Source organism: Papilio machaon, chromosome 15 (assembly GCF_912999745.1).
Source record: "Papilio machaon chromosome 15, ilPapMach1.1, whole genome shotgun sequence".
NCBI lineage: Eukaryota > Metazoa > Arthropoda > Insecta > Lepidoptera > Papilionidae > Papilio > Papilio machaon.
In genome coordinates, this window is record NC_060000.1 from 1767378 (window position 1) to 1839466 (window position 72089).

At 33.8% G+C, this 72089-nt stretch overlaps 5 protein-coding genes across 5 annotated transcripts; 2 read left to right on the forward strand and 3 right to left on the reverse strand.

Moving 5' to 3' along the window:
- The first annotated feature begins 21822 nt into the window (after positions 1 to 21822).
- LOC106720899 (trypsin-1) lies at positions 21823 to 29102 on the forward strand. The gene is made up of 6 exons (XM_045681357.1): positions 21823 to 21953; positions 24444 to 24621; positions 27309 to 27425; positions 27785 to 27951; positions 28458 to 28609; positions 28899 to 29102. Exons 1-6 carry the CDS (start codon positions 21887 to 21889, stop codon positions 29100 to 29102), a joined length of 885 nt encoding a protein of 294 aa, XP_045537313.1. The 5' UTR covers positions 21823 to 21886.
- Positions 29103 to 29458: 356 nt separating this feature from the next.
- On the reverse strand, positions 29459 to 33136 carry LOC106721035 (SET domain-containing protein SmydA-8). Its single transcript, XM_045681292.1, has 6 exons — positions 33029 to 33136; positions 31858 to 31897; positions 31447 to 31631; positions 31180 to 31305; positions 30956 to 31078; positions 29459 to 30591 (listed from the first exon to the last, which is right to left on the reverse strand). The coding sequence occupies exons 2-6, from the start codon at positions 31891 to 31893 to the stop codon at positions 29493 to 29495; spliced, it is 1569 nt and encodes a 522-aa protein (XP_045537248.1). The 5' UTR covers positions 31894 to 31897; positions 33029 to 33136; the 3' UTR covers positions 29459 to 29492.
- A 590-nt stretch (positions 33137 to 33726) lies between these two features.
- Positions 33727 to 35932, forward strand: LOC106721036 (SET domain-containing protein SmydA-8). Its single transcript, XM_045681263.1, has 3 exons — positions 33727 to 35100; positions 35183 to 35367; positions 35725 to 35932. Exons 1-3 carry the CDS (start codon positions 33789 to 33791, stop codon positions 35863 to 35865), a joined length of 1638 nt encoding a protein of 545 aa, XP_045537219.1. The 5' UTR covers positions 33727 to 33788; the 3' UTR covers positions 35866 to 35932.
- Positions 35933 to 36532: 600 nt separating this feature from the next.
- LOC106720997 (neuropeptide FF receptor 2) lies at positions 36533 to 38685 on the reverse strand. Its single transcript, XM_014515811.2, has 7 exons — positions 38494 to 38685; positions 37938 to 38241; positions 37692 to 37870; positions 37505 to 37627; positions 37216 to 37410; positions 36882 to 37055; positions 36533 to 36761 (listed from the first exon to the last, which is right to left on the reverse strand). The coding sequence occupies exons 1-7, from the start codon at positions 38566 to 38568 to the stop codon at positions 36552 to 36554; spliced, it is 1260 nt and encodes a 419-aa protein (XP_014371297.2). The 5' UTR covers positions 38569 to 38685; the 3' UTR covers positions 36533 to 36551.
- A 1983-nt stretch (positions 38686 to 40668) lies between these two features.
- On the reverse strand, positions 40669 to 44733 carry LOC123721730 (uncharacterized protein K02A2.6-like). The gene has a single exon (XM_045681358.1). It carries the CDS (start codon positions 44731 to 44733, stop codon positions 40669 to 40671), a length of 4065 nt encoding a protein of 1354 aa, XP_045537314.1.
- Positions 44734 to 72089: the final 27356 nt, after the last annotated feature.

Genomic DNA, 72089 nt, shown 5'->3' on the forward strand with positions numbered 1-72089 from the left:
TTTACTTTTTTCAAATTACGAAAACGATTTAAGATATGTTTCTCACGTTAAATAAAAAAAACAAAATATATTTCGATTTCAAACTGTCTAAAAGAAAAAGATGGTAAAGAAAATAAATGAAAATTACAAAGCATACAAATGCAAAATCTCGAAATGCAATTGTAATTTATATATCTTTTCTGCAAACCAATTTAAATTGAAATCTAAAAGTTTTCTTTCAATGATACACCACGAAAATACAGGCGTTACACGAATAAAGACATCTCAGAGTGATTTATGCGTCTCCAACACAATAAATTACATGAAAGAGCTATAAATTTCGTAGTTAACAAAACTGTACAAATGAAAAATCCATCAAAGCGTTAAAGCGAGAAAACTGTACCCTAACGGTGGAATTCCACTGCCGCGGCACTTGTTATAATCCATATTGTCGTCTCTCTTTTCTGAAAGATAATGAAAGGGATGACAATATATACTAAAACAATTGTCAGAGCAGTGGAATACTACGATAATATTTCAAATGTTGTCGCCACAGGATGGACAAAAATGTATCTATAAATACGTCCAGTCTGCCGGGCCGTCTGTCTGCTACGGTGTTTTGTATTTCTGTCTGAGTTTTGATGTGTTTTACTTTATGTCCAGTGTTTCGGTACCGTCTCCAGCTATATTAATAACTCCTGGATTATCGCCGACATTGTCAGTATTCATTTAAGGGACGAAATCTTTACGTGTAATTATGATTTGTTAAAACTTTTTTATTATAATAGTGACAAATTGAATATTATTTTATGGGATTGTGTTGCCAATATCGACAACACTTCAATTTCAAATTACAATCAACTAACTTGTGTTTAAATGAATTAAGATTCCACTTAAACTGCAAATAACATCTATGTTTTTACCGTATTTTTTGTTTTTTTTTATTTTCAATTTGAAAATAGAACTATAACTTTTTAAAAATAAAATTTAAGAGTTGCAATTGAAGGCCAGTACTACAAAAGCTTTCTATTTTAAGACATAGATACTAATTAATTATGTCGAATTAATGAATTGTGTAGGATGTTCGAGATTAATGCAAAATGAATGATTCGGACCGAGTTCACACAAACAGGACGTAAACAGTAATCCTTTATTAAAGCAATGTCACCACTCTCAGCTATAAAATCACTTTAATAGGACATACTAATAATGTTAATTTGTTTAAAATAATATACTTCAGTTCTTTCAATAATATTAATAGCCGATGCCAAATTGTTAAACAATCTCATGTTAATTTAAGGTTTAATATTGCGACCGCCAGAGCTTTTTTCGTATGTTAATTTTTGTGCTTGGTTTTGTGCTGTTTTAACAAGTGAATTTGCTCCCGTTTTTTAACTGAAGCGTACCATATTTTGTGTTCAATTCCTGTTATTTTAAAATACTATCTTTCTTTACACTTTAATTTAAATCGATAGATTTTTATTGTTCCAATCGTCCTGTATTGTGATGTGCGCAAGCTTTACAAAGACTTTAGCTACAGGATGTTTTAATCTTGCAAATCACTGAATCAACTTTACGTTCGTCATTCCTTGAAAGAGGATTTGCGATACGATTGTTTCTCTGAACTTCGTTTGTTAACAAATTGTTGGATTAAATGACTCGCTGTTATTTACATTGGAAACAAATATGATTGCAGAATTTTATAATTCAAACCTCTTATTCCTCGATTGCTTTCTGAGTATGGTCAGTAAATAATTAATCTAAATTCTCTCTCCCTCACTCCCATTAGTGAGACATTAAATAACTTACCAAAATCCACATATAAAACATATTGATATCTCTGTTTTGTTGAAGATAATGATTTTAGTCTCAGAAACCAACGGTAAATGTGGCACTCAATGTTTATACAGTTTATCAATAACTATGGTAGGTCTATTTCAGTTCTTAGCTATTACAAGTTTTGTAAAGGAAATTGAGTAAAGCTAATTATAATAAATGAGTGATTTGTTTACTGTTTAAACCGGCAACAATGTTTATATCCGTATTCTTGTGGCAGCCGGCACGTCCCGACTCCAAACATTCAATTACAACGAATTGTGTTTCAAAATAATACGCCAGAATAATTTTGGTCTGTACCAAGTCCAAGTACCTGTATGGGTAGTCTATGATTCAAACTAATGTATTAGTCTAAAGTTCTTATATTGTGCAATTATTTGTACAATTATTTATGTGTATGGTCGTTGTTTGGATCGAGTACCTTAGCTTTGGAGATAAATCATCTGAATGTTGTTTCCCCTGTATTTGAAAATTTAGTGATTACCATTTAATTATTGTTAAACTATAAATAAAATTAATTTTGTGAATTTTGCTGTTTTTATGCATTTTACACAATATGACGTGATAATTTTATTAGTTAATTTCATCTCTTATTATTGAAATAGTAACACGTGTATTAATGTATATAGGATGTTTCTAAAATACTAAAAAAATGTTAAGGTTATATTTTCCAGGATATATTCTAGGTCATAAAAGCGCGTGTAAAAAGTATGGTAATGTTCTAACTTAGCATAGTATTGATTCCGATTCTTCGCGTTTGTCGGCTGCATGAATAAAATCCAATATGAATTCGTCATGAATACTGTCACACGAGTAGATGTGAACTTATTTATTATAATCGATTTTGTGTTACTGTTAATATCGATTATAATTATGTAAATACGCGTAACCTTTATTTCTTTTTTTTTCAATTGTGCTTTTAATTTACACAACCTGTATTTGTTATTTTTTAGCTTATAATTTTTTGGCACTTGATGTTAATGAAGATTTTTTTAATAAAAAAAATGTAATATATTTTTTCAAAATAAAAGGGGTGAAAATATTCATTTATACGTATGCCTCAGCAGTGGAAACTCGCGTGTAGTTTTACATATTAAGATCAAACGTCATATGAATTAAATTGGAGCAGCATATGCCTTGGCGTGTCACTAACGTTCAGATAAGAGGGTCAACGCAGAATGTAGACATTTACAAGCAATTAATCAATACATACTTATTACGATGTGTTAATTCATGTTCAAATGGTGGGCAAAAATATTAGTTCGTTTTTAAAAGACAAAAATAGAGAAGTAGGGATTTAGAATAGAGTTTTTCATACTTTATGCTTCGACACCTTTCACAATGGTACTGGTTTCGATGAACTCCCATCTGTTATATTTCTTTGTTAACTTGTGAACTATAAATTTTATTTTCAGCCATCATACACTGTTTCTCGTAACCTCTCAAGGTCCTCCTTTACTATTTTAGTAATTATTGGTCTAGTTTATCATCAGATCACTGTACGTCCCCACCGAGGGGCTCGGAGCCTACCCTAAGTTAGGGATGGCTAGGTCGTAGGTTGGTTGACTTCACACATATCTCTGAATTTATTCGCACATATGATGTGCAGGTTAAATGTACATATGTAAATCGAAAAACACATCTCTACATGGCATTGATCTAGTTCTGCATTGTAACTATATAAAATAGAGAGAACTAAGAAAGCATATCTTCAACGAAGTCATAAAAATAACTGTGTAATTTTTATAAAACGTACAAATAGGTACATACATGGTAATTCTAACACAAAACCAACAATGTATGTCAATTGATTGGTCAAAGTAGAGACAAATAGGAACCTTAAAGTTGAATTAAATTTCTGTTTGTGTAAACAATTTGTTAAGCGAAAGTTTGTTCGACATATTGGTAACAATTTAATCGGCGTATTGCATAACACAGTGCTGAGGCTTCTCGGTCAGGTTACGAAGGGTTTAGTGTAATAGGTATTATTGATTACGTATTGCTGATAAACGGTGTAACGCTACGACTCGTGCCCTCAACTCCATTGACTCGGAACGGTCATAGTTCACTAAGGGAATTTACGATTAAATGGAATATAGTATATTATAGTTTATAATTCGATTCGCCGTGGGTTTCTGAGACAAACATTTGTATCAAACATATCGTCATTCCTGTTATTATCTTTGACAAGACCGTGATTACAAAAAAAACGAAGACTATCAAATTCACATTGAATCATGAATGTTCTTACTATTAATTTATGTTGTGAGGTGTGTCTGAATTCGCCGAAATAGCGAATAGACCTCTACCCATAGACATCTGCAATTGCAGATGCGTTGCTTACTTTTAATCAATGGAGAGGAAACGCACAGAAACGGGAAAATATTCTCTTCCATCGCCAAATTCACTACCCTTTTATTTTTTTATAAGAAAAGGGTGAGAAGGGAAAGAGGTTTAAAATTAGTACACAGATGCAAACTCATTAGACGAAACGCGGATTAACTTTCACTTATCGTATGTGTGGTTTTGGTTTTCCACTGGTTGTGCTAGCCAATTTGTGCAAGATATATTATTGTTGCGTCTACTACTGTTGAAATTATTAGGCATAACGTCTGAAAGAAACAGCAGTAAAAAAGTACTTAAGAAGCAAAAGGTGAGCATCGTATGGGCATGTAATAAATGGGAAGAATCGCATGTGACAAGAAGAATTTTAATTATGAATGTGAAAGGTTACTTCAACAGGAGTACCAGCCATTTTATATGAAGGAAATAATAGCATCTGACAAGGAGAACTTTGAATATAGATTTACGAATTGGTTTACGGTATAGCTATTTCTGTTTATTTCGTTATTAACTTTATATAAGTAAAATTATTAGTTCAATTTCTTACAAAAATTTCTAGCAAGAAAATGTGTCTCTAATTAAATTGATCTTATACTGTATGCTGAGAAATAACTGACTGAATTCGAAATAAGTAGTTAAACAAGCTTATATTTCATATGTTTTTCGCACGCTTTCGCAATTATATACAAATAAGTTAGTAAAGAAAAAAAAATCTGAAGTAGAAATGTAACACAAATCACGAGTACATTAGCGACGTTGTGAAAAGTAATTTTTTTTTTTATTTAAACAACAAATACCGAAAAATTTACGCTGCTATTAAAAAGCTGCACGTTAACAATGAAGAAATTTTTTAATAAAACAAATTTCGTATATCATAGAAAGAGTGAATAATAAATCATAAAATTTTATATAAAATTACTTCTTACCCCATTATCTTATCCGACGCAGGAATCGGAACACTACAAAACCACCTCCGTCAGAATTCAACTCGAAATAGTCCACATGTATGAAAACATCAACGCTTATAAAGACGTATTTGAAATTCAAACTAACATCATGAAAAATTGGATCGTATCGGTAAACAATCAAATTATGCACTCCACCTAGCAAGTGAATGGTGACAATATTTTATGGAACAACACCATATTTATCAAATCTTAAAAATAAATCTTTTTATTTTAACTTCATACTTCGAAAAATTATATAACATTTAATAAGATTTTTTTTATCTGTTATTATTATTAATAAAAATATTCTCCGAAAACATCATCACTATATAAAAAAAAAAATCGCCTAATATTTCGTCAGTATTTCGGGTATAAAGGTAGGGTCACACTGAAGCGGATCGATACGGAAGCGCGTGGGCTTTGGGCTGCAGGGCAATGTGCGTGTCGCACGCGCCGGCCGCCGACTGCGATGCGTGTGCACCGTGCACTAGCGAGTAGCATCGCTATCAAATAAACAAAAAGTGCATAAGGGGTGCTCAATCTTAGGCGCTTTATAATATTAGCGTATTATCTTGTGAAAGATATTAATTATTTTTTATAGCAGTATGTTTCAGTTAGTGTTTATTAAAAGTCTAAAAGGTCAACATTATTTAAATTGAATTTTTAACTTTTATAGAAGTAATCTAACACTACATCTAACTTGATTAATCTAGATTTTTTTTTAATTTTATGGTGAGTAATAATTTATCGATTTAAACTAAATTTTCGTGTTTTAGTTAACTGTAAGTGCACTTTTTAAGGTCTGCTCATTGTAGGACCTATTATTTAAAAAAAATTAAGTTCTAAGATTGACAACAAACAGGACAAACCCGTTACCTATAGTTTGAAACTTTCCTTTAAATATCACAGTAAAGTAAAGTATTTGATTTAAAACTACATACTTATATTATTATAATAGACAACTGTTATTTATTGGCGCAGGAAGAATAAAATTTTATTACATCTGATAATTTTCGCGCGGCCTCTTCGGTCGCGGAAGTGATTCCAAGCTTTTAATTTCTTTTATTGTCGACGCGATTTATTCGATTGTGAGTCATAGTTTATAAAAGTATGATTACATTGTTGTTTTCAAGAATTCTTCGTTTCCAAAACAAACATACGTATAATGCACTTTAACTCAGAAACAATGAAATCTTTAGTCTTACTTATATGATACTTTGTATTCAAGTAACAGCCCTAACAACTTAACGTTATCACTAACCTATCGTTCCTTTAAAGTACTATTTAATTAGTCGAGGTCCTAGATGAAATAAAAAGAAATGTTCCGAGCACGCGCAGAATGTAAAGCGCGCGTTTGCTTTAAATATAACCCATGACAATGGCCAGTCAGTCAACGGCTTAAACTACGGAGACAAATCACGCCCGATTATATTTATTACGATCTAATTTTATTGTTCTAGATTAAGTGTAGAAGCAATATTAGTTTGATAAGCCCGACACAGAATTAAAGATGTCCGCTTTTGAAAGTTGACTGTAAATGTCGGAGGCAGAATTATCTAGAAAAAATTATGATACACTAATTCTATTAATTTGATGTGAATTAGTTTTAAGCTTTCTCAGTTTCTTATTTGCCGGATTAAAACAATTCTATCTACATATTAATATCGCAAATTTTCACACAATTTATAAATAGAGAATAACGATGTTGTTTTGTTTATCGTGGAATTTATTTGCTTTATTTTTTTTATGCCATCCTCGGCATCTCATTTATAAAGACTTTGGTTCGCTAGACCAATGTCGGGACCGTAAGCCGACATTTCCTGTGCTTTACTAGAAGCTTAGTCTTTGTCAGTTTTATACCAGCACTTACGTGCCACGGTTTCTATTATCTGTGCGTATTAAATCGATTTTAATGTTTCATGTAGGCTTAATAACATATGCTTTGGCTTTCTTATTCTTATTGTAATAGTTAAAATGAATAAAAAACTTTAATTAAAACTTCATTTTTACTCTCCAACGCGTTAAAAATATTAGAATCTAAATTGGAAGATATATTGTAACATTTCTTCCCGCCATTTGTATCTTTATTTGGAGGAATTAAAGTCTTAAAAACGTTAAGATTGAAAAAGCTGGAAAGCTTTCAAGTTTTGCCGATACCTAATAAAATGTACGTTCATCCATCACCTTCACACCAACAGACGCCAGCAAAATGAAAACAAAACACTCCCTTCAACTCAAAATTCATTTACCTCAGCCAGTAGACAGTTACAGCCATCTTCAGAGAACCGATTAATTTATTATTTTAAAGCATCCCTTTTCGCGCATCCAATTTAAAATTTGACATCTTAAACAGTCTTAAATTACACATGAAATTATTTCATTAGGGCTGAAGCACCCGTGGGGCTAGCCTTCTTGTTATCTTGACGAAGTTTTTCGGTACCCAAAGATATAATCAAAGCGTCAGTGTGGACACGCCCTAAGCGCGCCGCGTTAATAGGCAGATCCCGATATCGGCTCATTCTGCAAATCGTACAAAATTATTTTTCGATCTCTAACGTTAGCTGGTACTGTAATTTGAACTTTATACGTTGTACATAAATGTCATTTTAAATTTAAGTGAGTAGTCATTCAAATCTGGCGCCAGCATGTATGATGTTGCTTACGTTTTGTTTGTATGGTGCATTTGAATTGATAACGATTACGGCAAGTGTTATGGTGACCGGTAATTTCTCATTTACTGCATCAGAAGAGCATTTTAATTATGTGTTTCAATGTTTCGCTTATGTAAAGTTGGAATAACGCAGCACGTGCTGTACTTTTATGATGTTTCAGTTTTCAATTTGCATTTAATTATACAATTAGAAGGAATTGATATGACTTTATTTTCGTTTTCGAAAAATATATAAGATTTTCTTTGATTTCAAATATTTCGTTCGGCAATCTAGCTTTTATACCAAAATTAACTTAACAATAAAAACAATTTACTGGTGCGATCTCCTTTCGTTAGTGATTCTATTTTATTTGACTTAAAATGTAACGTTACTGCGATACAAAATCTTATCCCTATAAAATTTTCGATAGAATCGTTTAACAGAACATAAACGGTCGAGCCGGTATCGGTCAGAAATCTTTATATAGAGCAGTAAGGGAGCTCCATGCCCGCTACCGCCGCGCTGCGCACCGAGATCCAAGTAATTGATAGGGATAATCGATTTTCATCACTGAGCTACCACAATAAAAGTGTGAGCGTTTATATGTGAAACCGTCAAAGATTAAATAACTTAACGTAAGCAGTTGTCTCTGGTTTTTGTTTTTAATATTAGATGCGTTCAAATACGTCAAAATTCAAGTAAAATCTTGTGTGTGTCACAAACAACGAATAATTTTGTAGTTAACAATTGTGAGTTCCTACTGGAATACAAATAAAATATAAGGACGTTAACCATTCCAACTCCTCCACTTCAAAAAGCCGTACGGATATTCATTCACTTAGTCATTATTTGCATTCACTTCCCATCAGTTGGTCTATTTGGCCCTAAAAAAATAATGTTTATTTAAAAAAAATGGAATTGTGTGTCCAGTCTGCACCTGATATTGTCGCATGCTCTATGACCGGGTTGGCACGTTCGTGCGTGATTCTTTACCCCCGATGCGATAGCGCCGTTCAATTTGCAGCTTTTGTTCGATGCCGCTATTGTCCAATTTAAGTTGATATGTTACAACAATTATAATCGCTCTTAACTGATTAATAATAAGGGCTTTGTATCGAGTTTATAATAAGCAATGGTTAATGGTTCGTTGCAAGTCAAAATAACTAGTTGCGCCGAGATTGGGTTTCTTTTGACGTGTGTGCGTGTATGCAATTGCGAGTTTAGTTTAGTTGTATCCATTAGGCACGCATTTTCTTAGTCCTTGTGCTAAACATGAACGAATATATTTATATTATTTTCTGACTTTCTCCTTTCTTGTATTAGCTTACTGAAAACATTAAGCCTATTTTTACACAGACTTTATTAACGTTGTATTTAAATGTTAAGGAAATTAATACTTCTGATATGGTAAGTACATTTATTTTTCCAAATTTAGATCACCACAATGTAGACGCTAATGCTTACTTTGTAATATAGAATTAAAAAGATTGCATCGATTTTAAGATCTTTCGGACCAAGGCGTAAATATTCGAAACTAATATTGCAACCTTGCGTTATAAGTATCGCGTTGCGCACGCTTCTTAATACACAACTTTTAATCGTCGACGCGAATCCTCAATTCGGTCAGTTCAGGCTTAGCGACTACATGTCAACGGTATAGTCTCCGCCATCTTGAAAATTGCCGCGACTTGTCTCATGACGATCAGGACAAACTGTCGCCTTTCGATGTGTACAAACCTCTATGGCATTGTTTTGCGTGTCTTAGCGACTATAATCGCCGGGTTTCCGAGATGTGTACGAAGAGCCTAAAAGTTAATTCAGATACCAAAAATTGTAATACGGACTATAATCGTAATATATTTAGTAACCTTATATTATAGTACTTTTAAAAGATTTTTTAAAAAACATCTTTATTAATGTAAAATACTGTAAGGCGTCAAGTTAAAGTATTTTTAAGGAAGTAATTTTATGCAAAATACTTATTACTTTTTGTAAAACTCTCGCGTACAAGCAATTTGTGTTAAAAATTCGAGCGTTTAAGGAATTTTTATGCGTAACGTTATAAAGAGCCGGCTAAAGAAGACCTCCAATCTATTCATTAAAAACGAATTACTTTAAAGTCTTACACCTTACGTAAGTTGTTATTTCAAATTCCGAAGCTTCATAACGATAATATAAATCCTGCAAGTTCGCACACCTCAAATACAACGTGAAATCGTTTAAAATAATTATGGACCAATTTCAAAGGCAAAAATCTTGTTCTTTACCTTGAAAGTGCGATCGGTGGAATGTCATTAAATTTTACGAGCCCTATATAAAGCAACATTTGCAATGAAGAAGTAAGATATGCGTAAGATAAAGATGTTTCGATAATGTGAATAGAAAACACAGCGTATTGAGTGCCTATAACGAATATTTGCGACATGTGATTTCGTAATCATTAACATAATATGTCAAAATTTGTATGAGATTTTTTCGTTGTACTTTACGCCCCACTGTACAAATCTAATACAAATTTCATCGATACGTTATGAATAATTTATTGCAAATTTTCTTGGTAATTTAGCCCAAATCTGAAAATGTAAACTTACTAATATAATAAATGCGAAAGTTTAGATGGATGGATGTTTGTTTGAAGGTATTTCCGGAACGGCTGAACGGATCTTAATGAAATCTAGCACAGATGTAATACATAGTCTGGAAGAACAGATAGGCTACTTATTATGTATTTTTTCTAATTCGGTGCTGACGGAGTGGTGGGCAAAAGCTAGTAGTTTAAAGAGTAATGCAACGCTATAGGTAAACATTGTAGGATAGTACAGCTAACCGTAATTACGAGTAAGAAGTTAAATTGTCAATTGGTACGAAATTACAAAGTGTCTCACAAAGCTTGGTATAAATGCTTTCAATTCGGTTCGTTTTGTTCTGCTTGTGTTGGTTATTTGTCGTATGAAAGAAATGGAACAAAGCCAAAATTTAGAATATAAAAGTCAAAACGAATACAAAAGGAACGATATTGGTACGTTGCCCAAAATTTTTGCCTCACTGCTTCACAACTGTTTCGTGCTTAATTATGCATGTGATGTTAATCTACAATGAATACAAAATGCCCTGCACATTCCTAAGCTTTTCGCAATATTTTCGTCACAAGTTATTTCAGTAGTTGTCGACATCACAGTGTGTATGACTGAAATTATTTTAACCCGTATTATTCAGGGGGTTAATGTTTTTTGCGTTTATATTTGGGTGTGTATTTCAATTCCACTGAGACCTAAAGCCCTACACATGCTTGAGTAACAACGGAAAACAGCAAACACCTAACAACAAACATGAACGTGTTTTTGTACGCATCTCTAACTTTTCAGTTTGTTTTGCGTGTTGATAGATGGCAGTAATTACTCATAATTGGGTGCGTTCTTTTTAAGATAAAAATTCTAGTAAGTCCCACACATGTTTTATTATGCCGCAGGATAAACATTTAGTGCAATTAAATTTAAATGTGTCTCATATATTATTTATGCGCAATTGATGTCTTTGCGTAACAAGGTATATTTAAATAGTAATCACAAACATAGTCCTATTAATAATGAATAACTTAAGTCAATTTTAAAAATGTATGCAATCATGATACAATTATGTGTTAGGGAAAAAAATAGACAAAGACCAATCTATATATATAAAAGAAAGTCGTGTTAGTTACACTATTTATAACTCAAGAACGGCTGAATCGATTTGACTGAAAATTGGCGGGCAGGTAGCTTAGAACCAGGAAACGGACATAGGATATTTTTTACCCCGTTTTCTATTTTTTATTCCGCGCGGACGGAGTCGCGGGTAAAAGCTAGTAATAACATAAATGCAAAAGATAAAGGAGAAAGTGGAGTTACCTAAAGGTAGAGGACGGCTTGTGACGTCTAAAAATGCACTGGATGATGATAGAAACAGGACTGGAAAATGCTCTATCGACAAGGACGCTATAGTTGTAAAATTCCCAAAAACAACAAGTACACTTTCAATTGTTTACTGAGCGCGATCTTAATATAGTTCTACAAATTCCTATGCATTCTAATTTAGTAATCGCAAAAAGTTTGCAAAAAGATATATATGAAGTACTAGCTGTCGCCAGTGACTCCGTCCGCGCGGAATTAAAAAAAAAACTAATAAGTAGTCTATGGGTTCTTCCAGACTATGTTCTAATTTATTCAAGCTCCATTGAGACGTTCCGGAGGTACCTTCAAACTATGGATGGATGCATCCATCCATCCAAACTATTAATAATATTAGTATGGTTGTTAGTAATTATTTATAACTGTCGCGTCGTCTACAGAAAAAAGTCAACCTCCAAAAAGTTCTTCATACAATTTTTAACTAATAAATCTAATAGTTTTTACATCTAGCCAGTGCTAAACATATTTATTTGTTACGTATATGTAGTGTTTGTCTTTTATTTATTTTGTTTCGTCAATTTAAACATAACTTGGCGTTGGCTTTTGAAATGTACATTGTAACGAACAAACAAACCGCACACCATTAAAACATCTCCATTACAATGTAACCACCGAGTGAGGAAACAGTGGGGTACCTTTGACGGACACCGACTTAACTTCATGTGAAGTGGAATTATCATAAAGAAAGAAACAAAAAGTTTTTGTGTTTAATAAAATGTTTTCAACCTCTGCACGGAGACAGAATCTCGGTAGACTTTTGATTATACAATAAATAGGGAAAAAAATTATTTAATATCTTAATAAAGCTTACAAAATAATCACGTAAGTACTAGTTCATTATACGTCACTCACTTCAACAATCTGGGTTGATCAGATTAAAAAAAAAACAAATCATGTATCATTGCGCTAATATGAATAACTACGACATTTACTGTTGTAAGAATAATATGCTTTTTATAATATTACTAGCTGTCGCCCGCGACTCCGTCTGCGCGCAGTTAAAAAAAAACTTAATAGCGGTATATAGATAGTAGCCGATTCTCAGACCTACTGAATATGAATATAAAATTTCATAACAATCGGTCAAGCCGTTTCGGAGGAGTACAGGAACGAACATTGTGACACGAGAATTTTATATATAAGATTAGATTCATTTCTACCTTTTTTTATTACACAGATAAAATAATAAATAATGTAATACTACTTTTTATTTTACTATTTTTTTTCAATTACAAAAATGTAATATTTTTTCTTATAGTTCGTGTATTGTTTTTATCCATGAATACCATAATTTCACAAGCATTTGTAACACCTCCATTATATTAGTTAATTTCTTTCTAATCTCCTCATTCAATCATAGAAAATATGTATGAAGACTACAAAATTGCATTGCTTAATGTTTACGTACTACTTAAGAAAATGCCAAGTTAAATTTATTACAAATTAGCCCATAAAAGTCTCCTCAATTATCGTTGTAAACGCGAAACTCTCCCTTGTCATCGTTTGTCATCTCAACTTATTACATGAACATGGATAGCCTATAGTTTAATGGTTAGACTGCCTACCTACATACGTTTAGATTCACATTCAATTTCTACGTAAAATTAAACAATAACTTAATTAAATTTAATATTATACTTTACAAAATTGTCTACATGAAGAAACTGACAAAGTTGGCCTAAACTCTCTTCATTAAAGAATTTGTTCTTCCAAGTATTTCAACTTATTTTTTTTCATAATAAGGCACACGAACGTGCGACCACCTAAATTCGCCGAAATAGCGAAGCGACCGCTGCCCCTAGATATTCGCAATTGCAGGTAGTAATCGACGAAGGAGGGGCACAAGCAACAAGCACAAGGAGGCACAGTAAGAGAATATTTCCCCATTCTACGTGTCCCACGCCATCCCTCCCATCCGATCCGATCCGACTATTGAAATTTGATAATCTTACTAATATTATAAACTAGCTTTTACCCGCGACTCCGTCCGCGCGGAATAAAAAATAGAAAACGGGGTAAAAATATATCCTATGTCCGTTTCCTGGTTCTAAGCTACCTGCCCACCAATTTTCAGTCAAATCGATTCAGCCGTTCTTTAGTTATAAATGGTGTAACTAACACAACTTTCTTTTATATATATAGATGTGAATGTTTAGATGGATGGATGGATGGTATCTGCAGAACGGCTCATCTGATATCGATGAAATTTGGCATAGATATAGATCATAGTCTGAAAGAACACATAGGCTACTTATTATGTCTTTTTTTTAATTCCGCGCGGACGGAGTCGCGGGCGACAGCTAGTATTACTGATATTAGATAGTGACTATAGTACTACTGATACTTAATAATATCTAATACTAGCTTTTACCCGCGACTCCGTCCGCGCGGCATAAAAAATAGAAAACGGGGTAAAAATTATCCTATGTCCTTTTCCCGGTTCTAAGCTACCTGCCCACCAATTTTCAGTCAAATCGATTCAGCCGTTCTTGAGTTATAAATAGTGTAACTAACACGACTTTCTTTTATATATGTAGATATAAAATTCTCGTGTCACAGTTTTCGTTCCCGTACTCCTCCAAAACGGCTTGACCGATTCTCATGAAATTTTGTGAGCATATTCAGTAGGTCTGAGAATCGGTCAACATCTATTTTTCATTTTGTTTTTTTTGTTTTTTTAACTGCGCGCGGACGGAGTCGCGGGCGACAGCTAGTATTCATTATAAATATGCAGATGTATTTGCAACTGATATACTCCACCCAAAGAAACAAACATTAGGTATCAACAATTTAAAGTAAAATCAATTGATAGTCTTCAAAAAATCCTTAATACGTTATTCAGATCCACTTACAGCTATGACATCAATGGTATCAATAAATTTGAAACGGATCGTTTTACAATTCCTATTAATATATTTGTTATGTAAAGATATATCTATAATGCATTGTAATGGGTCAGCTCCATTATTATAGATTCTATTCCCTGTTCATGTTAATGTCAAACGAGACAAGGACAAATAGGCAGGAAACTGAATTAGGTTTATGAACGGTTTATATTAAAGAATATGGAAAAAATCCCATTAGACAATTGATCGGTCTAACGAGAAACATCTGACCTTTATCAGTTCAGTGTTAAATAATATAAAGGTTAGAAGATGTTGTTAATGTAAAACGTCTTTCGTACCTTTTTAATTTATTTATTTTTTAAATCAACATATATGATAATAATATTATAAATGTGAAAGTTTGGATGGATGGATGTTTGTTTGAAGGTATCTCCGGAACTTCTGGATGGGTCTCTATGAAATTTGATATAAAGGTAGAGTATAGTCTAGAAGAATACATTAGCCACTTATTAAGTTTTTTTTCAGTTCCGTGCAAACGAAGTTGCGGACATCAGATAGTATATATATATATGTATATATATATATATATATATTACTGTATATATACATTAATAAGGTTAAATATAACAGACAAAATATTTAAACTTCAAAATACCAAAGCACACAAACCTTTGTTCAGGAAATGAAAGATATAAAAAAATTATTGCATAAAAAGCTTCGTTGAAGACATCACGATATGAAGCAAGCCATTGTTTTCTGTATAATATAAAAATAAATTAAATCAATAAGTCCCGGCACACATTATCAATCTCAGAAATCAGATTTAACATAAAGGACATTTATATCCCCAAAAGTAGCGGCACTATCCGCTATCTACTCTTAATGTAAATACAAGAGATTCACCTGTCAATAAAACATTTTTTTTTAGTTCAGTAGTTATTTCTGAAGAAAGAGCGCATTTGACATCGGTTCATCGAATCGGAATTAAGTTTACAAACTTAACTAGTGCAGTGAAGAAACAGGTAAATTAGCGAAAATCATACTTAATACAAAGTAATAGGACATTACTTAGTTTACTAGCATTTAAATGTATAACGTTGTTATATTACAACATTGATGAATCCCCATCCGGTTTAGGTAACATACGAATCTCGAAACTGACATAAACATGAATCGAATTTAAAATTTCAAATAGGATTTTGTTGTCGTCGCTCGCAAAAAGCGATCATCCAAAATCAACAGGTTGACGGCATTACGTATTCCGTATGTATGTGACGTCGAAAAACTTTGTCGTTTGCTTTTTTCATAGTTGGTCATTCGATTTACTTTGTACGGACGATGACAATAAAAATTACGAACAAAGCTATCAAGATCTGCGATAAAGTTATATTCGAGCGATACATTTTATTACATTTATTCGATTGTTCGCTTGCGCATTACAAAGTTACACGCTTTTTGTATTATGATCTGAGAAATCGCATCAATTATTCACAATTTTATGTTTATGTAGTTATTTAATCTTGCCAAACGAGCAAGTAACTCATCTTACCAATCAAATAGTTCACGTACGGCTTCAACTTTTGTTACATAGAAAAACTTTGTTTTATAGTTTAAGTTCCGTAAAAATATCAATTGCAAACGTCAAAATTTAAATGCTCAAATGACAACGAAGGCATTTGCCATTAGCTGAGAATTACGGTTACCATGGTAACCATTCTTTTTTTGCTGCTAATGGCTTGTAACTTTTGTCCCTTTCGCGCAAAACATTTTGATCAATTTACACACCCCCTTAAGTTTAATGTCGTGAAATATATAGCCTAAAACGTGTCGTAAGTATAAGGCTTTTAATGACAAAAAGTATTATCCAAAAATATGCCCTGATTACTAAGTTTCTGCGTTACAATGAAGTGTGTGTCTGAAGCTTTATTATATTAGTATATAGATTAATATTTGCAACATTCATAACCGTCTTCAAACTTTCTTTGTGTCATTGTCTTTTATGAGTTCCAAATAACAGGCTGATGTTGAGAGGTTGTTAAGTGAACAATTTGATGTGAATTAATACTGACATAAAAAATCGATGTTCAAAAATTGAGCTATATTTCCTCCTTACATACGACAAATTGTAGTATTAGGAAAATTGTTTAAAAATTAAACAAATAGTTGCATAGCGACGCATCGCTTGAGAAATTCATTCTAGTCACATACGATTGCACGTTAGGACAAGGGCCTTACCTTCACAAGGCCTAAGGTAATGTGTGTGTACGACGTTAGAAGTTTTACAAATTTCAATTTATTTTACTTTAAGATATTGTTTTATCATTCAATTTTTCTTAATAATTATCTGTAGACGTACAATCGCAATTTTTAAATTGGAAATCGTATCGACTGGCGATCTCTATTTTTCTTTTAATTCTGAAATGATTTAATAACAATATACTCTTTAAATTAATAGCTTACATTACTTTCAGAATGGCGCGTATACAATCAGTTAGACAAATTTTAAGAAGTAAGTAATAATTGGTTTCGTAATTTTCTCTATCTTAAGGGCGCAGTTTCATTAGTTGATAAGCGTGGTGTGAGAGATTTTTTTTTTCACGCATGCCATAGCGCTTGCCTGTCAGAAACGTATGCACTAGTCCCTGCACGATGCTTGCTTTACATGGACCGATCATTTTCACCAGTCATTAGCCCGCAAATGTGGAGTCCCCGCTGCTGTTTAACGACCGAGCTAACGACTTACCGACTATTAAATTGCGTCTTAATTTAATTAACTATCGATACTTCTTATTTTGTCGTATTTAACTAAGTAATAACCTCTGTTTATATTCTTCGTTTTGAGTATTCCTTACAGCTCAGTCCACTAATGCTGAATGATGCGTTTACGTCCATATCACGATGCACATATGACATTGTCCCAATTATCTGTCCTTAGCCGTGACAATGTAACACATTAGCTCTTTTGTATGCGCATTGCGGAACGCCTTGGCGATCGCCGTATTCGAATTAATGTTATATAATTTATGAAAACAAATACCATACGATCGAAAAACAAATTTTTAAAGAATTAAGTAACAAACGAAGGTATAGGCAGAGGCTGGATCTTTTATATAAACCGTTAAAACGCCTATTTCAGACCAACATCAGATTGATGATTCCAAGATATTTCGTCTTGTAGATGCTCGTGAGGAGCTACTGAAAGAAGAAAGAAGGCAGAATTGTTTTTGATTGACACATAGTTTTATAAAACTTTATGTTTTGGCTTAATTTTTTACGGAAAGCCGCCTGCCTACACATACTATATCAGTGGAACGTTGTTTTTATTAATTGCTAGTGGATAACGGGGAAAACATAACATATCGATGGGTAGTTGGAATAATGTCGCAATGGATATTGCGACAGTCTTCGGGTTAAGTCAGATTCGGTATCTACGGACCTAAATACACCTTATATATTTTTTTTACTTAATTCTGATGAAAAATGACAAAAATAGAAAAATCACTTTGTACATTAATTGTTTGTTCCTGGTAAACGTTTAGAAAAATATTACTGGAACAATACGGTTATGTTGAAAGTGAAATTTTTGTTTCAATTTTAGACCAGCAATTGTAATTACGGCTTTCTTCCAGGGAATAAAACATGTAAACATTAAACGCACTATACATTACTGTCAATAAAAATAAGATATTCAGGCAAAGATAAAAGATTTAAAAAACATACAACGATGAATATACAGTAAAATATGAATACCGTCCACAAAACGCTCATCAAGTTCAAGGAATAAGAACACAAACTATGGTTACTGTATCCATCGTGTATCCTATAATACACTGAAAAAAGCTGTAACATATTATTACTGTATCAACATTCATTTTTTTTTTCGTGGAACAAAGCTGTAAGTGACTATTATGGGAACAACCTTTCGACATAAATAGTAGCAATATGATCTTTACCGATTTTTTCCTATTTGGATAAAATATACAATCTTGTAACTGCAACAGTACTTTAGGCAAAAAATAACGAACAAGGTGACATATAATTTATTTTAAGATATTCAGTGGTTTTATAGTTATTCCATAATTTCATTAAATATTTTTTCCTGAACATTTTCATTTTTACGATTGCGGCTTTATTCCCGGTACCCATCGATATAATGATTTGATGCCTTAGAACGCGCAGTCATGAAATCTTAATAAATTATTTCATCTCGTAAGTGACTATCAAAGTTCAAGAACTTCTCTATTTGTAACATTCAATTTTATATCCAAATAGGGGATACTAATGACTTCCTATACAATTTTATATTTAGACATAAATTATGCAATAGTCGCAATCAAAATAAACCGCGTTACTTCGTATTGTAGAATTTATTCCACCACAATACGGGCTAATTTTCTGTACAGGTGTATAACAATGCCAAATACAACGCGTGGGATGAGTATTTTTGTATAATTAATTGTGTGCGGGTCGGCGCAGACTGCTAAGCAGACTTCGACCTTCACCTGACCTCTGTTTAGGAGTTATCGCCACCATAAACGGTGTAAACTTTTCCGCTCTACCATTTCCGTATTTGTTTTTGCTTATCGGAAGGTCGCTGTATCGTCGAATTTTTCTTAAATAGGTGTGGCAGATAACATTTGAAAGGTATGATGATTTACGACTATAAAGAATAGTAATTTACTATTCTTTTATTTTAAACATCAAATTTATATTTTGTAGGTTTTCCTTAATTCATTAATAATATTGTGTGAAAAATCAAAGACTCTGAAGACGGTCTTGTTAAAATTTTAATGATTTACAGTAATATTGACTAATAAATAAACAGTTATCTCTTTCCCCTCTTCAAGGACCTATTTATAATGTGAAAATTAATCAAAAGAATGAAAAGCGAGAAACTGTTTGTTTATCGTCTATTGGTTTCCTTCAAAGTTACTACAAAAAATATAGAACAGAGAACACAAATTTTCACGTTCGTTGCTTCTGTTTATCAAATACTAGTAGACGCCCGCGACTCCATCCGCCCGGAATTAAAAAACATAAAAACATAAGGTAACATAAGCCTATGTGTTCTTCCAAACTATGATCTACATCTGTGCCAAATTTCATCAAGATCCGATGAGTCGTTCCGGAGATACCTTCTAACAAACATGCATCCATCCATCCATCCAAACATTCGCATTTATAATATTAGTAAGGTTAAGAAAACCATGTCACCTGTCAACCCTGACAAAAATATACCTTTGACCCATTTCTGTCATTGCAACATTTTCTGAAGTAACGAAGGTAAAGTAATTCACACGTGAAATTTGCCCAAAATGTATTTCATTGAATCAAATATTTCGCACCTTTGTGATTTTCTAAAGATATATTCCATTAGTCTATTAGAACACCTAGTTATATGGTGAAAAAAAAAAAAACTGCCAAAGCAGTATAATCAAAAATCAGTATTTATCAAAATAAATCTAGTAAATTCTACCACTAATTTGAACGAATGAAATTTTAAACGTCAACTTTACATTTCAGCATACTTTTAGCAGTTCATTTTAAGCTTAATCAAGCCTCGATCTCAGGTGACATTAACTTATTGGAAAGCTATAACTACTACATAATACGCTACAAATTATTTCTTCATTTAAATCTTTTCTTGTTTGAATATATTCCTCTGTTATTTTATTAGGAAATTGCGAAATATCCTCTATGTAATCTATGCGCTACAGAGATTACAAGGCCAAAATTATAATGTCGAAATATTCAATTAACAACATTAACTGTAAATAAGATAATAGAAAAATAAGATAATTAACATCTACCCAAAACATATTAAAAATTTGCATATCGCACTTTGAAATATTACATTCATACTTCCGTTTATGTATGTGTCAAAAGATAAGATTTGTTAAAAACTTCGCATTACCTTGGATATAAAACTGGTAGACCTTATGATGTGTCAATATTGTTTTGTTTTTAAAAATCTTTAATGTGGGACAAAGGCTCGCTCCACTTAGCTATGCACTTGGCCGACTAAATCACACGAGGTGTTTAGCTTAATGATGTATGAATACCATGATTTTAGAATATTTTTTCGGGATAAATTAACTACTTAAATACTGACTTATTGGTGTAAATGGTTTCTAGCAGGATGCCCAATGATTGGATTACATTCAGAGGTAATTAAATTTAGTATAAGATAAAAAAGTTTGCTAATGTACTAGACCTTTTGAGAATTAGACATTTTAAGAAATTATGTAAGTAGAGTCAAACGCAATAGCAGATCTAGAATGGAAATGGTGAAGAAGCGTCAGACGACTAGTCTAAAGAGAATCTGACTTTCATTGTTTTGTAAAAAAAAAGGAAATCCTTCTTTAACAAACTGGCCGGCACCTCACCTTTAACACACCTTTGAGCGTCAAAATGTTAAAACGTAGCCAGTCAGGTTAAGTTGGGTGCAGGTCCAAGGCCGTAACAAACAGATTAAGACATGAGAGTGACTTATAACAATAGCAGTCGAAAGTGTCAACTATGATCTTTACCAAAAAATATGGTCACCCTACAAACAGCAGGTAGTAACTCATGGTTGACATTGTATAGAAATATTTCGATAATAGTCATGCATTTATGTGTAAATGATATCCAGTTCCGCGACTCCTATCGCCGCTTATCGACCGAGGCTACGCGGCGAACCTGACAATGAAAAATGTAACTAGTGATGTCGCTACGAACTATCGACTATCGATAGTTCTGTTACAGCTAACTCTCAACTAAGAGTTTTTATTTACTGATTACTTCAATTCTTTAAATTGGCTAAAATTGAGATAATTTAAAATTTAAAACACAACATCAAAGAGAAATTACTAAAGTAAAATTATGCATTGATTGATTTAGAAATTACGAAAAAAGGATTACTACTCTAATTTTATTACTGAATCAATTCCTAAACGAATTACAATTTTTTATTAAGATGATAGTTGGATACAAAAATGCATTTGATACAATAAGTTAAATATGTAAAATGTATTTAAGCATGTAACAATAAATTTGTAGTTTATCGATAAGAACAGCGCTCCTCACTCTGGCTCATCACTATCAAGACATATAGGGGTCAGGCCTTCAAATGAACGAAGGAGGGTCATTTCGGTACAAATCATAGTTACCTTAAATATCCTTATGAAAATCGTAAGCGATGTAGTTGAGCGCGCACTTTGACACGAGTGGTTGCAACCCACCTTAGTGTTGTACATTATCGATATATTTTGTTTTATCCTAGACCCAGTTAAAAAGATAATATAAATACAATACATTGGAGTGTCATTATCAGATATTAAGTGGTTGTTGAGAAAATGTGTCGTTTAATTGTGACCCTTTTATTATTTTTGTGGGTGAAGTTTGGATTTTGTTACGTAAATCGTAAGTACATTTTGTTTCTCATATTGAAAACGTGAAAATTAACAGAGTTTCTAAAACTTATTAATTATAAGATTTAAAGTATGGATTATTGCTCAAACTTTCAACGAGCCTAATTCTCATATGCCAGTTTATTTCGTTTTATTAGGGAATAAAAAGAAAATAAAAATATTTTAATTTTACGAGTAGTAAAGCAATCTTTCAAATGAATTTTATTGCACTTTAAACATATCTAAAGCATGCATATTAAATGTGCATAAAGTTTTATCTAAATTGCAAATAATATTCTATACTATAGACATTTACATAGACGTGCTTTCAATTTGTTTTCATGTTTAGACAAGTGGAAAAGACGAAGCGATCGAAAGCAAAAAATTTGTGAAATTTAACGAAGTACTTTTCTGTGGAAGTTATTTAATAACTAAACAACCGAATGGTGATTGAAAAGCTGATCTTTTCAAAACAAGTTTGTTGAAAACTTACATAATATATGTAGTAATTTTTTATGAAATAAAAGTAACAAATAGTAATTAATAAAACACAAGTATGTATGGATAAATAAATCTCCTATAGATGAAATTGTTTTCTTGTAATAGATATAGCCCTTGACGTAAACACAAAATATTCAGTCAATCAACAATATTTTATTTCTAAAATAGCTTTTACATTCGACTTCGTCCGCGCGGAATTAAAAAAAAATGCACACAAGATAAAAAAGTTCCTATGTCCGTATCCTAGTTCTAAGCTACCTCCCCATCAATTTTCAGCTAAATAAGTTCGACCGATCTTGAGTTATAAATAGTGTAACTAACACGACTTTCTTTTATATAAACTACTCAAAACAAAATAGGGCCCACCATCTTTTTGCCCCTTAATTTATGTGCATACATGATTATTAAATTTTTACAATTAGTCGATGTTGAATTAGGGTTTTACACATTAAGTAAACACAAAATAACGTTTGAATTGTTTAATTTTATCGCAATACACTCAAATACTCATTTTTAGAGAAAATGAGCACTAAGTTGACTGTCGATAAAAACTTTTATAGTCACTGTTTGTTTTTAATAAACTTGCCGGAAGCTTTTCTTTAGTATCGAGTAGGACCTCCTTTGCTCTGTATGCACTCTCTGAGCCTCTCTGGCACACTCTCAATCAGATGAGTGATGTTTTGGTCGGGTATTCGTTCCCAACAGAGTTCAGCGCGTTTATGAGGTCCTGTTGGCTGTTAACGTGGCTATGGGTCTCTTTAAGACTTCTTTTCAACTGATCCCATAAATGCTCAATCGGGTTGAGATCGGGACTCATTGCTGGCAAAGGTAAAACCGAGATATTGGCATCAGAAAGTGCCCTCTGAGTGACCCTAGCTGTATGCGCACGAGCGTTGTCTTGCATAAACACAAAATTATCACCTACTCTTTGTGAATATGAGATGATATGAGGTCGGATTACTTGCTCGACGTAACTGGCTGCAGTGACCGTGCCTTCGTTCAAGATCACCAGCTCTGTTTTGCCTAACAAGCTTATACCGCCCCATATCATCACACTCGGGCCCCCAAAACGATCAGTACCGTGCATGCATGGTTCAGTAAAACGTTCTCCTTCTCTTCTCCACACACGTACACGTCTGTCATCGCTAAAAAACTTGACTTTACACTCGCCTGAAAAGAGTACTGTCCTCCAATTGTCCATGGTCCAGTGCAAATGCTCACGCGCAAACCTCAAACGTGCTGCCCGGTGAGCTCTTGTTAATTTTAAACGAATAACACGCATCCTAGAATGTTGCCCGTCCTCGTGGAGTCGATTCCGAATGGTTTGACCACTAACGCGTGTGCCAGTAGATTGCCTTAGCCGGGATTGCAAGGTCCGGGCGGTTGTCGTGCGGTCCCGGCGCGCAGTCAATCGAATGTACCGGTCTTCTTGAGCAGTTGTGGCTCGAATCCTTCCTGATCCAGGTCTTCTAGCCACACTACCTGTCTCCTGGAACCGCTCCCATACGTTTCGAATACCTCGCCGTGACACACCAAGGCGAGATGCAACCGTTCTTTGCGATTCTCCCTCTTGAAGCAAAAGAACTGCCCTTGTCGAAGTTTCCACATCCATATGACGACGAGAACCTGGCATTGTAATCGGGAATAATGCCGAAACGAAAAAACACAGCTAAACAAAGTGTGATCAAAGTATTGCGCTTAAAGCAAGACTGAGAACACAAACGATTGAAAATTTAAGAAATTGGTAAATGGGTAAGCACTTTACTTTTTTGTCTCCCCACTTGAAATCAACAAAAAAGTTAACTTTTAAAACATCATTATGAAGTAATAAACATGTGTGCTAGAAGTGGTAGTACTTCATTTTGTCAATGATAAGTATATGAGTTATTTATAAACACGATTAGAGACAAAGTTTCGGTGGGCCCTATTTTGTTTTGAGTAGTTTATATAGAAGATATAAGACAGTGAAAATGCACACTAACATATTTATCATATTGTCTAGTTGCTGATATAGAATGTGGGGTTCAAAGTGCTCGTCGGGGGCGCATCGTGGGAGGCACGGAGAGCTTGCCTGGGGAGATCCCCTGGGCAGCCAGCGTGTGGCGGCAGGGCACACACCAATGCGGTGCAACAGTCATCAACGACAGGTGGCTGTTAACAGCCGGTCACTGTATTTGCAGGTAACATAACTTTAAATTATGCTTTACTAGGACTTATGTAGAAAGTCAGATTTAACAGATAATTTTGCAATGAAGATTTCCGAAGCACATGTGCAAAACAAAATATATATTTTATTACAAAGTAATTGGTTTTTCAAAGAGACCGGCAGATGTGAGACTATATTTTTTGACTATATTTAACTATGTAAAACTACTGTTTTTTGTTATCTGTTTCCGTTTACTTGCTTTATGTAGATCGTTAGATTTATGTTTGTCTAATGTTGTCACTAGTAACCACAAACATTAACCCAAAAATCTTAAGTATATGGTCGGTATTCCTCTAAAGGCAATGCAAATAAATCGGAGCCCTACAAAGCAAGATAAATTTTTAATCCTCCAAAAAAAAAGGGTCATATTTATCATATTAATTTCTGTAACGAAATTGAAATTATGCAATAAATAACCTTTACAAAAATGCATTTTTCAAAAACAAAAGCTGTAATTATGAAAAGGTTACTTACATCGGAAGGTTAAGGTTATCCAAATGAATACGTATAAATTACAAATTGAATACGAAATGTGACATTGTCCTTGACGTCGATTGAGGTTTGCGCCCACAATATTTGACCTTCGCACCACTGACCCACTGAGATGCAAACCTGAACACTCGTTACTCATCATTACTGCCTTATTAGCATCTCAATCAATAAATATATCACATGTTTTAACAAACTTACGAATAAATTTGCATTTTTTATGCTTAGCTATGAAGAAACTGTATTTTTAGCCGACTTCAAAAAGAAGGAGGTTATCAATTCGACTGATTTTTTTTTTATTTTTTTTTATGTGTGTTACCGCGAATCTCCGCCCCTGGTGGTCCGATTTTGATAAAAATTATTTTAATCGAAAGGAAGTGCTTGCAGATGGGTCCCATTTTTTTTTTTTTAAATAACTAGAAGACTAGTAGATTTTGAATATAGCTTCAAAATTTGTTGCGAAAATTAGGGACATTATTGCTTTCAGCGCTTACGTAGGCTAAACTATAAGACCTACATAAAAATTATGTATGGCGAATTGTAGCTCTTTAAATGTGCTAAATAAAAGTCCGCGATAGCATATATCTATCTTTTATAGTTTTCTCACAATAACCATTTTTTTCTTTAGAAACATTAATTAAATTCATGCCTTATTTCCGACGCTATTATTCAAGTTCAGTATTAACCCTTATGTAAATAAATATGTTCATTATCAAGAGAATTTAATGTAGATTATATTTTTTATTAATTAATTTATTCTGATTTAATTTATTTAAATCGAATCGAACATTAACATTTTTGTTACGAATTACAGTAAATTGTTTATATTATTATATTAAGTTTCGAACTAAATTATTTCGATTTGAAATATTCAAAGAAAACATAATTTATGAACATGGTAGCAAGTTCAAAGCATTTGCCAATACATCTTGAATATTTTATTTATTGTTTCTTGAGTTTTAGGTATTGTAACCGTTTTTTATAAAACGCTATAAATCTTCCAGAAACAATTCGTATCGTTTTTTTTACTAGACTATTAATACAGAATCTGTCTCGGTAAGATCACTTAAGGAATTTTTGGTTGCGTTCGTGAATTTTAATTTGGTTGAACAAAAGGCATGAGATAGACATCGTTCAGAAACAATATCAAACTAAAAGAACATAAAAAATATTAATTTAATATGATACTTATTCAAAATTAATAACCTGTCAGTTTTAGGTACAGACTAATGTCTAATTCTCTAAAATAAAAGAGATGATTTCTGTATAAATCTAAAGGATAAAATAAATTTTAATTTTCATTCTAGTAACGCCGGACACAGTGGGCCTAACACGAATATTTGTGACAATCGCCTTCGTATCTTTATCGTAAATTATGATATTATTAGTAAATTAACGCCAGACGGAGTTGCTAAAATTTTAATACAAATTTTGTCGATAACTATACGATGGCGATTGTAACAAATATAAGTACTAGGTCCACAGTAATCAATAAAGGTTTTTGCTCTACTAACGCCCTTAGTGAGATTTCTACGCCGTCCTTTTTTACCATAGTAAACTTTGGGGTTAACAGTGTTATGTGAGACTGCGTAATTCGCAGACATATGTTCCCCCTTTGTGTCCGCACTAGGCACCTACCTGCTTCCTAACGCCTGCCCTGGTAGTAGTTAATCTTAATGTTCAGCAACCCAATTGTATTGCATATAATATGGATAGAATTCTATTGCCGTAATCCGTCTAAGATATTACTAATAATTGTCTTGTAGTCTTATGTGCATACGGCTTACAGCTTGGAGTGCTTCATTCAAAACCGACCATCCAAATATTTTGAAATAATAATAATATTTTGACCATACTAATATTATAAAAGCGAATTTTTGGATGGAAACGGCTGAACGGATCTCGATGAAATTTGGCACAGATGTAGAACATAGTCTGGAAGAACACATAGGCTACTTATTAAGTTTTTTTTTTAATTCCGCGCGGACGGAGTCGCGGACGACAACTAGTGTAAACACAATTTGTGAATTTATAATTAATAATTTAAATTTTATATTGTTCTCTATTACAAAAATATGCTTAATAGTTATGGTGAAATTTTACTAACAGTTAAAAAAAAACTATGATATAAAAAACATTTTAATAGACGTGTGAAATATCTGTTATTTTCAGTGTCTTCGATGAGTTTTACAAGTCTAAACAATTAACAGTGGTCGTGGGTTACACCGATATCTCCTACAACGATGTTAACCAACCGCTATCAAGAATTATACCTCATCCTGAATACAGGTAAGTATTGTAGAGAAATAAGTTCGTTAAAACACGAGATGATGTTACAAAAAGTTTTTTATTCAGTTTATTTATTTAGTTTTATTTTGAATTTAGCCAAATAATCGAAATGCTTACATATGTTATTCATCTTGTGTTTATGCGTCGAAATTTAATTAGAATCTTTTTATTTATGCTTAAAAAGTATAACTTAATAAATAGATTATAAATAATATTACTGTGACACGCAAAAAAGGAATTTGAACGCCGCACTTGACAAAATCCACTTTTGACTATTGGATGTGACAATGGAATAGTGACATACATACAAAGCTACATACAGATATTTGAGTAATGAGGTGAATTGTTTCATGTTACAGATGTAATAGAAAATCAAATGACGTAGCTCTATTGAAAACGGTTAGACAAATGATTTGGAACAGCGATCTCAGACCGGCGTGTTTGCCGCAAGCCTCGTCTTCCGACTTCAGTGGTACACCGGCTGTAGTAGCAGGATGGGGCTTTACTAATGAAGATAGGGGTATAGGTATGAATACTGAACTGAAGTTTTAATAGATACTTTATTTGGCTTTTAATTTTATTCAGATTTTTATAAATCAATTTAAGAATTGAGCAAATTCTTGATCTTAAATTGGAGTTGGACTCAAATTGATTGCTGAAACACCGAAAAAATTAACTTTTTTCTAACTTAACTAAATTTTAACTTTTCAAAATTAATAAAGTCGTTTTAGATTATTTTAACTATGTAATCACTTTTAATTTCTTCATAAATTGATAAACAAAAGATACTTTTATGCTCACAATGATAGATAAATTTATACGTATGATAGTAGTATACAGGGTGATAATATAGTTAATTACGACGTTATAACTAATCAATTTTATAGGATGTTAATTTGTCCCAATTACGAAAAACATTTAACTGATAATCATTTGTTTCATTAGTTTGTTTTTTATCGTCTTTCGTTACCTTTTACTTTGGTAAAGCTTTTGAAATTGATACTTGTTGTAGTTGAACGTTTACTTTTCCAGGATCAAGACCAAATGTTTTGCAGAAGACAGATGTGTTTGTTGTCACAAATGATGAATGTAATAACTGGTACGAGTCACAGGGCAGCAAGATTAAGATCATATCGACTCAGATGTGTGCAGGACATGAACAGGGAGGCAGGGACTCCTGCTGGGTAAGATATTATATTAAATTTGGCAAAAATAACTGGCACAGAGTTATAGACTGGTGTCATCAAGGATATTCATAAGGTCACAAATTGAGTTGGCATAAAATTATGAGGCATTTGTTCGATTTATGCTAAAAAAAAATAAACGAAAGCAAGGATACAATAGAAATTAGTATTTTTGCGTTATTTTGATACTAGGCGACTAAGAATTGGGTCTCATTCGTAATATATGATATACTGATATTCCACATTCTCAATGTTACTATTGACTTATAGGAAATTAAATGGTTTTCAGGCTGACAGTGGCGGTCCTCTTATGGTGCGAGGAAATAAAGGTCACTCAATGGTGGTAGGAGTGGTTTCAACAGGCAGTGGCTGTGCTCGAGCTAAGATGCCCGGTATTTACACAAGAGTATCCAGATATACGGATTGGATTGTTGAGAATGTCAACAATGATAATTCAAGATCCATCTTCAGTTTATTCTCTAGGAGAGGATGAATAAGGGATGAAATAGATTTAAGTGTATTTATTTAGTTTGGTTTATATGTTTACTGTTATTTTTATTGTTACATAGGTTTAATTTAATGACAAAGATTTAACTGTGATAATAATAAATGTAAGTTTACTAAATTATGTTCGGATTGTATAAGAATGGAAACAAATGAATTTAAACATGTCCAATATAATAAATAATTTTAAGTAAGTAAAAGATAATAATAAAATTATATGCGTTAAATATTTTTAATAAAATATCAATGACTTATTTATTTATACTAAAATTTTGACTGATTACACATTTTTGAATTTTATATGACTTTCCAAACATATTGGATGTTAAGTAGTCTAAGTAAATAACTTGTAATTTATAACATTGCCTAATAAATTCCTTTATAAAGAAATATCTTTTTCTTTGCAGAATTTTTCGAAGTTCTTTTTACTTTCTTCTATTACATCATACAGTTTTCTTCCCGATGTTTCTTCCATGTCATCTTTCAATACTTCTAAAGCACGTTCAATACAAACTTTGGCTTCAAGAAGTAATGGTTTAACTTCTTCAGCAGTTTTGAAACTACCGTCACTTTTGACCTTTTTCGCTTTTAGAATTAAGGCGGAGTGTAATTCATGTTGTAACACCGAACTATATAAACTCAATCTAGCATTACCAGGATCTAAAGTAGTCGTAATTTCAATTAGATCTTTGCACATTTTTATTTTTTTATCTAAAATTTCCTCGGACATATAATTTGGTTGTCTCCCATAAAGTTGGATTAAAGAATGTTTTAATGAATATAAGTGATAATGATTCGGATGTAAGAACGTTGATAATCTACAAAGGAGGTTCTCCAGCATCGGCACTGAACCACCCATCATTAGTACACCGTCTACTTCTTCGCCCATTTGAGATATCAGCATATTTATCTGTGAATTGTTAACTTTGACTGGGCATTCGCTACAAGCCCATTCAGTATCATCATCTAACGGATTTTGCGGTAGGTGCACCCCATTACAAGGTTTATTTCCATCACCAAAACATTTCATAGCACTTAAATAGGTACCCAATTCAGTTGGGTCGCTGCATCTTGGACATTTGCAAGAGAAATATTTGGTGTCTTTCAAATGTTGTCTTCTAGCTTCTGTTCCCCATAACGCATGGCTATACATAGTTGTGATATGTTCTTCTTTCATTATTGGAACTACGACTTTAACAGTTATTCTATACAAATCATTTTTGTCTGCACACGTTTGGTTAAATGTATGTTTCGTGTTCGGAATACAACTGTGCTCTAAGATGCAAGTATTCGCGTATAAAGCTTGAAGTTCTGCACCTTCGGGTAAACGTATTTCTAATGCATTCGTATCAATAATGCCGCAGATCCTATGAATAAGATCCTTAGAAATATCTGTTAAATATTTATCTTTGATATTTTTATCAAGTTTACTAATAAAATTCGCAAGTAGATATTCAACGATGAATTCATTAGCTTCTCTGAAAAGATAAGAATGGTTATGTTATGACGATATACAATTAATAAACATTTTAGTATATATGTAATATCGACAAAGATATAATCCCAAACCCAAATATATAATATTTCGCAAACATTATATATTTGGGTAGCTTATAACGGAAACCCAATATACCAATTACATTAATTGGTATATTAAGTCATTAGCCTTAATAATAGTGACCTGCTAGCCAATTTAGATCACAATACACCGAAAAACAAACATTCAATTAAACCTAAATTTGTTTTGTCCACCTTTTTTTAGTTAGGATAACTATAATTCAGTAGTAAATTTGCGCCTCTATCACTAGTAATATATTAAAAAGCTTTGTAAATATCACATACTCGTAAGCCTCAGTACCAGGTCCTCTGCACTCCATGTGTGATTGCATATCCAATACGCTTTTCCACTTCTCCGGTTCAGTATTTTGTAGAAGAATACATCTCAATGGAAGTAAAGCATCATGCCTGAAAAATAACAATTATATTAAGAAAAAAGTTTCTCTACTACTTTTATTTTAATGGCTATTCCTTCGGATGAAAAGAAACACAATACATGTAAACTTTACCTGTAGTAATCGGCCATGTTGTCAAGTACACAATCAGGGCGGGTACTTAACACGGCACACTCAACCCCGTGATGTTGAGGGTCTACTAAACCAGGACAATTGCCGCTGCACACTGGCCAGCCGCATCTGAAATTGATAAAACAAGTATATTATTTGTTACATTCTAAGACATTGACAGACAATGTACAATGAACTTGATTAGATTTTATAGAAATATAGCATCATATTCTAAGCAATTGAACTTCTTATTGATTAAAAATACATTACTTAGCACATCTTTCTCCTATGTCTGTGAATACAGGCTTATAACAGCCAACACAAGGCATCTGCGCTTCCGGATCTGGCATAGCTTTTGGAGCGAAGACCAGTGGCCTTTCGGTCAAGACCAGATCTCCGGGCTTCAGGTCTCTGGTCGCGACCATATATCGGCCTAGTTCATCCGAACTCTCCACCTGGAATGTCAAAAAGTTTTGATATTTAATATGGCACTAAAAAAAATCTTATTTGAAAGGTTAACCTTTCAGATTCGTGATTAATACAGTATAATATATTAGCGCCATCTGTTCATAAGTGTCAAATTAAATGCACTTTTCCATGCTCCAGAACTCCAGAACAGTGATCCTGAATTTTTATTTAATGTAATAAAATTCCGCTAGATGGTGATGTTTTAAAAATTACCTTGTACGGTGTTGTAACTATCTCGTTTTGCCCCATGTTTCTGAAATAAATATTATTATTAATATAGTATTTACTTAAGGTTTATTTACGACTTTATTAAAAACAAATCCTTATTATTGATACTGCAATTGTACTCGTACTCCATATCAATCATCGGTGGTCAAAGGCTTAAACACGTGTGTAACTAAACAATAAATAACTGTATTTTTTGGTGTAATACAGTTATGCTTTAAGAAAAATATTTAACTAATTGATATATACAAATACATTTTATAATTTGTTGAAATATAATTTGTTTAATTTAGGTTTTTCAGATTAAATTCTGTTTATGATTTCAAGCCAACTAACGAATTAGTAAGAGATATAAAGTTTCAGTTATACTCGGATGATAGAGGGTGTAATGAAACTTCTAACCTTATCCTAAACGAACTTGTACCAAATAATTACTACTAGGAACTCGAAAATTAAAAACAATAAAATTGAACTGTAACAAATTTCAATTAAGTTAAACATAATCCGGTAAATAAAACTTAAATTTCTCTGACTCGATATTAAAAAAAGAACACACTGAATAATCAAACACAGAATTTTCTTCAACACAGAATATGTAAATTAGGTATATTGTATATTTTGCAAATCACAAACATTTTCTCTGAAGTCGGTTAGTGGGATACAGCGGTCTATTCTCGTACTTTTATACTCAAATAACCTTTAACCGCATTACTAACTAATTCGATATTTTACAGGTTAATCATAGTACTGATATAATATAAGATTACTATGTTATAGTGTTGTTGATTTCTCATGTTAAAATTTCATCTTAAATTTATTTTAAATAATATTTTCAAATGATAAATATTTTTTTTGACTTCCAAAGTTTGGATCTTTTTATATGCTTTATCGATATTTATAAAAGTAATAAATAGAACACGAATATTAAATTAAATGTAGAATAATTATAATAATATGAACATTTAAAACTTCCAAACCATAGCTTGAAACAAGATAAAAAATCCCTTAAAACCTCTTTACATACCAACCTTATTTAATTTTAAAATAAAAACCCTATTACTTTAAAACACTCACAAACATTAATAAAAACACTACTTTAATTTTCTAAACACGTGGGTTTTTCACTGTTAGTTATCTTTTAACATATGAGTGTACTAACCGACCGAGTCTTCACGACTGTGTGCTTGAGTCCATCGTCTTACGTAATTGGTATAAATCTGTCCACATAAATATATCCATATGATATATTCGTAACTTAAATATGTCAGAGATTTTGATTCTGGAGATATTCATCTAGATATTTCTTGAATTCAAATATATTTATTTGAAACTTTTAATTTCCTGGATTAGATTTGAAACATATACGAGTATTATGATAGGAGGGTAATTAACGGATTTTTGATGTTCGTTCATTTTTATCATGATCCCTTCTAGTATTTGACTCGTCTTTATAATAAACTAGAATAAAACTAAAGGCTTTGTTCTTCAAACTGGCGTTTGTTATTGATGTTATTGAAGAAAATTCAATGTAATTGCCACCCAAGAAAATATACAACATGAAACAATCATATATCAAGAGGAAAGCAGCTGCCGCGTCGAACGATTCATTACGTTTTTATTTTATTTAAACGGTTAAACGAAGGTATCATATTTCAATTTGTACGTTTTAAAATTCTTCAGGACTATTTGAATTTTCTTAACGATGTTAAAACCGGTAATCCGTACATCGGAGAACACATTACAGTTTTTTATTACAAAAGAGCCGTGGTTCGCAGTTTTTCATTTTGTTGGCACATCTCCCAAATGTTTAGTTGCGTAGAGATAATTATACGTGTCTATTTTGGACGAGTATTGTGTTGGTGCCGGGCCTGATCGGGCGTGCCTAGCGTCTTCGAGTGACAGCCGCAAAAGAAACAAAAATGGAATCTAAAAGGGAAATACCAGCTTGCGATGTCTGCCAACAGCCAGCGAACCAAACGTGCGGTGGCTGCAAACAGGTCTATTACTGCTCCAGATCGCACCAGAAACAAGGGTGGAAGGACGGACATAAAACAAGATGTTGCCCTTTCAAAATTCAATTCACTTCCGCTTTAGGCAGACATATGATAGCCACCAGAGATATCAAGCAGGGTGAAATTATATTCAAGGAGAAACCAGCTATGATCGGCCCCAGAATAACCAGCACAGCGCATTGTTTATCCTGTGGAAAGAAACTGCAACCGACTATGATAGAAGACAACTTAGATTACTATAAATGTCCATTATGCAATTGGCCTATGTGTAGCCCAGAATGTGCTAAAGATGAGGTCCATAAAAATGAATGCAAAGCAATGACAGATAAAGGCTATAAGAGTAGTATAAAATATGATGGCCCTGATAAAGCCGAAGCAGCATACTGTGTGATTGCACCACTTAGAGTTTTGTTATTGAAGGAATCAAATCCTAAACAATTTGAGAATATAATGAATTTGGAATCACATTTGGATAAACGTATCCATACACACTTTTACAATGTGTTAAAAAGCAATCTAGTTGTTTTTATTAAGAACATTGTTGGATTGCCTTTCAAGGAAGAGACCATTTTACAAGTTGCGTCCATTTTTGACACAAACTCTTTTGATGTTAGATCTCCGGACGGGACTAAGAGGTTTAGAGCAATTTATGTTACAGCTTCGATGATGAACCATAATTGTAGACCTAACACTCGTCATATTTTCGTGGGTAACGATTACAATATGGTAGTTTTAGCGACTGTACCCATAACTAAAGGTGACCTCATAACAGCTTCATACACTCAATCATTATGGGGAACGCTAGATAGAAGAAAACATTTAAAACAGACTAAATGTTTTGATTGTAAGTGCGAAAGATGCGGAGATCCAACTGAATTTGGCACTTATTTAGGTAATATATACTGTTCACTTTGCAATGGAGTATTCAATGATAACGGTCTATCTACAGGAGCAATGCTTGTATCCACGAATACTTTTGATGATACCGCACCATGGAAATGTGAGAAATGCGATCATTATATTCAAAGCCGACAAATGTTTTGGGGAAACAATGCATTGAAACAAGATTTAAATAAGCTAAATAAAAGTGGACCACAGGAACTAGAGAATTTTATAGAGAAATACAATTTAACTTTGCACCCAACAAACCATTTGATTGTTCAAGCGAAATTAGCTTTGGCTCAAATTTATGGAAACTATGAAGGATACACATTACCAGGTATTTGGTTCAATTCTCAATTCATTTTATTTTATTACGCAAATAGATTTCGCAGGTTATTTATATTTTGTTCTATTTTTAGAACTCCCTAATAATTTGTTGAATCGAAAAATAGAAATCTGTCATGAACTGCTAGAATTAGCAGACAAGTTGGATCCTGGATGGACAAGATTTCGTGGGACAATTCTATTGGAGCTTCAAGCAGCTATGTCGATGCAGACGAAGAGAGAATTTGAAGCTCAAAAACTAACGAAGACTGGAGCACAGGTCGATTTGAATATATTATTTTTCGACATTTCCTTTCTTTTCATAGATTTTACATTACAACCTTTAAATATTATACTATCTTTCTTACCTAAGTTTTTAATATTGAGTCGTTAATAAAATGCTTATTGTCGTTAATAATTGAATTGATGCCAAATTACCATGTACTCGTCTAGGATTATAAAATTTGTATTTCAAGACATTGTCCTAGTTGATATTTATAACCACATATTACGAACTGATGATCAGTTCGTAATATACGTATACGTCATCAAACTAATAATAAATCAACCATTTTAATGTAACATATTAATTAGATAACATAAGTCATTGTATAATAAAGTAAAGGATTTTTTATAGGATCAGCTAATGCAAAGCATGGCTTTACTACAGGAAGCAACGAATATATTGAGAGTGGAACCACATATGATTGAAACATTGGAAGCAAAAGTCAAAGAACTCTCAAATCAACTAGATGCGTCTATCAGTTTTCCCGAATGACGCCTTCTAATAAAAAACAAATTTAAGAAAATTAATTTATTTTAAAACTAGCTTTTTCCCGCGACTCCGTCCGCGCAGAATAAAAAAAAAAAAGAAAACGGGGTAAAAATTATCCTATGTCCTATTCCTGGTTCTAAGCTACCTGCCCACCAATTTTCAGTCAAATCGATTCAGCCGTTCTTGAGTTATAAATGGTGTAACTAACACGACTTTCTTTTATATATATAGATAATAGAAGACATTTTATTGTATTGATGACATATTGGAAAGTTGAAAATAATTAACATGAATTAACAGAAGCTAAGAAGAGGGTGAAATAAAAAAATAAGTAGATAGACTACGAATAGATGAATAAATTACATTTTATACAAATAAAACACAATACTCAGATCATCATTGATTTATTTAAGTAACTTTAAAATAAGATCTTCGGACATAAAAACTGTAATAAAATATAAAAAAATGACTTTCTGGTATATGAATCTCCTTACAATGAATAAAGTCTTTATTAATTAAATAAACATTTACATAACTTTATGGTGCAAATTTCCCTTAACGTATAATTTTTCCTATCCTATAATCTCCTTTATGTAAAGATTTGTAAATTACTCAGTACATATTTTATTGAAGTACTTTTATCAACCTGAAATATTGTATTTTTCCTTTTAAGTGAAATTCATATTCTTCTATACGTTGTCTACTTTTATTGGCGTGATTTTAGTCGGTTTTGTTGTGACTTCTTCAACTTTGGGTATACTGAGTTCAATAGTGTCTCTATTTATGTGAAGTATATTCTTGAGCACTCGTGTTATCTTCTTATTTGGACAAGGACTTGTTTCTATCACGAAAATCTTTGCCATATTCTTGTCAGGCGGTGGTCCTTTCTTAGTGTAGAACTAAAAATATAAATACAAGTTTAATAGGCCTTTAATATGCATATCAATATTTGTTATTGACTGATCTCCGACTGAAATCCGCAAAAGTTTCGTTATATATTTTGAAATAGATTTACAAACCGTAGAGCACGTGCAACACCAAGAACTGAATCTGAACCAAGCGACACCATCAGTCCTGTCCATAGCCCTTCGGAATCTTAGGTTGGTAAAACCGTAGATAAGCGGATTTATAGCGCAGTTCACATATATCAAATAGTTTGCCACGAACCACATAATGTTGTAGGCACCTTCGACCTAATTACAGAAAAGGGAATGAAGACCAATTTAAACAATATGTTTATGAGAGACTTGTGAAAGAAATTATTGCATGTTTGAAGAATAAATAGCTAAACAATAGATTAATCTGTACTTTGCAATTGATTTATTTAATCATTTTTGGTTGTTATTTATATACCGCATTAATCTCCAACGTTAAATTGTTCCTCCAATAGACCAGCACTGTGTAGGGTATTCTGCAGAACGCGGCTGCCAGCAGCACACAAGCTGTGATCTTCATCGCTCTGCCCTTGGCCTTGCTCACCACCTGACCTCCACCATTAGAAGATAGCTTCCGAGCACTCCATTCCAAGCGCCATATTATTGTACTATACTGAAATAATGACAGCACAAATCCGGAATGGAGTAAGCAGATATTAGGGGATTAGCGGTTTAATAGTACAACAGACTCTTACTCTCTTACTCACCGTTACAGTCATCAGCCCCAATGGCAGCCACACTAAAAGAATTATAATGAAATGCCAGTAAATACTGAGAACTTTGACGTCTTCGGCGCAGAACATTTCCAAGTAGTCTAGCCACTGCCGTTCCTAAAAAATATTTGATTAAGTACAATTTTTAGCAGAAACATTTCTAAGAATTTTTTGTAATTACCATAAACTCTCGCTTCACACTCCAAGGTAGGGATAGAGCGATTGCAATAAACCAAGTCGCGAAGATCAGCTTTGGAGCAGCTGCCTTGGTAACTCTCGCTTCAGAGTTGAGAGCTGCGGCGGCCAATCTATCGTAGGAGACTAATATCACTGCTCCCATACTAGCTAGGAGAAAAGTCGCTGAAAGAAACATACTATTATATCTCCTATCTTCAGTAAACATCTGCTGGATAACAATAGGTACTACCTTGCAAAAATCCTTCAAATTTGCATCCGAAATTCCTTAAAACAAAATGCTGATAGAAATCTCTGACCAGCATGAACCAAGGGCATAATATCAAGGTCAAAAGATCCACTAAAGCTAGATTCCCCACGAGATAATTACTGGCAGTCCAGAGCCATCTATTTTTGATGAGGATGGTGAGAATGATGGAATTAAGGAAGATGCCCATAATGCCAATAACGACCATTGCAGATGCTTTGACAGCCACTTCTCTTGTTGATTTCCGATGCCATAATACATTCGGAAATGGATACTGTGATGTGTCGATCTGAAATAATAGTCCACACTTAGAAACACAGCCGTTGTTTTTGTATTACATAAGGTGGAGACGGAACTCCTAGAATTTTTTGACGAAGTCGTGGTTGTGTAGGATCTAGCAAAGTTGTCACTCATTGTAGAAGCTCAAGGCCCACTTTGGATAGACGCTCCATTCTAGTTATTACACGTCATTTCATTGAAAAACAAAAGACTCTACCAAAGGTCATTTAAAAGATAGCATATGGAACAGAAATATACTCACATCGTCCAAATAATCAGCTGTCCAATTCGTACTGTACTTTAAAAATATTTCATCATAGTCACTATGGTTATCCATTGCATGTAAATTAACTTTGGAATATACATGAAACAGCTTTAACTCTAACTTTTCTATTATAACTGGACTACCTTGAATCTGTACTTGCACACTGAGCGAACAAAGTGAAGGATTTTGTGCGTTGTATGGTAAGTACAAAATGAATATTTTCCTAAAAGCTCTTCAGATAAGCTCATATGTACGGTAGTCCATTATACAGAAAGCTTTTATCGAGATTATATTGAAGTACTGATACGTTGAAGGTCAATGATATATCGTTAATGTACTAAAGGAGTATTTTTTTATTAATGGATATATTACAGTTTTCATTCATTACTTACAAAGACATTATCAACTCAACATCGGTATATTTAACCAGCCAATTACGTATTTTTATGTTTTTTACGCTAATTTTTAATTTGGAATGACATTTTCACTTTCAGGGTAGTAGTAAAAGTAAAATATATGTCCGATCGTAGGTTAATCTTTTTGTCATATACGTTATATGTAGGTAGATATGCATACATGTATTTACGATAGATATTATATTTAAAAATCCGTCCATAAATTGTATAGATGGAAAATATTTGAGAAGTACAATTTTGCGGTATCAACTCAAAGAAAGTTTTCAAATTTAATTCAGTAATTTGTTACAGTGACATCTAGTTGAAATAACTAGAACTATTTTCTCGTGAGTTTGAGCTCAAAAACAGAATAGGTGGTGTAATTTGCTTAGTAGTTAAATGTTCAAAATAAAGATGGCGTTATTTGGTAGTTGAAAAAAATCAACGTTGTTTTGGGAAAACTTTTTTTTTTAATCTGTGTTAACTCTGTGTCATAAAATAAATTGTTTTGATAGGTAGTGTTAATTAAATAGACGCTTAATAGCACAGAAAGAGTCCTAAATAGCTTAACTTAAATATATCTTGATAATGGTAATAAAAAATAGTCTTCGATTATTTTCAAAAGTATTAGGTAAGTTTCCAAATAAATACACTCTAATTGCATACCACTTCAAGTAATACGCATACGATTTACAAATCTGCCGAAACTTTCATTATCTCTGACATCAACGCTAGCGCCATAAATGTTTCTGTCATTAAATGATTATTTTTTGTGCATCTATATGTTGTTTTGTGTAAATTCGTCCAGAAACAATGGGAATCCCAGCAGTTTATACGCAATTTGCCTTTCGTTGATCATCAAGCAATGATACGTGAGAATTACACACGTCTGAACGAATTAAAGCGACATTACGATGTCGTTTGACAGAGTTTTACTTAAGTAGCGGATGTTTCTCATATTAGACTGCGACACCAAATCTATTGTCATCACCTCGACATGCTAGAGAGCGGTTAGAGGAATTAATTTGGTTTTACTTTTTTTGTCACTTACATCAGCATTTATAGAATAAACTCAATTTTAGTACTTTTAATTTTTACAAACCATACAATTCTGCCACAATTATTCTGGTATTTCAAAATACACACAGTATTGAGTACATTTAAATCCTGTAAGTTTTTGTACAGATGACCAACCGAAATTTTATTTGTATTCTAAATTTTTTGTACAATAAATGAAAAAAAAAAAAATAGTCATCCCTTAATATTCATATGAGAATAAAATGAATAGATATATAAAATTTAAATTAAGTTTTTTTTATTGCATTTAATTCTTCTTGAACCTTACCTAATATTATAAAACATCTTTCTTCACACAAACTGTCTGGAATGAGCCCTTTCATGAGTGAACCACAATTGTCGACTGTAATTTTGTTCGAATAAGTTTAACCTACACATTTCATATTATTTACATCTTTTAGACATTAAAATGAACTTTATTGCTCTTGTAATAAGCCCATGTTAGCTGTAAATTTTAACTTTGTCCAAGTCTAATAGAAATCGTGATAAGTATGTGGAAGAGTAACTGAAACAACGCTTGCTTAGTGCAGACTGCTTTAATGACATCACGATTACGTAATGGTCGGGCGCAGCCGACCGTTCCTATTTGCGCATAGTTGATGCGCATATATAACATCCCTCCCCTTTTAGAATACATATACATCCCCATCAAAACAAATACATTAAGACGACAGAAACATTACTGCAATATAAAGTAACCCTAAACTTCTTCGTCAGACAGTACCGGTCGTCTAACACCTCTAGTGACCGTCACGTTGGGGTGATTGGTAGGCGGCGTCGGAGGCGAGCGTGCCTCCTCGTCCTCCCCCCGCGGCGAATCTGCGCACGCGGAGTCTTGCACTGCATGTGGCACTCCAGGCTGCTCCGATGCCACCGACGATGTGGGACTACCCAGGTCTATCTCGTCATAGTCCCATGAGTTTAACATGGCCTCACCTTTGTATAGCCACAATTGGTTTTTATGTTTTTTAATTTTATTTAATGAATTGTTGTCTTGTACAACATATAACACTTTACCGAGTCTTTTTAGAACTGTTGCTTGATGCCAGGTGGATCTATTATTTCCAGTAAACTTTTTATATAAAACCTGGTCACCCGGTGAAAAAAATTGTTTATTACTGCCGCCGTGAGCTTGAACTTGCGAAGACTGTTTTTTATTTACAAAGTGAGCAAGGGGAACGCACGAAGACGACGGTGATATAGGGTTGATCAAATCTAAACGCGTCCTAAGTTTCCGCCCGTAAACCAATTCGGCGGGAGAAAAGCCTGTGGTGGAGTGAACGGAATTTCTATAGTCATACAAAAACTTCAAAAGTCGTAACTTTGACTCCTTTGCAGTACGGCTAGCCAAAAGGCTGCTTTTAATACCCTTTTTAACTATCTTCACCGAACTCTCCGCCTGACCGTTACTCGCGGGATAGTAAGCCGGCGTTGTTAAATGTGTGATCCCATTCCCCACGCAAAAGTTCAAAAATTGTTGTGAGCAGAAGGATGTACCATTGTCACTGACTATTGTTTTTGGAAGACCAAATCGCGCAATAAAGTCGTGTAAACGTTCGATCACCGCGTTCGAATTCGAATTCGCGTTCATATCATACACTTCCACCCATTTAGTGTATGCGTCGACGACGACTAGGTAGGTGTGACCATTAAGCGGACCTAAAAAGTCGATATGTACCCTGAAGAAGGGTTGAGGTGGAAACTTCCATGGTGAAATTTTAGTCCGCGGTGGCGATGGCCTCAGTCGGTTGCATATATCACACGACCCTATCAGCCGTTCGATTGCGTCATCGACGCCCGGGAACCAAAACCTGGACCTAGCTTCAGCTTTGGTTTTAACAATGCCCAAATGTGATGTATGTAATTCATCCAAAATTTTCTGACGTAATGAACTTGGAACTACGACTTTATGCCCCCGCATTAAACAACCATTTTCTAAAGATAGTTGATTCCGACATAAGAAATATGGTTTAAAATTTGGATTTGTTTCTTTCTTAGGCCAACCGTTAAGAACGTATTTTAATACGCGATGTAAAATAGTATCGCGCGATGTCTCGTTTGCTAATTCTTTGACCGTAATCGGTAACGAGCCGTCGACAACAAAACAAACATACGCAGCTCTGTCGCACAGCGCCGCGGCGGCGTCTGCGCACAACGCGCGCCCCGCCTCTGCGGCCCCCTCGCCGCTCTCGCTCACCCCTACCAAGCTTGCGCGCGACAGATAATCCGCGCTGTTATCAGCGCTGCGAACGTATTCTATGTTATAATTATACGCGCTTAAAAACATTGCGTATCTTTGTAATCTATTCGCAGATACTTCAGGGATACCTTTATGCGGGCCGAATATTGATAATAACGGCTTATGGTCTGTTCTTAAAAGGAAAGGTTCCGCACGACCGTATAAATACTGATGGAACCTGCGGACGCCGAATATTATTGCAGTCGCCTCCTTTTGTATCTGCGAATATCGTTTTTCAGCGGGGGTGAGCGTGCGCGACGCGAAAGAGACCGGCCGCTCGGCGCCATCTTCACCCACCTGCGATAATATCGCCCCAAGACCGGTGGGGGATGCGTCTACCGTTAAAATAATTTTGGCGTTTTGATTGAAATGCGCTAACACTAAATCTGACGCTATATTATTTTTTATTGAAACGAACGCATCCGTGTGCTCTTGCGACCATTCCCACTTTTTATTTTTCTTTAACAAATCATATAAGGGATTAAGAATTCTAGATGCCCCGGGCACAAAATTCCTGTAATAATTGGCCAACCCTAAAAATGACTGCAACTGGCTAACATTAGTCGGTACAGGTGCGTCTACGATTGCCTTTATTTTTTCGGGTGACTTCTTTAACCCTTTTTTATTTATGACATAGCCAAGATAACTAATTTCGTCCTTGAAAAATTCGCATTTATCCTTTTGTAACGTTAACCCAGCCTCCTCGAGCCTTTGCAACACCGAGTTTAACCGTTCCATGTGCTCGTCCCTATTTCTGCCCGTAACCAGTATGTCGTCGAGCAGACATAGCACGCCGTCTAGTCCCGATAATACGGTCTCCATGGCACGCTGGAAGATAGCCGGGGCGGAGGACAGACCGAACACGAGCCGCGTATATTGATACAGTCCCCGGTGTGTATTGATACACGTTAACTTTTGCGACTCCTCGTCGAGGCAAAGCTGATTATACGCACTCGATAAATCTAATTTCGTGAACTGTTCACCGCTATGTAATTTGGAAAACAGTTCGTTCACCGTAGGCAAAGGATACTGGTCGACTACTAACTGTTTATTTATACTCACAGCGTAGTCGGCACATATCCTCACGGAGCCGTTTCTCTTAAGCACAGGCACGATAGGTGACGCATACTCCGAATGATCTACGGCTTTTAATACACCTAAATCGACCAATCTGTCGATTTCTTCAGTAACTTTCTCCTTTAAAGCGAACGCTAACGGACGGGCTTTGAAAAATACTGGTCTCGACTGTTCTTTTAAAATTAACTTGATCTTATATTTGTTGAATGTACCTAAAGTATCCGAAAACGTTTTTGAAAATCGAGCCTGGAGCTTTTCTATTGAAAGAGGCGAGTCGCAATAGTTAACTGGAGTCAACTGTAAATTAAATTTGGAAATAAAGTCCCTACCGAGGAGCGCCGGGCCCCCGCCACGTACCACATATACGTCTAAGTTACGGGTTTGCCCACAATACAATATGTGCGAATGACTCATGACACCAAGGCAATGAATCGCTTCCCCGGAGTAACCAAGTAATCTTTTCTTTGTTGGCAACAACTGTGTTTTACTGAAATGCCGACTATAGGTATTCACTGAAATAACGGTTACGGCGGACCCGCTGTCTATTTCAAATTTTAATTTAACCCCATTCAACTCTATATACTCCACCATAGGCTCCCCTCTAAAGGATCGGATATGAAAACACTCACCGTCGTCGTCGTTCTCGTCCGATACGTTCGTCTCCGCTGACGTCACCTGGTTCACTCTTTTGCACATACGCTGAAGATGACCTTTCCGGTTGCATTTTTTGCAGGTATAGTTCGAGAAACGACAGTCTACCGACTTGTGGTTATAGCCGCATACGGAACACTTCACCTTTTTTAAACCGCTTTCACTAGCACTTTGTACAATAGCACTTGAATGACCGATCTTGTACAGCGCGTCTGGAGGCGCAGCGACGACGGCGCTGCTGCTCGACGCGGCGGCTGCGCTGGCGGCGCCCGTGCGCGCACAACGGATGTTTTCCGCCAACTCCACGGCCTTTGACAGAGTCAGGCCGCTCAAGTCCTTGGCGTAGATCTTCTCTTTCTCGATCCCGTGCTGCATGCCCATAATGAAGCGGTCGCGGAGAGCTTCCTCTAGGTTGCTGAACCCGCAGTGTGCCGAGAGCCCCCGCAGTCGAGCCGCCCATTGCGTAAACGACTCGGTGGGCTGCTGTATTGCCGCATAGAAGTTGTGCCGTTCGCCGAAGCCGACGCGCTTCGGTGTGAAGTGGGCGTCCAATAGGTCGAGGATGTCCGGGTATGGCACCTCCTGCAGTTCCTTCGGCAGCGCTAAGTCCGATGCTAATTTATAGGTACCCTCTGAGAATGCACTTAGCAATATCGCGCGTCGCTTTACTCCCGTCGCATCGGTTAAATGGTTTATGTCATTAGCAATAAACCATTGCGTTATGCGACTCTTGTACGTTTTCCACGTCTGCTCACAATGATCGAAACAAGACAAAATACCAAACTGTCCAACAGACATTTTGAAAAAAAAAAATATTCACTACGCGGGTACTTTGGTTTCTCGTCGCCAATGATAAGTATGTGGAAGAGTAACTGAAACAACGCTTGCTTAGTGCAGACTGCTTTAATGACATCACGATTACGTAATGGTCGGGCGCAGCCGACCGTTCCTATTTGCGCATAGTTGATGCGCATATATAACAAATCGTGAACATGTTGGCTCTTCAGATTCACTTGGTTTCGAAGTCTTTCGCAACACATTTTTGTATAATTATAGGCTACTAAATTGACATCCGACCTTATTGCTCGCTGAAGAAACTCTTTGTTAGCGCTTGTCGGAACAATAACATTGTTTAAAAAAATAGCTGAAATTGAAAATCAACGTAGTAACTTATTACCTAAGTACTCATAGTAATTCCTTACTATTATAATTGATACATCCAAACACGTGATATAACATCATACGAGATATTTTTATGAAATTTCAAAGTTATGAACATGATATTAAACCGATTAGCTGCCGCTTATCCAATGACTTTAAAAAAAAAATAGCTTCCGCTTACTCATTGGTCAAAATATGATGCTGTCAATATGACATTGTTAGTTCACATATTTTCCGACTATCATCCGATCCTTATGGATACAAGATAACAAGAATGATAATATGTGTTATTTTACATGAACGTTGACAGTGGAAAATCACAGTTAAATATTACAATTTCTAAACAATAACAATACATTTTCTAATACAATCCCACTAAACCAAATAACAGAACAAGACTCCGTCTGGGGTGGAAACCCCCTTATTCTATAAGAATCTCGCGTCATTTGCTTTCATTATGTTTAATTTCTGTTACCGCATGTCTCAGTGAATTTTTCTCAGTAGACAAGTCGGTTTTATTAGATTTCGTACAGTCTGTGGCACTTCTAACTCCGTCTGATTCTGTGGATATATGAATGTGCTTTGCGCGGATTAAAATATTCATCGACGTGAATTTTGATTTGATAAAAGTTCGTGTTGAAATATTTTACAATTTGTTTACGATTTTTCTTGAAGAAGTCGCGTTAGATTACTTAACATTTTATAATTATTTACATCACAATTATTTTATACAGAACGCTATTATTTATTTATTTTTCGTTTTAAAACCAAGTTTTTGTTTCGCCAATATCAGGTTTGTAAAGTATAGCCCAAGAATAATAAGTAATAGTTAATAAATGCGATTACATTTTATAATTCAATTCAAAATATTAATCTAAATAAAATAACGTATTAAATTTGGTTGTTACAAACAGCATCACAATGTATGGGAATCATTAGAAAGTAGTATTTCAAATGCCGTGACCTTTCTTCAAATGCTCCAGCTCTCGTTGCTCTCAGAGCAGAGGTTCTAATGTGTGCATTTCTTATCGGGAGGGACACTCCGTCTGCGAGGGGTATGGCCAGCAAAAAATTATGGAAAATTTTACATTGATACATTATTTTAACTTCGTTTATAAAACACTAGAATGCTTCATACAACTACCAAACTTTTTGCAAAAAAAAAACTTCAGATAACACTGACAGTGTAATATATATTAATGTATTCTAATTGAATTCGTATATTATATTCGACATAAAATTAGATTAAACAATCCATAGTTTAATTATTTTTTTTGCAATCGGTACTTTCGGAAAATATTCCTTCATATTATCGGTACATTGAGCACATTTGAAATATTCATACGGGAATAAGAAAGCATTAATGTTCGCTAAAGGCTTTATCATAAGAGACGACGTCTGTCCCCACTGGGAATGCAGACTTTTTTAAAAAGATTTAAACGACGTGAAAGAGTAAATAGTATTTGAACAGACTACCCATTGATCGTGCAGTTTAAATTATATTTAGTATAAAAACTCTACGTTTATGACTGTTAACGTACCATGAACAACTTTGAGATCGCAAAGTCCGTAAACAGTTTTGACTCGGATCAAAAATAAATTACATGAAAATTTTTGAACAATCGACTTCTATAAAGTACTTTAAAACAGACAATTGTGATCTAAATTACTTCAACTATAGATATACTTTGTTAAAATTCTGTTAAACCTATGTATAGCAGAAATATAAACTTTTCAAAGAAAATTTAATCTCGTATACACAACTCTTGAGGCCGTAGTCTGTAATTTATTTACACAGTATTCTATCTACCTCCCTTTCAAATGAAAGCATTCGTTATAAATAAATTAACGAAATAAGCTTAGTCATTCGTTCGTATTCATTAATTAAGATCACATGCGGAGGCTTAACGCAATCTTGGAACAATTGGCTTCTCACTTGAAAGTAACGTCACCATGATTTCTGATAACGTAGGATATATTACAAAATTTTAAAAGATTAATGTCTTAATAATTCTACCTTTAGCTAAGTACAGGGTATTTGTATAAACTTTCATTTCATATTCCCACTTGAATCAGATGGATCTGTAGATCAAATAGTTCTGTTTATCCAAAAGAACCATAAATATAACTTTTAGAAAGTTTTCATATTTGGAAATCTGGTATGTGCCATATATTGCTTAAAATTTTGTTTCATGCAAAATGCAAGCGATTCACTTACTCAGGAGTATTGTGGGACAGATTATCATCGATTGTTCCTATACGTAGATTATCCGGAAAGAGTTAAACAATATTTTTAGGTAGTGCAAATCCGTTTCTAAAATAACTCATGTCCTGCTTGCATGAGCAACATGGTGTCACTAATTTTAAAACAGCTCAAGACGTGTATTACTCTTACTCAAACTTTTGTATAGAATTGTGAAAAGAAAGGAGAGACGGGAGACGTACAAGGAGTAAAGGGGGGCGATAACCACCGCGCTTGCCTTTGTCTCCGCCACTGTATCTAGAATATTCAAGATAAGTGAAGCCTTTGTACTTACGAACGTTTGGTTTCTAACTAATAAGTGGTGAATATGATTTTTTCCGTATAATTTGAATCATACCACCGTTAAAATAAGTACCAATTTCAATTGTTATCATTAAACATAGCTTTAAATACTTTCACGAAGCAAACCTGAAAACTGATTGTCAAAAATAACAATAGGGTACAAAACAATTTAAAGTTTCGGGCGTGAAAAATTACCAAAAATGTTTCGACGGTAGACAAATAAAAATTTGCTCTTTAGCGTAATAATACGACGCACGATCTCTTAACAATGCTTAATCACGGCTTCGCAAATTCAGCGATACATTCATTAAGGCGCCTTTTGTTCTGCAAATATATTTGGGGGTAGGCAAAAATTATAACATACAGTGGTATTGTGAGCGGCTGAGGGAGACGGCGCGGAATAAGTGGCGTTGGCGGATCGGTGGCAGGGTCGCGACAATGACTGATTTTTTAGATGTTGTTTTATATTATATAACACATTTTATTGTCTGATTACGTTATAGCTAGTTCCTTTGTGCAGTTATATATAAGTTTCAAGGAGTTACACTAGATGGCGCTAATAGCATTTTAGATCGCAGTGATGTTTCAAATCGTTACGGTAAATAAATTAATAGTTAATTGTTAATAATCAATTAATTACATGATTATTATTTATTAATTATTAATTATTAAAAGTCACACTCAGTGGGATAGATAGGGTTGACTCATATTTATTTATAACTTAAAGGTTTTCTAAATATTCATTAAAGTAAGAAAATTTTGTCGACAACCCTATCATACGTAGCGCGAGATTTAAAGTAGCGACGCCTACCTCACGCTAATGCTAAGAAAACACCGAGTCTACAGGGTGATCTAAATTTATTCCGTGAAACGAATAAACAAAATTTCCAGCTTTGTTTTCCCTTACACGTTTTGCTTACGGATTCGCAAATAAAGATATAAGATTTCTGTAACTGAAATTCATTGCGAGATATTACATATGGGCTTGCTTATATTCTGTACTTTTTAACGAAGCATATTCCAAATTTTATGTATGAATGTTGAAAATTTATTTCTAACATTACCATAAACATACGAGTAGCGGTTTAAGCTTTTGTAAGAATGTTACACATGAAGCTTGTAAACTACGACACCGATATAAAAATTATTATATTTTTAATACTTATTCGTATTAATATTATTTATAAATATTATCACGATACGTATCTAAGAATTTATATAATACCAGCTCCTGGATTATACAAACAACAATATTTAATTCTTGAATTTTGATTACATTGATAAAAGTGGTATAAAAATTGATCCAAAAGTTATTGTAGGTCTTAGAACACGTTAAAAATTTATAAATAGAACAATTTCATTTATTGCTTTGAATATACAATATTTTCTTGGAAATATTGAAAACGCGGAACCTAATGGTGTTGCTATTCCACAACAGATGGCGCTGGGTGTTACAAAACGATAAAATTTTGCGAGTAAAAAATTGCCGTAACAAATATTTCAGATTTACATGATATTGATTAATTTGATACTAAATAAATATGTAATTTAATTTTTCAGGAAATACGGTGTCAGGTATTTAGTACTTACCTACCTACAACATTAATTCCTCTTGAGTAGAAATAATTTTTTAAACTAGCTTTTTCTGAAATGATAAGGCCATTCTGACTTGTTTTATTTACACTATAAGCTTAATGTGAAATTTAAATAAACAAACGAAAGTGCGGTCTACTCGCCAGATTTCACCCATGAATTGTACCAAATCAATCCTGTACCTTTCTATATTTATTCATTTGACTTTCGCAATTTTATTCACATTGTTATTATTATTTGTGGCATACGAATGTTGTTTTAAAATAAATGGAAAGACGAGCACGTTTGGATCAGTGCCTATAAATTCCTACCGGCATTGTTCATCATAGACAACAATAAAAAAGTAAAATGGCCGATTATATCGTGCTTATCACACCACGGATATATTATTGGCGGTTAATAAGACGTCAACACGTCAAAATATCATTATCTCTGTATTGTTCTACTGTGAGATTATCTGAACATGAAGATACTTGTCGATGACGTGTCTGTGGAAGATAACAATACTAGTGTTGTGTAATTTTTAATAGCTTATAACATAGGTACTTATCTTAGTTACCCTATTTATGTATGTGTAACAATTCAGTTGAGGTCAAAGGAATCGGCTGAAAACTAGAGAAGGGACGGTTTAGTCCGAGATCATAATTGGTACACTGTGCTGGTTCCTTTTTTCACATTTTTTTTCTGCAAATCTGTGCTTTGTACTTTCTCATATACAACACATCATAAGCCTGTACCAGTTTCTTGCTGAAGGTAATGGTCCATAAAATATAGTATGAGGTCATTCTTTGCTATGTCTGCTTTCTACATCCAGCGACTCCTGCCGTCTTCATGATGCCATCGGTATAAGAAGAGCGCCAAATAATTCTGCAAGTATATCTATACTGTATTTAATTTTACCAACGAAAACTTTTTGTGCAGTTTCACTTAATCGAAAAAAGATCGACAAAGGAACATTTTGTAAGGTTTAGGATGAATTTATCGATAATGTTCCATCACTACGCTTATGGGGCCTGTTAATTGGTATGGTTACTTTGCGTTTTACCTTAGCGTCTCCGCACCATCGATAACATACTGTCAGATATCTTCTAATAAGCTTGTCACTATTAGAATTTGTTTTGGACAAATACACATAATATGTTGGAAATATAACAATAATTTTTTTGCTCTGTCAATCTAAATCTATGGGCAATAATCTGCAGGCATTTTGTTAATCTTTATGATTAAGGCATAAATAACTGTCCTTACTAAAAATTGATCTGCCACACTCAAGCGTAAATAAATGTAGATTAGAGTATTTTCTTCAGATCATTGGTGACATAGAGCATAAGCATCTGACTTGCATTCTGCAGGTCCTGGGCTTGACTCACGTTATGTACCAATGTGATTTACGATTTACACATGTACCTCCGAAGTTCTTAAGATAAAGGAAAACATAATGCAACCAGCAAATGCACATATCTCAGAAGAAATTCGAAGATTTGTGTGGAGTCAACCCGCACTGGGCAAGCATGGTTGACTATGGCCATATAATTCGGGTTTCTTATTTAGAACACATCTTTTCAGTTTTTTTTAAATGTTGTACAATGATATGGGGTGAAATTTATATTAAATTTGTCCTACTTCTTTGTGCATTTACAATAAGTAAAAACACAACCTGACCATGCGTCTTAAGATGCGTTGACGTAGAAAAAAATCGATCTAAATCGAACAATGGACAGGATATGAACGTTTCGACTGAACGCGCATATGGTTTGGATCTTTCGTTACGAAAGGCTTCAACGATCTTTCTTATTTATTGCAATATGGTTGAATTTTGATCAGAAATTGATTTGGTGACCGCAATAGGTTTGGGTTGAGGTCGCGTGCGTGCAAATCGATTATCGAGAGGATAAGTGGATTGAACTGTATTGCTTACTACAGATGTTTCCGAAGATAAATTTTTGTTTTATTCCTAAAAAAAAAAAAAACTACCTCATTAAGAATTAGGACTTTTTTACATACGTAAGAGTTTCTCTGTCTATCTAATCAAGATTATATACTGGGCATAGGATGAGCAAGTAACAATTACGATTTGTCTTTGTACGTTTTATTAGAACACGTTGTTTTCATTTCTAGTGAATTAGAAACACATCGCAAGTGGCTTAAAACAAAAGTGCTTCATACTAAAATTGTTGTAGGAAAAGGTGTAGTAATCCTAAAACATCGTGTAAATAGATTAAAATCCATAAACATAATAACAATAAATTACAAACTTTGAACTATCAAACACCTCGCTTCAATTTCATATCATAAGACGAATCTTCAACTCACGCTCTCGCTTCGCTCAAGCTTTTTCGAACATTTCGATTGTTCCCACGGCGTCTGCACATCACTTCTTTACCTTTCCTGACTACTTGACTCATTTTCATCGAACTGATAATGTAAAATAAACTGTATTGGTCAAATATTTCGCTACAAATTTCAACTTCGATAATTTAATTTAAGGAAATGTTTGACGCAATCATCGTCAAATCAACGTCCTTTTACTCAAACCTATCAATCAAATATCGACTCTAACATTTTCTCCTTATAGTCAAGTTTTAATTGCTGTCTTAGTAATCTTACTAATATTATAAATACGAATGTTTGGATTGATGGATGTTTGTTAGAATGTATCTCCAGAACGACTTAACGGATCTTGATAAAATTTGGCAAAGATGTAGTACATAGTCTGGAAGAACATATAGGCTATTTAATAAGGTCTTTATAATGCCGCGCGGGCAGAGTCGCGGGCAACAGGTAGTATTAAATTAAACTTAAGTGTACAGTACTGTTTTAATCGTGAATCAGGTTTCCTGTACGTAGTTATGAATAACTTAAATAATCGGTTACGGATTATAAATGGTTTAAATTGAGTAATAAAAGTGTTGTAAAATTAAAAAAAAATAGTTTCAACTATACTTGGTGGAATAGAACTAAGCGATTTTCTATTACTCTCTCTTTTGTTCATAAAAAGGAGGTGACACATCTCTCTAGTTTTACTATTTTAGCGATACCAAGTGATAGTTCGGTTAGCACTTTCTGGTATAAAACATCGAGTCATTTCTTAAATGCTAAATCTATAAAAAAACGTATTTTATAGTAGCTCTTCAAAAACCTTTGCGTAACTCAGAAGTTGATTTGCATTCTGCCGGCATCACGACGCGACTGATCTCTGACCTCCTTAATTGGAACCTTCTTCCACTAGTTTTTTTTTAAGAACAAATTTCAAATTAATTTTGAATTTGGAATATTGTAACTTTTTAATGAATCTTTTCTTTTTTAATCTGTATCGTTATATTTTCGTACTCATTAAAACATTAAATACTAAGCTAGTATGTTAATTTTAGATATAGTATGATTTATGTAGCTGTGGCCCAATTAAATTAATATACGAATCTCTATGAACTATGTAAATATATGATTGGTCAATTATGTTCTAAGTATGTGTGTATGATTTTTACATGAGTGTATTAGTGTGTGTGTAATTATTATTATTGGGTAGGCGTGGTTGTATGGAAAGGTTCTTAGATTGGTTCATATTGCATACGGTCGACTTGTAAAGTCGTGTGTTGTAGTTAATACTCTTAATCTGTTATCGGACATTTTGAAATTTGACTAGTATTTTTCTACTTGGTCTTGTTTATAGAAACAAAAGCTACTCTTAATTCTTAATAAATTAAACGTTATGTCTATAGATAATTATTTTCATGTGATAACTAACTTTTAAAGCAAACAAAAAGCGCACGAAAAATTTCTTTACAATAATCACACTTAATTCTTTCGTCAATCATTGAAATGCCTTAACGATTCCTTTGTCAGTAACAGTTACATATTCTGATTTACAACCGCCGCAGCCCCCACACGATGGAGTCTGACCGATTTAGATAAAACGGCATATCGACAAACTTTATATTACTATCATGTAAATAACTTATATACAAAATTGATACTTATCACATCATGATAAGAGTTAAAATTGTACATTGCAGTATCAAATTTAACGTTGGAAAGCTGTATGCAAAACGTTCGCAAGAAAATATCTATCCTACAAATAGTACCTTGAGTCGTATTGATTTATATGAAGAGACACTATCTAGGACAACGACATGCGAAACATATTACTTCGCCGTATACGGTCATCGGCAAGGTTTTCTCTCGATATCTGTTTATATGTATGCAAAAATCACCCCTATCTAAGTGACACATGGGTTGGAATTCTATAAATCTTATTGAAACAGGTGCATCAATTTGTTGACCCGTTCTAAATCAGAATGTCGTCAATTGCACACTTCGTTTGGCGATATCAAAGAATGCATACCAAAATAATTGTTACAGCTCTCATTTTAAGATTGATATTACCGTGAAAGAAGTCTAACATATTTATTATTGTCTAATAAAGATGCAAAAATGTATTTCATCGTATTTCTGTTCTAGTTAAAATATATTAATATAGAAATACTAGCTGTCGCCAGTGACTCCGTCCGCGTGCAGTTAAAAACTGAACAGGATAAAAATAGATAACAGCCGATTGATTCTTAAACCTACTGAATATGCATATAAAATTTTATAAAAATTAGTCAAGCCGTTTCGGAGAAGTATGGTAACTATTGTGACACAAGGATTTTATATATAGAAAAAGTTAAATTGATAAATAACAACAGTATAGAATAAAAGCTTAAACTACTATGTAACTAAATATGTAAATTAAAAATGACTTAAAAGTCATTTGTAATTTACATATTTGATTTAAACATTATTTAATAACGTAGTAACAAATAAGGCAACATAATCAAATCAAATCAATTAACAAATTATTTAAATTTATAATTGAACATAATAACTTCTGTAACAAAGGAACAGTTTCCCTCACGGTATCAATCCGATGCCAACTCTCAAACATTAACTCCCCTAACAAACTCGATAATCTCGAATCGATACATCGGGTGTCTAGCGAATTACGGAATCGAATAGAATATATTAATACGTGAGAATGGATCGAGTTAGTTTGGAGATGTCTGCCGCTCTAAATCAGTGCAACAATGCGACTCTAGCTTGTTCCGATTTGCTTATAGATGCTGCTCGATTAGTATGGACATGTCACAATTTTAATTTAAATACAAGTATCCGATATTTTTAAGTTTCAAAAAATGTATCTGGCCAAAAATGTTTCATTAACAATTCTTCTGCTGGAATCACCAAATCGTGATTTTTTACATTTGGAAGAGTCAAACTCTAACCTGAGCTTAAATTGTGCAATATAGCGCATGGTGTTTATTCCTATGAATAAACACCATGCGATGCAGCACCGCGCGCTCTCAGACTATTCTGATACATCGTGACAGTAGTTGAATTGTGAATTTAAGGCTGACTTGAATAAGCCATATGATCCATTAATTATTGCAGTTGTGAATTAATAGCAGATAAAACGGTAACATAATTAATCGTTTGGTACGTTAAATCCGATCTGTATTAAACATTGACAGGTGTTTGAAGAAGCAGAACTTTTCGGTCATCCAAACATCATGTCTTGAGATAACGGTGTCAAAGAGCAAACAATCGAATATAGCACTTGACCCACTGGTCAATGTTTTTCACTAAAACATTTGAATATTTTAATCTCAAGATACCGAACTAACAATTTATTACAATATTAATAAAGGAATGTCCATGTTTATCATTGTTAACGGAGACGCGCGGACAGCAGACATCAAAGTCCGTTCGGGCCGGCTTATCGCAGCGCGCTTCCTCCAACCGCGCCAAGTATGCGTCTCCTACCCTGCCTCTACGTCTCCTATTCTGCAGTGACACATTGTATCTGATCAGCGCCTCGCATTCATAGATCGTGTAATATGTGCTACTTGATAGCTGATCAGAGCTGATTTTTATCAACCGCTGCAAGTCTAAGAATTGCTATCATGCTTGAGATGTATAGGAATTTGTACTGAGAAATCTGTTTCAAGGAAATGAAAGTTCCTAGAAAAATATTGATGGTGTAGTGAAATGTTGATTTGATAAATAGATGGATTTATATCAAAATGATAAAGTAATTTGACTATAATAAAAAAAAATATGTAACCATATAATTTCGTAACTTCTAACGGTCCCATTATTTGCTTTTAATTTACTAGCTAATGTAGCAATGAATAAACGAAAAAGATGAAATACACGAGATGAAATCGTGGCAACAATGCACTGCGGGACGTTTATATTCGTCATCGTAATATTCTTTAGAGCCCCCACTTAATCCAGATCCCGATCCAATTCGCGTCCGCGGCGCGCACTCGCTCAGCCGTTCGTGACTCTCGCCGACATTTTATTACCATAATTTAAAACAAATATCTGATTGTGTGTACCGGGCTTAATGCCCGAGTGTTAAACCTCGAATGTAAGGATGCATCTCAAACTCGTGTAGGCCGGTGCCACACGTGCATATTTTAATTGCATTTTAACCTCTACTTTGTCTGGTACATTTTACTGATCGTGGTCATAGTTTTTTTCGTTCTACCAAAGTCGTCACTTTCGTTTGTGGATATTGACGTGTGATAGTTATCTTGTAACAATACTTGAAACAACGTATTGTAAATTAGATCCGAACCCTTTTCTAGTCACATTTTGTTGAAAATTCGTCAACTATTCTCGTACATAAACACTCGTTTAAAATAGTTTAAGAAGACAACATTTTAATATTTCTACACTCATGTTAAATCTAAGTAAATATTTAACATACAAATCATAGGATCACATGAGACAAAAGGCAATTAATTCATGGGTCAGAGCGTGGTCAGGCGTGGACGACTGGCATATCATGGAGAGCCGGCGCCAATAAACATTCCTCTCGCAGTCACGGAGACGTGACGATACACACGCGGCCAAGCACACACGTGTGTTCTATCTTTATATAGTCTAGGAGCCTGATATTTAAAACTTTACTTCATAATTGTCCTATCAATTGACACAATATACTATTATGAAAATACTTCTTGTAGCAATAAAATCGCGGAGTTCGTGAAGATCTTAAAATGTTGAGATTTTTGATCTTTCTTTTTAGTTTCCTGGTTTATCCTTGTAATGTCAATCGTTAATGTAAATTTTGTCGAAATAGGATGTGTTGAATTTCTAGGATTTCTTCCTCCATACATTTGTTCCCAATTACCTATAGGTATTTAACGATTTACAAAAAGCGACTATAGTCATAACATAAATTTTAAATTAAATTTTTATTTTTGTTTTTAAAAAGAAAATGGAGTTAATGTAAATAATATTTTTTATGACAATGTGATAGCTCTTAGAGTATGCGAGGGCTAGGAACTGTCGTAGGCGATACAAGTGGTTCGTGCCGCATGCCCGGGGCGCGGATCTCAAACGCAATCTTTATAAGGTGGTAAAACATATATTTAATGCTAAACGTCCAGCACGAATAGCTATTCCGCGAGAAACGCGATGCGAGGGTTATTTCAGTGAACGCTACCAATGTATGGGTCATTTATACGACGTGATAGTGCTGTGGGAATCGCGTATGTATGTTTTTGTTTATAACACTGTTTAGCTTATTGTGATTTCACGCGAAATATTTACAAATAAAGTTTTTCTTTGCTAGTAAACCATTTCAATTTAACTGTCAGAAAATGTTGTCTTCTTTTAACTTCTTCTTATTTTAATTCATGTCTTATTAGTAGATAAAGGTAATCGTAAATAGTAAAATAATGAAATAGAAAACTTTATCTGCTCGTATAATGAGAACTTGATTTTCTGTTTACACTTAAGGATCGTAGTTATTAACATTAAATTAAAAAATTTGGTAAAATATGGAAAATTTCTTCAAGTGTACTATTACTTGAAGCACGTAACGACTTAAAACGGACCTTGCAACTTTACAAATGGCGTTACTCATTAAAATAATTTTGTAATTAAAAATTAAACGCCTATGTTTACAGTTTCTTGTCGTTTCTAACTATAGCAATGGTATGTATGAAGCAAAGCCAGACTCTTTCCGAGCACAATCACTGCCGAAACATCCTTTGAAGTTTATGTCATCGTTTTTTTATAAAACATGTTTATTTTGGTAGTGTTTTCGCGTATTCGTAGGTCCAATCTATTGTAATTTCTAGACTTACATTTCTAAAAAAGTTATTTAATTACATATTTTCATCATTTAATTTATAATTTTCAGATCAGTTCGTATTACAGGTGATTATTTTAGTTACATTTAATTTTATTATTTTATTTACTGAGTTGTTTAATCTTAGTAAGATAGATTATAAATGAGATATATTTATTACTTTAGTTATCCTTTAAGCTAAGTTTCCTAAACAATTTCCGTGGAAATAGACCAGTCAGCCTACTAATGTCGAGAAGCGATAAATCTCCCGATCGCCACCGTCCGCCTCTCCAGATAATGTATTTCTGTTCGGACGTTACACTTACTTTGGCAATTTGCGGGAACCTTTGTGCCCTTTAAGATACCTCGTCAGACGATTGTACTATTCGTTTTGTATGTAGAATAATACAGAGCTGTATAACATAATTATTCCATTATTATTATTTTTTTCGTCCTTATTTGTTATTATTTTTCTCACTTCCATATTCTTGTATACTCAGTATCATTTCTTTTTTCTAAAGCAACAAAACACAACCTGCCATGATATTGAAGTCCTTTGTTTCATACTGGCGATTAATATATATAGTTTTGGGCGCAATTTCATTATTCGATAATTCGGTCGTTATACACCATATAGGGAGTCCCCGCATACGGGTTAATGACTACTGAAAATAATCGGTCGATGTCGCAAGAATTGTACAACACAGTTGACGAGTATAATGTGCAGCAAGGAAAAGTAAGAACTATCGCCCAACGCATGCGGGTACTAATAATTAATGAAAACTATGCTCGCATGTGACCGTTATGGCTTGCAGGAAATCTCTCGCACCACGCATACGAGCAAATAATACTGTGCCCTTATAATAAAGTAGAATATAATCTGTATATTTTTGACATCAAAGTTAAATTATGTTCTGTTTTAAAAAAAAAGATTTGTTTATTTTCTAATATTACCTAAGTTTATATATTTCAAAACTAAAAGTAAAAAATATGCGTATCTTTAAAGTGGATTTACAACTCTTTAGATATCCCTAAACAAAGTTATCGTTGGAAGCGCGTGATATATCCCCGTCTTCAGGAAGGGCTAAGGTCTGAGCCCATTTACAAATCACAAACACTGACCGCCCGCCTCGTCCGCCCGTCTACCCCTTTCGGACAATTATATACAACCCTTCGGTAGCCTTCGGTAGCACCTTTCCTTACAGCAACATTTGAGATATGGTTGGATTTGAACACCCTTAAATTGTCTTGATTGTGGGGTATGAATGTTTTATTCAAGACATGCCGAGGAAATTATTTCAGCACATATGTGTCTAGGTTATTTATGACCTTAAGATTTATTACTTGTGCGTAACGTATTTAGTTCATTTCTTATAGTGACATTGAAAATGAAACAAGTTTGTTAGAATTGATAAGTAGTTATTATAATTTACGAACGGGTTTCAAAACTATTGTACAAGTAAAGTTGGAGAACTACCTCACTCTGATTTCTTAGACAATGCTCATATTTAGGTAATTAGAGTAGAGTTCGACATTGTTTATAATAAAAAATAAACTACAACATCTAAGTGCATTCGTAAAATAGGTCAAGCGATCCGGATAGCAGTCCCTATTTTCAACGATCACATTTGAATAACTATCGCAAGTTAATTCTTCAGATAAAGACGGCCGTGTTGGCTGCGACCGTTTCCGCCGGAAGTCCAACTTGGGCGGACATTCAAACTCGGCCGGAACTAGATGGAGTGGTGACGTATATTTCGAATTTAGACTTTCTATTGTCCAACTAAAACGGTTTCGGAATTACGGACGCATTGAAATCTTGAATAGATATGATTTGGATTTTGATCGCATATTAAAATTAATTGCATGTTTTTTACTTCTAAAGTATTAAACTAATGTCACGATGTAATTAGTATTTAGCTAATAATAAAAAAAAAACATAAAGCTGTAGTGTAAAGAAACATAACTTTGATTTAATTTTCAGTTGCCATGGCAACTCTTTTGAACTAGTTGTAATAAAAATGGGATAGAGAGTTGTGATGTACATTTCTATGTAGATATAAAATCTGTTCGTTAGAAGTAAATATTATCTCTACAAACTAACATCGGCCCAATTAAGATGTTTGTCTAATTAGTAACGTCCACTTGACCGAGCCTATTGAAGGGCGCAAAGGGTGGGACGCACCCTTATTTCGTTTATAATATGAATATCAAAATATTTTTATACATAAATTGGATAAACTTATTCAGATATTTTTTCCTCGAGTTGCATTTATTTTGTCTTAAGATCGGTAAAATTACTTTGAACTAAATATATATGTTAAATAACAGACTGTATTTACAATAGATAAATAGAAATGTCACCGCAAACTGAAATGCAGTGTTATTAATTATTCTCTAAGAAATTCATACATCAAGTTGCTTTCTTACCCTCAGTGGACAGGGGTCAAGATATGGTCGAATTAATATTCATACGGCAGGCCCAGGTGGACGTCACAATCTGAAAAGGGTGGACTTGGGACTGGTCATTGCTTAGTGATAAATTGTAAGACGCTGAGATTATGATAAATGTTTTGTACCCACATTACGTCTGTCTCCCAGAGTTCATATCATTATAATTACGTTGAAAGCGTCTCTTAACTAAATATTGACTTCAACAAAGTCAATATTTAGTTAACTTTTCCTTAGAAATTTTAAAGTGTGAAATAAATGAAAAATGCAAAGGAAAACAAATTCTGGAATGGTGTCTTCACTTTGCTCTGATCAAGGTGACGGTATCAAAAGTTTATAAATTTTTTATAATGACACTTTTAAAAGAAATGTTGCATCCTAAGAAAACTTAGAGATTGAATAAATATGTGTCTAGATTTTTTTTTGTACTTTTCGACATTTATTTTTTTATTTTCTAAATTCGTTTACATGTCTACTCTATGACAGGGTGGCAACACAAGAACATAGCCGGGGTGCCTGGGTGGGACAAAGTACGGGCCCTTGTCTTATCAGTGCCCACGCCTCAGGACTCGGCCTGATGGATTAACTTCATTGTTCCACCGTTGCCGAGTGACGAGGAATTTATAATTATTACACCGCACTTTGTGTGCCTCAAAACTTCCTCGGGGTCAATGTATTTTTATGTTATCTATTTGTTTTTTTATTTTCTTTTAATTTTTTTCTTGAGGTTGTATTACAATTTAAGATTCTTTATTGTCAACCTTTAAAATATATAATTAAACAAGGATATCTAGGCCGATAGGAGAATATATAAAATCAGAAAATATATAATACCTACCTCCATAGACATAGGGAATGACTTAAAGAAGAAAAAAAAACATGGCATCGCAGGATGAGAAGACCCTTTTAAGACTTTTTTGACAATGACAGGAGGACTTTAGTGAGCTATTATAAGTTATTTTGACTTAATCTAAATACTAGCTGAAAGCAGTAGCTGTTCTTCCTTAACGAAAAACATCTTACATAATTTACCTGTGATTATAATTCCGAGAGCCCTGAGGCGTAGATAACTTCACTATCAAATAATTCCTCATCAGAACACAAGCCAACAAAACTCAATAGTTTCAATATTTGCCCTAGTTCGCTGACCAGCGGCTACCTGAAGGCGCGTAAAGGGTGGAACCCTTATCAAAGCAAACTAAATTAACTGCTTGAAACATCTTGACCAAGTTATTGTACGGACGTCGTTTGGGGTCGAGCGTCTCAAATCCTAAAAACAAACGAGCTATCTAGGACGTATGCAAATAATTCATGTAAACTAATCAACTCTTTGTATTATATTTGAGATGATTCTGTTAATTCAGTTTTGATTTTTTTTTTGTGAGTCTTTAATTTTAATTCATTTTGAAATAGTAATCTATAGCGTACATTAAATTAAAGAAATGAGCAATGCTGTATAAAAACAAAACAACATTTTACTCAAATAAAAAGAAAATACAAACAAAATTCCTATCTTTCCCCAACGCACTCAAGATAACGCAAAATCATTGTATACTTTTAAAACAGTGTAATTTCCTACAAAAACAAACGAATCATCGTTCAACCACATATGTCACTCGAAACGCACCCTTAAGTGGTTCAGAATACGGTGCGCGTACTCTGAATATTTGTGGTTAGAACATACGAGAAGAAAATTCTCTGAGCTTTCAAAGAATAACACAGAACTGTGAAATAAACGGTTTCTTGCTTAATCTAACATTTATTTAAATAATATAACTAAGCCGTCACTTCGAAAGTTGTACATAATTTGAGTAAAATTCTATACCTTTAGGAATATTTTTACTTAACCTTATCATCCCGACATCGACCCAATTTCCACAAATAACTTACTGCTTTTTAGAAGCTATACCAAAAAAATAGAGTAACGTAGTAAGAAGTACATCTTCAAGGTCATTATATTGAAACTTGCTCGACGGAAAATTAATTCGTATGTTTTCAACGAAAGGGTAGGGTGTGCTGCGGCATAAATGATCACCGGGCCACGTTGACGAAGACAAATGACGGCTGATGTCGAACTTACACAGAGATAAGGTAGGCTTCTTGAATTAGTAGCGTTTTACTTCACGACTACTGTTTGTTAGCGGTGTTGGCTATTAGGTAACAGTTGATAGATTGCTTAAAGGTACAATTATAGAACATAAACTATGGGAAGCCGACCGCCTAAAGTAACCATTATAGTCAGAGATCTCTTTATTTAGTCCACAGGGCACAACCATATCAAGAGCTCTATTAGAGAGCCTAGTGCTTGTTTGAAACCTGTTTGATTAATACATAAATATATTTAAATAGAGCATTTTATGTATTAAGAAACAAAGTAATGTTTCAAAATTTTCTTTATCTCACTTATGTATACGTAATATTTAAGACGTTATTAAAGGGTTTAAGTACATTACATAAAGGTAATTGAATTGTATATTGTATAATAATACAAGTGCTTTGTATTCATATAAGTCCGGGCGCAGACGAGAAGGTACCGCAACAATTGTCCGAAAATTAGCTTTGACCGCATATAAATACATTAAGATAATCTACTTTATCTAACAAGTTATAGGCGACGAGCGTTTTACATTCTTATTAAATTTGTAGCATAACGAAAAAAACTCTTTGGTTCTTAACTTTGTTGAACTATGGCACAAGATACTTGAGCCGTTAACGTTCAAATGTATGTTGATAAAATCAATCAATAGTTCGTTCAGTTCGTTCTATTAGACTTTTCTTTGTAACCTCAACAAACCATAATAAAACTGAACGTAGCAGTTGGTAACAACAACAACAAAACTAAGAGCACCCAGAGGGGTAGGCAGACACTACGGACCTCCATTTGGCGCAGTACTGACATACCTCTCTCGCTTCTTCTTCATTCATACATCAATCAGTTAAAATATTTTTATCGCGATAACTTTGTAATAAAAAACTTCCATGTAAAGTCAATTTTGTTTTAAACTGGTACAATTTTAAAATAAAATATACGTTGTTCAAGTTATAGGAATATCTACCGCTTTTGCTTTGTACCACACGTTAAAGTCGATGGTGTGGGCGAAAGGAGCGGGTGAATCAAAAGCGAGGCTATCTAGGAGGTACGACGTTTGTACAAGGATAAGTCGTGGGCCAATGTTTTCTAATTTGAAGTGGGTAAGACGAGCGTCCGGTCGATATTGCTAGAACGACTACTATATAGTGTTTAAACTAAATTTTTTAAATAAATATTTTTTTTATTACACTCGATAATTTAATATAATTTTCAACTACGTGACCAACGTTGTCGTCAATAACTGCCGCATTGTAAAACATTTTACGTAAATTTTAGTGTACGTTCCTTACCCACCATTTTCTTACAAGTAAATTATAGGTAGGAGGGAAATAGGAAGGGAAAATATCCGCTTTCTGTGTGTCCTCTCTTCCGTTGATTAAAGTTAAGCAACGTATATGTCCATGGGCAGTGGTCGCTTTGCTATTTAGCGAACTCCGCTTCCCTGGCAGCTTAAAAAAAATACATCGAGAAATCTACACTTAAAGACTGCTTGCTTACTTGGCTCTGAGTACGGCATTGAATGTATAGTTTTTTCTGAATCCTTCATTAAAATAATGCCTTACTTTTTTGATACTTTTAGTTATCTAGTTATTTTCATAAAATTAATGTTCATATAGGGGGAATTTGATATTTAATTTACATAAAAATAATAAATATTAACATCTGTAAGTTAGACAATTGCCGATTTCATTGGTTGATTATTACATTATTTTCATTGGTTGATGAATGCCATGCTAAATGTATAATGCATTAGTAAAAAAGTCTGCCTCGCCGCTCTGCAGACTGAGAGCTACGAGTAGCTCCAACTCCATCCTGAGCACCATAGCATGGAGATTTGACTCTCCGCTATTACTAGGAATTGTTCGTAGATGCATTTCGAACAATAACCTGGTAACAAAGTAATTTATATGAACTGTTTTATTTCATTTTACTATCGTAGTCGCAGGATGTGTTGTTTTTGCACTAGCACTATATGGATGTAAATTGTCCGAAATAAAAGTTTTTTTTTATTACGTCATTTCCGATAATAAAATAACACCTAATATAATCAAAGTGATAAATCAACTAAAAATTATATTAATATTTCATATCGTGTAATTTCTTAGCATTTAATTACATCTACGCATAGTGGCTTGTTCCTCAAATCTTAGAGCACCTCGGGGTATCACGTCTTAAGCACTGAGAATCCCGAAACATATAGATGTAACTGAACATTCTAACAAATACAATTCTCGTAAAGTTGCATATTATTACTTAACATTCTTAATGTGTTGCTTTTTGTTAACCAGTTTATAATATTTTCAGATTTGTTAATGTAACTAAAATAAAAATAGGTTACATTTTTTATAAAAGATGTAGAGCACTCTTAATTTATTGTTAACAGAAACCGTAGTATTGTTGTGTACTAAACAAACAGAAAGAGAAACATAAAATCACATACTTATAAATTTTAAGTTACACCAGTTTACGTAACACCTTTCGTAACCCTTTCCTCGCTGACCGCCTCCCCGGGTCAAGGGGTGACGCAGGGAGGGTGGTCAAGAAGTTACCAGCTCATCCCGAGTTCCAATACATTTCATATTCCGTTGACAGAGGCACAATAATAACGCGGTCCTGACGGTGTAAAAGCAAGACATAGTTGATGTACATTGATACAATTTGTCACTGGAATACACATTTAATTTGGTATTTTTTTTATTTGTCTAAAATATTTAATATAACTATAGCGAGTGATATTGAATTATAAGAATCTGAAATATATTCATGTTATATTGATTTTCTTCTTGAGCATATCGTTCATTTTTAGCCGACTTCAAAAAGAAGGAGGTTATAGATTCGACTGTATTTTTTATGTGTGTCACTGCGAAACTCCGCCCCTGGTGCTCCGATTTTGATAAAAAATATTTTAATCGAAAGGAAGTGCTTGCAGATGGGTCCCATTTTTTATTTTTTTAGTCCTTCTTCTTGAATGAATACTAAAAGGTACCTACAAGCTATTGGATTAGTCATATTATCAAAAATTAATACTTTCACTGTTAGCATTTTCTGGTTCAAAATTTTTTTGCTATTATTATTCTTTCTTTCATTGCGAAGTTCTTGTTACTTCCATAGTCATTACATCTGCGCTTAACCAATAGTTAGGAATAGTTGAATTTGAAGACGTTCGGAATTTACGAGTGGTTTTGACCCTATGGGCGCTCGAGCGATAGAATATTCTCAACTTGTATAACGATTGCTTAGCAACGAATACTTACCAGTCACTGGACATTTAGTTACAACTATACTAAGTACTTCTTCATATCTTTTAATCCAAAAGTAAATAAAAGAATATAGTATTTCAAGGAAATAATAAAATAATCTTACAAATTAAAAGGAAAAAACCTTAAAAAAACAAGCTTTTACTACGTTCTTTTTAGTTAAAAGAACTAAAAAAATAATTAAAAACAAACTACTGGTCAAGACGATTCGAAACGCGATGAGGTTGTGTCGTTTCATAGCAAAGTTCCTATTTCCATCTTCCAGTACCATCATCATATCAACACCACGTCATTAATATTGATTAATTAATAATAACATTGTATTGTCACTCGATTTCCACGTGTATGCAAAATTTCAGCTCAATTACCAACCGGGAAGTGGATAAAATTTATAACACAAAGATTTGATGACAAACTTAGGGTCAGGTGAAACTTCATAGCACATTGTAACTTTTTTTTATTTTTTATTTTTTATTATTTTTCAACTTATTACATTTTTACATTTTTTAGCTTTACAACTGTTTTAGCTTACTTTTGAAATATAGAAGTTACATAAATATGTTCCTTTCTACAGAAGAAGTTACATACTAACGGTAAATTATTTTTATAATACGACTAGTTTTGAATAATTTATGCAACCTAGTTGAATCTATAAAAATGTAACTCCTTTTAGTAAAACCATTAGTTCCTTTAATCAAAATGTATTAAATTATCTTGAAGACGTATTACGCAAAGCGATTTGATTGAAAGCCTTTCTATTTCCAAGATATTGCACTGGCTGTATTAAAAGTATTTATTTGAAAAATCTATTTTGTAATGTAAATGTCTTAATCATATTTTTCTGTAAATCTTACTAATATTATAAATGCGAATATTTGTATGTATGGATGATAAGACGGATGGATGGATGTTTGTCTGAAGGTATCTCCAGAACGGCTCACTGGATCTCAATTAAATTTGGCATAGATGAAGATCATAGTATGGACGAATACATAGACTATGTACTAATTTTTTTTTAATCCCGCGCGGACGGAGTCGCGGGTGACAGTTAGATAAAACTATTTATTTTTAAATTAGTACAGTTGATGATTTAATTTGGATGTTAAATAATAACTAGTAAATTAATTAAAGCGTACCTTCAATGTGTTGAACTTTAAATAATCAAAATTCAAATTGTCTTTACCAGTGAATTATTTTGCAAAAATAAGTTCTAGTTGATTAAAATTCATCTTCAACTCTTGCTACCAATGTTATCCAAACTCAAAGAACTATAGTGCAAGTTAGCAATAACTTTGGAACTGAATTTGGCAAATTGAATTCATACGTAGGTACAGAGATCTATTGCTCGGACGATAGTGGTCAGCGCCAGACGCCTTCGCCTTATAATTCACTTACAAGTGTGTGATGAATTTTGATTTCAATTTGCATTCATTTCAGTTCTGCTCCGACTGAAAACGTATTTTTGTTTTCATTTCAACAATTGAATAAATATCAGCTAGTTTTAATGGTCGTCTATATCAATAATACCAACTAGTATATAGGATGAGTTACTTTTGTAACAATCTTCTATATATATAAAAGAAAGTCGTGTTAGTTACACTATTTATAACTCAAGATCGGTCGTACTGATTTAGCTGAAAATTGATGGGGAGGTAGCTTAGAACTAGGAGACGGACATAGGAACTTTTTTTTATCTTGTGTGCATTTTTTTTTATTCCGCGCGGACGGAGTCGCGGGTAAAAGCTAGTTTACTATAAGTTTGTATAATTTTTAAGCTTATCTACATACGATCTTTTCTAGTTTCAGATTCTTCAATTGTTAGCGTTGACTGAAATCAAATTACCCATCTAAATAAACCGTTAAAAATTATAGTCTCACGTCATTCTTTGAATGTTCTTAAGACGCATTACTAAAGACCAAATTCTATAGCCCTTAGACATTACCCAGTTGATGTAGTCACTGACGTCAAAGTAAAATTTATCAGAGCAAGCAGTCAACATCATTGTTCGGTACCTGTCTTCATGAAAGCATTTCCTCGCATTTGAATACTATCGAAACTGTCTTTAGCTCTGCGAATATGCACAGATAGATTTATTAATAACTGCTATAGGGGTGGGTTTGCCTTTAGGGAGGCCGGAGGGTGTAGAAGGGGGTAAAACTTGGCAAACCTAAGCCTTGCGCCGGACAGCACCGGTCATAACTAAGATATTTTGACCGTCAAGTAATTTCTTGGCCCTGTTGGCGAATTTAGGTGGCACGATAGAGGGTGTTCGTATTGTTTGGACGGATTAGACGTTAGGAGGCGGAATTAATTCTGTGATAACAATCCAAGTTTTAGATTGAGGTTAGGAATTTTCGTCAGTTGTAAAAATATTATTGTTTACAAAGGTTTATAATTTAGTTTGAATACAATTAAATCAACAGGATGTTTTTACTATTTAAATAATAAAAAAAAAAACAATTTTGTTAGATTTTCTTTATTTATTATTTTAGGTGCGGATACTATTTTTACATCTACAACAAATACATTTTTAAACAATTTTAAAACTGAAAGATTCCGTTTTTTTTTTAATCTTTCAAATTAAATATTTCCACATCCTGTACAATATGACGGAGCCACCAAAGCTTAATACGATTCTAGCGTATAAACCTTTGTGTATGAGATAATATTAAATTCCAACAACCGAAATATACGAGATCCTCAGCCAACTTCGCAGCGTGATAAAGGTAGGGTCATGGATACAATTATGATTTTGTTATAAATATAAATTTACCAGTATATTTCCTATTAGAGACTGTTTTATTTCTGTAACCATTCTAACTAAACTCTAAGCTTGTGCTAGAAACCACTCAACGTTCATAAGTATAGTCGAATGATTCGAACCGACGACCCCGAGGCGGAATGTCAGTACATATAACCATTGGGCTATTGGTGCTTCATGTTTAGAAAAAGCTTCAATAAAAATGTCACTTGATTGCTTATTTGTTAATCCCATTTTCTCCTAATTTGATATACAACTACTTTTCTATAGTATTTAACCACTATAATACGCATCTTAAGCCTAAGTGACCTTTCGGTAAGTTTGAATGATCGAACCGAACTTAACATTGAATTAAGTAATTTGTACACTTAACTACAGTTTGGAGATTCTTACTTACGCCGTTTTAGTAGTTTACAGAGTTTATACATTAATAGACTGGGCATTCTGTAAATTTACCAAAGACCTAAGGAATATCATAATTAATTAATAATTTCTAAAAGAAGGTACAAAGAGAGAAGAAAACATTGCATTTTTTCTTTACAAAACTAATTTTTTGTGATTTGATTAATATTATAATAACTGATACTACTAATTAAAAATTTAAAGTAACCGAACGAAAGAGCAATTGAAGTTTACTAATTAATCATTGCCAATGTCTAAATAAATGAAGATCTTCGAACAAATACGGTCAAATATTCACATTCACTTAAATAAAAATTTACTATTTCAATCTTTTCCATTCTAAAACATTTCAAGTCTACGTTTAGAGTCAATTTGGGTAAGACGAACACCGCGGTCCCGAGAGGGCCTCGAACTAACGACTTTCATCCCCCTCAGGTGCCAATCGCTCATTAAGAGAGATCTATTTCCCGTAATACTAGGCCTGCCTAGGACTGATACAGTCAAGAAACTTGAGAATGTTTATCTAATAGACATTATTTTTTCTGAATAACAAGAAAAATGAAAGTTGATCTCTGGTTTCGTCAACCAATTAACGTAAAAGAACGACGATCCTAAATGATCGTATGCATAAAGAGTTAGGAAAAATACACAGATTAAATAGAAATCCATCAAATGTAGAAGAACAATACTGGAATTGTTCCTAGAATTTCGCAAGATAAATTACAAAGAAATAATGACTAGTTTTGCCCCAATTTTATTTTACAAAAGTGTCGTACATATACTATCTGTTAGGCTTATTCGGTTGTCAACTAAATAAAGTTTGGTATTTGAGTTACGTTAAAAGTTATAAATAACTAGCTGTCGCCCGCGACTCCGTCCGCGCGCAGTTAAAAAAAAAAAAGAAAAATAGATGTTGGCCGATTCTCAGACCTACTGAATATGCTCACAAAATTTCATGAGAATCGGTAGAGCCGTTTCGGAGGAGTACGGGAACGAAAACTGTGACACGAGAATTTTATATATTAGATTTTAAAACAGCGTCTAACAATGTGTGTTACAGTCTGTGTAAAGCGCGGTTGTATACTAAATTGCATCCGCAAATGCCCGCTCGGATAACATATTTATTGTTGTACTAATTCATGCAAAATCGTGGTGTTCCGTGTCGTACCGCCTGTAGCACGTTTTTATTTTTAATCTAAAGAGTTTTTTTACACCATTTTTGTAAAAGTTAGATTATAGAAACGTGGTCATTTTCATTATTAAAAAAAAGTTAATTATTTAAGAATGATTTTAAAAATTGATTTATCCCGACATATAATTGAACTGTAATAAAATTCAACTGTGCAAAACAAAATTCATTTTATGACGATATGTATATTTATTCGTATCTATCCTGTTAAGCATTAAGGATAGTTTGTTTAACCGCCTTTGAAAGGTAAGCATGCAAATTGCCTCATCGAATTCAGCACGTCGAAGTAAACGAACACTATTATTTCATCCTCACCAACTCTATCAGCAAATTTATCGATGCCAGAGGCTTTGTCGTACAACACTAGCTATTATCGATATCTTCTATGATGCATTTCTTCAAACACAAGTATCGTGAAGTATAGTGTAAATGAACGAGCACACCTTGAGCCTTGCTCTAAATCACGAGTGGCCACATAGTATCAAGATCGTTCGGTCGTCGGTCCCGGGTTGTGCATTGCCCCTATTCTGATCCGGGACGTGATCGCGGCTGCTATTGTGTCCGCTCGGGTGTCAGCCTCAGTGTGTCTTAAACAAATGCTTTGATTCCAGATATATTTAATAGCTGTATTTGAGTTTTATTTATGTTCATAAAACGGCGAATGTGAATTTTTGTAACGGACATTAACACATGAGTCGTTTAGCAACGGACTGCTAGAGTAAAATTAATTCACGCAATGGAACACAAATGACTCGTGATTTAACAATTAAAAAAATAGAATTCCCAGAATAATTATCACATTAAAAGTAAACAAGAGAGTAACAAACGATACAAGAGAGACGAACGTGTAATCACACTCAGACCTATAACCTCCTGAATAACCTGAGATCAGCTAACATCAGGCCGGAATGTAAACATCGAGCCATCTCCTAAGGCGCCATCTATAATTTTGTAACAATGCATCCAACGCGCCCATTCTAAATTGACCCATAAAGTACATCCAATTGCCTCAACAAGATCCATTATAAGCATATACGTAGAGATGAGGAAAGATCACCGTTGCCTGGGCACTCGGAACACGCTCGATCGATCCCAGATAGATCCGTGGATATTGCATATTTATCAACCTTTGACATGGGTAACAACTTGGGAGTAACATCTTCATGGGTAGATAAACAAACATACTTGAGTATTGCATTGATGCATTACTCAAGTATCAAAAGAGCATCAAATAAGAAACTCAGGCATAGTTTCTTATTTGATGCTCTTTTAATTGGAAAAATAAATACATCTATAGCACTCTCGACAGTAGCACAAAACGTAGGCCTTGCAGTCCCACTTCCGCTATGTCATATCCTTCTTCACTTTCCCAAATGAATAAAGAAAATATACGTTCATTGTTATTGACTATCAACTTACTAAATTGTCAAATCTTGGACAAAAATAAGGCCTTAATCATACGAACGCTTTTATCGCCGCATAATTCGATGTTAACGTTAGGGGTTAACTAGCGAAGAACGGTTTAAAATCACTCATGTTCCGACCGCACGACGCTCAAAATCCAATACTGAGCGATAAAAAAACGTCGCGTTTTAAAAGCGTTGCCGTATGAACAGAGGACATTGCAATGCACCTTTTCTATTCGAACTTTTTTTAAACACGCGACAAAAAAGCGTCGGTGAGAACGAGGTTAAAAGTAATTAAGCCGGTTACAGTCCAATTTTAAGTAGAAAAAATCATGTGCCAAAAACAAAAGCAAAACAATTTGCTATTCTTATGAGGACATCTTATTCCAGAGAATAGATATATGAAAGATAAAATCAGTTGAAGCAATTTGAAATTCAATAAGGTATATTAAAATAGTATTGTTTCTCTAGGAACAGGCAATGAAATCGATTGAATATTGAGATTTTATTGCGTCGGTCCATATATCTCTTCATGTATGTGCTCACGTTTTTCCTGGAACACGTCACGCGGTTTGAAATACGTGAATTACTTTACATTAATGCACACATGTGTAATAAATCACATAAGTGTAGCACAATCACGTTTTTCCAACGAACGTCGATGTTAGTTTTGATATTTTGTGTTGCGCAGTGATATCCTGTTACGCAATATGAATCCATATGGTTCTTGTTTTAAGGGTTCATTTTCTGTGTCGCTCGATTTCGGACATTGTATTATTAAAGAATTATGCTAATCGTCAGGGAATATAAACTAGATAGAAGTAATATAATGGTTTGATCTACACAATAAGGGTTCTTCGTAAATGTGAATAAGTCGTTTTTTCTCATTTCCTTGTTTGTTTTAAGTTACTTGAATCATTTTATTCTTAACGATTACTTACAATTTATCCAAAACTTTGACACGGTTTAAAATAAAGATTCATTTTGTACACATTTTTTTATTCTTGACATTCCCGCTTGCCTGCATAACTTTTTTTGCTCTCATGTTTTTGAAGACGTTGTCGTAAATAGTTACACCATCATTTTTTATAAAAAAAAAAAACAAAAACAAACAGTTTATAGCATTTTGACATCGCCTCCGCTATGTACATCACGCATTGGCCACTAAGTGGTA

Excerpts from the sequence above, each read along its gene's own strand:
- LOC106720899 (XM_045681357.1), top strand. The coding sequence starts at position 21,887 with ATGTGTCGTTTAATTGTGACCCTTTTATTATTTTTGTGGGTGAAGTTT. Across the intron at positions 21,954-24,443 it reads TGGATTTTGTTACGTAAATC|TTGCTGATATAGAATGTGGG; the intron begins GTAAGTACATTT and ends CATATTGTCTAG. Across the intron at positions 24,622-27,308 it reads GCCGGTCACTGTATTTGCAG|TGTCTTCGATGAGTTTTACA; the intron begins GTAACATAACTT and ends TGTTATTTTCAG.
- LOC106721036 (XM_045681263.1), top strand. The coding sequence starts at position 33,789 with ATGGAATCTAAAAGGGAAATACCAGCTTGCGATGTCTGCCAACAGCCA. Across the intron at positions 35,101-35,182 it reads TGAAGGATACACATTACCAG|AACTCCCTAATAATTTGTTG; the intron begins GTATTTGGTTCA and ends TTCTATTTTTAG. Across the intron at positions 35,368-35,724 it reads TAACGAAGACTGGAGCACAG|GATCAGCTAATGCAAAGCAT; the intron begins GTCGATTTGAAT and ends GATTTTTTATAG.
- LOC123721730 (XM_045681358.1), bottom strand. The coding sequence starts at position 44,733 with ATGTCTGTTGGACAGTTTGGTATTTTGTCTTGTTTCGATCATTGTGAG.
- LOC106720997 (XM_014515811.2), bottom strand. The coding sequence starts at position 38,568 with ATGGATAACCATAGTGACTATGATGAAATATTTTTAAAGTACAGTACG. Across the intron at positions 37,871-37,937 it reads ATTTGAAGGATTTTTGCAAG|CGACTTTTCTCCTAGCTAGT; the intron begins GTAGTACCTATT and ends TGTTTCTTTCAG. Across the intron at positions 36,762-36,881 it reads GGTGTTGCACGTGCTCTACG|TTCTACACTAAGAAAGGACC; the intron begins GTTTGTAAATCT and ends TTATATTTTTAG.
- LOC106721035 (XM_045681292.1), bottom strand. The coding sequence starts at position 31,893 with ATGGGGCAAAACGAGATAGTTACAACACCGTACAAG. Across the intron at positions 31,632-31,857 it reads TAGTTACAACACCGTACAAG|GTGGAGAGTTCGGATGAACT; the intron begins GTAATTTTTAAA and ends TTGACATTCCAG. Across the intron at positions 31,306-31,446 it reads ATAGGAGAAAGATGTGCTAA|ATGCGGCTGGCCAGTGTGCA; the intron begins GTAATGTATTTT and ends TATCAATTTCAG.